Genomic DNA, 71,336 nt, shown 5'->3' with positions numbered 1-71,336 from the left:
TCTGATCATCGTTCATGGCCTTTATTGCCTTTTTGAATGTTTGGACAAATCTCTCGGCCAACCCGTTTGTCGCCGGATGATATGGGGCAGAGGTATAATGTTTCACCCCATTCTTCTTTAAGAATTTTTGGAATTCTTCCGACATGAACTGTGGTCCGTTGTCCGAACATATCTGTTCTGGCAATCCGTTCCTTGCGAATATTGTTCTTAACACCGCAATTGTCTTTTCTGAAGTAGTGGTATTCATCTTGATCACTTCTGGCCATTTGGAATGTGCGTCCACCGCAATTAGGAACATGGAGTCCATGAATGGACCAGCAAAGTCAATATGTACGCGTTGCCATGGGACTGAAGGCCATTCCCATGGGTGTAGCGGTGCGATCGGAGGTGCATTTTGCACTTTTTGGCACCCAGCGCAGCTTTTTGTCAACTCCTCTATCTGTTGGTCAATGCCCGGCCACCATACATAAGCCCTAGCAAGACTTTTCATCTTAACTCCCCCCAGATGACCTTCATGCAGTTCCTTTAGAACTCTTTCCCGTAACTTGGGAGGAATAATCACTCTTGTCCCGTACATCAAAGTACCATGGCAGACGGACAGCTGGTCTCGCCTTGCCGAGAATGCCGGTAACAGAGGATCACCATGTGTTGGTCATCCCTTCACTGTCACCTCGTAAACTCGGGACAGTGTCGGGTCGTTCCTGGTTTCTCTTTCAATACTTGAATTGGCGACTGGTAAACACTCGATGATGGTCGAATGAAATAACTCAACAGGGTCAACTTTCGTTGTCTCTTCTGCTTCAGGTAGTGGCAGGCGCGACAGCCCATCAGCATTGCCATGCTGCTTTGTACCTTTGAATTCTATTTGATATTGATGTGCCCCTAGGAAAAGGGACCATCTCTGGAGTCGCTGTGCTGCCATCACCGAAACACCCTTCTTAGGGTTAAAAATGGATACCAACGGCTGATGGTCTGTCAGAAGTGTGAATTTTTGGCCCTGCAGGTAATGATTAAACTTCTTCACTCCCCATACAAGGCTGAGAGCCTCCCTATCGATCTGCGCATAGTTGCGCTCAGCAGAGGTCAATGATCTGGATGCAAACGCGACTGGCCTTTCCGTGCCATTTGGCAACTTGTGTGAGAGTACTGCCACAATACCATATGGAGAAGCATCACAATCCAACCGAATAGGCAGTGTCGGGTTGAAGTGAGCCAACACTTCCTCTGAGGTGATCAATTCTTTGCTTTTGCGAAATGCCTTCTTACAGTTTTCGCTCCATTCCCATGGTACCCCCTTCTGTAAAAGAGCGTTCAGCGGGTGCAGTACCGTGGATAGATTCGGTAGAAACTTATGGTCATAGTTAATCAATCCCAGAAACGACCTCAACTGAGAGACATTATCCGGAGCGGGAGCCTTTACAACTGCCTCTATCTTGTCAGGAGACTTATGAAGCCCCTCCCGGTCAATGACATGACCACAGTACGAGATCCGCTTCTGAAAGAACTCACATTTCTGCCGATTAACTCTAAGTCCATGCTCTTTCAGTCTGTTGAGCACAAGTTCCAAGTTTGCGAGGTGTTCTTCATCACCATCCCCTGTAATCAGAATATCATCCAGGTAACATTGTGTGCCTGGAATTCCCTGTAATACCTGCTCCATGGCCCTCTGCCAAATTGCCGGAGCCGATGCCACTCCAAAAACCAGCCTATTATACCGGTACAAACCTCTATGCGTGTTGATCGTGAGGTACTGGCGTGACTCTTCATCAACCTCCATCTGCAAGTACGCCTGCGCCAGGTCTATCTTGGTGAAGTGTTTCCCGCCAGACAACGAAGCAAAAATATCCTCAATCCGCGGAAGCGGATACTGCACCGTGTGAAGCACCGGATTAACGGTGATCTTGAAATCTCCACAGATGCGAACCTTCCCTGGTTCTCCTGGCTTGTTGCTCGAAGGACGTTTCATAACGGGAACAATGGGCGTAGCCCACTCACTCCAATCTACCTTAGACAGTACACCTGAATGTTCTAGCGCTTCCAGTTCCGCTTCTACAGTAGGTCGTATTGCATAGGGTACCGGTCTGGCTTTGAAAAATTTTGGTTGTGCATGTTCATCAATCTTGATGTTTGCCGTAATTCCTTTCAGTGTTCCCAGTCCTTGCTGGAACACCTCTTTAGCATCATCCAATATTTTGGACAATCGTTTAGGTTTGACATCTGTTTCCCCGGAATCTACCGTTAGTGCTTTTAAGGAGTGCCAGTCCATATTCATTTTCCTAATCCACTCCCATCCCAGTAGTGGTGGACCTCCTTCAGGTAGCACATATAAGTCCATTACTTGGCTTTCTTCGCCCTTGTGGACCACTTTTACCTCTATCTTTCCGATGGGGTACACTCTTTGCCCCGTGTATGTTTTCAATATAATCTCCGTATCCCGTAGGGGAATATGTTGGAATAACCTTTTGTAATCTTTCTTATTCATGACCGTCAATGCCGATCCAGTGTCCAATTCCATCTTTACTTGGACTCCTGCTATCTGAAGAGTGACCCAAATTGTCTGGAGATCTGCATCCTTACCAACGTTATGTACTCTTAAGCTACCCAGTTCATTACTGCTAGCGTCTGAATCTGACTTCTGTTCGTTCGAACTGGTCTTTGTCACCTTGTGCACCTTTATGTATTTTCCTTGCGGTGACTTTTTGTTGCTGGTCTTCTTTCCTGACCGGCATACTTTAGCTATGTGGCCAAGCCTGCCACACGTTCTGCATTCTTGGTTTTTAAACCAACACTGGTTCTGATCGTGTGTTGTCTTTCCACAACGATAACATTTTACAGTACTCAAACCCAATTTATTTGTACTGTGTTCCGGTGACCGTAGCTGCATTACTGCCGTGCCTCTCGCTGCGGCTTCGTGTGCTGCTGCCATAGTGACCGCTTTCTCAAGCGTCAGCTCATTCTCCTCGAGCAGTCGCTTTTGTGTACCTTCTTTTAATAATCCACACACAAATTTATCCCTTAGCGCGTCTGTCAGTCCCGTTCCAAACTGACAGTACTTTGCCAGCTTACGCAATTCCATTAAATATTCAGCATTGCTTTCATCCTTCAGCTGCCTTCGGCTGTAAAATTTAAATCGTTCCGCTAGCATCAGCGGCGTGGGGTTTAGATGATTTTTCAGGACAGTAACAATCTCCTCGAACGTCTTATCCGCCGGTTCATCTGGTGATAAAAGGTGTTTCAATTGCCCGTATGTCTTCACACCCATTAAGTTCAATAACGTTAGTGCTTTCTCTGCATCTGGGATTTTATTTGCTTTACAATAATTTTGTATGCGTTCTACATACATGGCCCAATCTTCGATGTCACCATCAAAGGTATCAATGTTCCCATGTTTAGGCATCGTTGCAATTTATTTTATCCCAAGATGGCGGCTTCCCGCTCTTGTCTTCGTCCTCCGCCTACAAAATGGCGGTTTTCCCACGCTTGGCGGTCTTCACCCACTGGCTGCAATGGTGCTTGGCGTGCCGCTGCTGCTCCCCTTTCCCAGCGGTTAGTAACTCCCCCGACGCTGTCTCCGCTTCACCGCGGCTCCCTCGGGCATTCGCGCTTCCCCGATGTCGCGCCTCGCAGCCCTTCTTGCAGCCCGGTTATTAGCACCGGCTGCGTTCGCCTTCACCACGGCTCTCGCGCCTTCAGTCGCCCCAGACGCTGCGCCTTTTTGGCCCGAAAGTGGCCCGGCCCTTATCACCAGCCGCGATCGATGTCCCCGCGCTGTGCCTTTCGGCCCGAATGCGGCCCGGCCCTTATCTCCGGTCGCGATCGATCTCACCGCCCTTATTCCTCCGTCTTCCTCCCCCCGTCTGTACAGCCAACGCGGCCGACTTTCTGCTCGCGTCGCTGACCGGCTTACCCACCGAGGTAGAAAGAAGATAGCTGACTGCCGCTGATGGGGGCTTCGAGTTCAGGATGTCTTCTGCACTCCGGGTTCTCGATGCCTGCCACGCGACGTGTCTTCCAGCAGGGTGATGAGGGTGGATGCCTCTCTTCGACGCCCGTTCTGTGGACGAAGCCGCCGTGGATATAAACTGCCGCAGGGTAAGAATCGGACTCGTCGCCACTGTTAAGTCTGTGTGTTCCAGTTGTATTAAGATTAATTACTGACACAGACTACAAGAATAAAGTTCAGCAGGTCTTTACTAGTTGGAGGTCAGGACTATACTAAATACAATATCACTACACAGTACTTATATACCGGTGGTCACCACCGGTATTACGTATACAGCAGCCAGAGAAAGTAGTACATCTCTTAAGGTGGAACAGGCTTAAGTTCTCTTAAGGTGGAACAGGTTACATACACCACACTGTCCCACTCTCCCTCAAATCTGCCATCATCACCCCTGTCCTCAAAAAAACAAACCTTGATCCCTCCTTCCTTGCAAACTACCGCCCCATCTCCAAACTCCCTTTCCTCTCCAAAGCCCTTCAACGTGTTGTTGCCTCCCAAATCCGTGCCCATCTTTCCCGCAATTCCATGTTTGAATCCCTCCAATCAGGTTTCCGCCTTTCCACAGTACTGAAATGGCCCTCATCAAAGTCACAAATGACATCCTTTGTGACTGTGACAAAGGTAAACTATCCCTCCTCGTCCTTCTTGACTTCTCTGCAGCCTCTGATACGGTTGACCACTCCATCCTTCTCCAATTCCTCTCCACCGTCGCCCAGCTGGGTGGGACTGCACTCACCTGGTTCCATTCTTATCTATCTAATCATAACCAGAGAATCACCGGCAACGGATTCTCTTCCCGCTCCCACATCGTTACCTCTGGTGTCCCCCAAGGATCTATCCTTGGCCCCCTCCTATTTCTCATCTACATGTTGCCCCTTGGCAACATCATCAGAAAACACAGCGTCAGTTTCCACATGTACGCTGACGACACCCAGCGCTACCTCACTAACACTTCTCTCGACCCCTCCACAGTGTCTAAATTGTCAGACTGCTTGTCCGACATACAATTCTAGATGAGCAAAAATTTTCTCCAATTAAATATTGGGAAAAACAAAGCCATTGTTTTCGGTCCCCACCACAAACTCCGTTTCCTAGCCACTGACTCCATCCCTAACATCTGTCTGAGGCTGAACCACACTGTTTGCAACCTTGGTGTCATATTTGACCCTGAAATGAGCTTCTGACCACATATTTACAGCATAACAAAGAACGCTTATTTCCACCTCCGTAACATTGCCCGTCTCCATCCTTGCCTCAGCTTATCCACTGCTGAAACCCTCATCCAAGCCTTTGTTACCTCAAGACTTGACTATTCCAACGCACTCCTGGCTGGCCTCCCACATTCCACTCTACATAAACTTAAGGACATCCAAAACTCGGCTGCCCATGTCCTAACTCGCACCAAGCCCCGTTCGCCCATCAACCCTGTGCTCGCTGACCTACATTGGCTCCCGGTTAAGCAGCGCCTCGATTTCAAAATTCCCATCCTTGTTTTCAAATCCCTCCATTGCCTCATCGCTTCCTATCTCTGTAATCTCCTTCAGCCCCACAACCCCCGAGATATCTGCGCTCCTCTAATTCTGGCCTTTTGAGCATCCCTGATTATAATCACTCAACATTTGGTGGCCGTGCCTTCTGTTGTCTTGGCCCTAAGCTCTAGAATTCCTTGCCTAAACCTGTCCACCTCACTACCTCTCTTTCCTCCTTTAAGACACTTCTTTAAACCTACCTCTTTGACCAAGCTTTTGGTCACCTGCCCTAATTTATCCTTATGTAGGTCGGTGTCAAATTTTTTTGTCTTAAAATACCTCTGTGCAGCGCCTTGGGACGTTCTACTACGTTAAAGGCGCTATATAAATACAAGTTGTTGTTGTTGTTTTTGTGGTCAGGACATACCTGGGCAGTTTTCCATATTGTCGGATAGATGCCAATGTTATAGTTGTACTGGAACAGCTTGGCTAGAGTCGCGGCTAATTCTGGAGCGCAAGTCTGCAGCACGATAGCAGGGATGTTGTTGGGGTCCAAAGATTTTGCTGTATCCAGTGCGCTCAGCCACTTCTTGATGTCACGTGGAGTGAATCGAATTGGCTGAAGACTGTCTTCTGTGATAGTAGGGACCTCAGGATTAGGCCGATATGGATCATCCACTCGGCACTTCTGGCTGAAGATGGTTGCAAACGCTTCAGCCTTGTCTTTTTACACTCATGTGCTGGGCTCCACCATCATTGAGGATGTGGATATTCATGGAGCCTCCTCCTCCCGTTAGTTGCTTAACGGTCCACCACCATTCACGACTGGATGTGGCAGGACTGCAGAGCTTTGATCTGATCCGTTGATTGTGGGAATGCTTAGCCCTGTCTATAGCCCTGCTTCCGCTCTTTATCCTGCATGTAGTCCTATGTTGCAGCCTCCGCAGGTTGGCACCTCAATTTTAGGTATGCCGGTGCTGCTCCTGGCATGCTTTTCTACACTCCTCGTTGAGCCAGGGTTGGTCCCCTGGCTTGATGGTAATGTTAGAGTGAGGGATATGCCAGGCCATGAGGTTACAGATTGTGGTGGAATACCATTTTGCTTCTGCTGATAGCCCACAGCACCTCATGGATGCCCAGTTTCGAGCTGCTAGATCTGTTCTGAATCTATCATTTAGTATGGTGGAGGTTGTCCTCAGTGTGAAGATGGGACTTAGTCTTCGCAATGACTGTGCGGTGGTCACTGTTACCAGTACTATCCTGTACAGATGAACCTGCGCCAGGTAGATTGGTGAGGATGAGGTCAAGTAGGTTTTTCCCTTGTTATAGTTTTCACACCACCTGTCGCAGGCTCAGACTCGGTCAGCAGTGGTGCTACCAAGCCACTCTTGGACACTGAAGTCCCCCACCCAGAGTACATTCTGTGCCCTTGCTGCGCTCAGTGCTTCTTCCAAGTGGTGTTCAACATGGAGGAGTATAGATTCATCAGCTGAGGGAGGGCGGTAGATGGTAATCAGCAGGAGGTTTCCTTGCCCATGCTTGGCCTGAAGCCATGAGACTTCATGGGGTCCGGAGTCAATGTTGAGGACTGTATATATTATATCCGTGTATAATTGAGACACGGACTGCAGGAGTTGGTTGTAACAGGTCTTTACTGAATGGAGGCAACCTGGAACTACTATGCAAATGTTACTACACAGGCTTATATACAGGGGTGGTCACTATTGGTACTGCAGTATATAGGGGCTGCAGAATATAGTTCCTTCTGCAAAGTACATACACTACAATTCCTCCCCTTTTAGCTAAACAGTACATAACATTCGATTAACAATGAAATAACATATTTACAATTACAGTTGCTAGATACATTAGTTGAAGTTAAGCAATTATAAGTTCAGTCTTTGAGGAGGCTTCCTGATTCTGTCTGGATAATGCCTCTTTGGGGTATCAGGTTCTATTGGCAAAGTTGAGTCGGGATCAATGTCGTTGTTTGGCTCGTCTGCTTCCAATATCACCGATTCAGAGGTAGATGCCATTGGCACCTCGGTTTCATCGCCAGGTGTATCAGATCGTGGTGTGGAGTTGACGTTTCCCAGTGACTCTAGAATCTGGTCAGCATGGCGTCTTACAATGCTCTCTCCAACGTCCACGGTATACATTAGAGGTCCTTGCTGTGTACAGATTGTTCCTGGCTGCCATTTCTCTGTGCGGTAGTCCCGGGCCAAAACTGGTTGACCTATCTTAAAACTCCTGGTCAGCCTTTCATTCATATTCTGAAACTGCCTGTTCTCTACATCTCTTCTGATGTTTGGCTTAACCAAATCCAAGCGGCATCGTAATCTATGATTGAAGAACATCATGGCTGGAGTTTGGTTGGTAACCGCATGTGTCGCATTCCGGTAGGCAAACAAGAAGTTATCCACCTTGTGCTGTAGGGGTATATCTTCATTACACATTGCCTTGATAGCCTTCTTGAATGTTTGAACGAACCTCTCGGCCAATCCATTAGTGGCTGGATGATATGGGGCGGATGTGTAATGCTTAACACCATTGTTCTTTAAGAACCTCCGGAACTCCTCAGACACAAACTGTGGTCCATTGTCGAAGCAAATCTGTTCAGGCAGCCCATTCCTGGCGAATATGGTTCGTAAGACTGTGATAGTTTTTTCTGTGGTGGTTGAGGACATTTTTATTACCTCTGGCCACTTAGAATGTGCATCCACCGCAATTAAAAACATCGAGTCCATAAATGGACCAGCAAAATCAATGTGCACCCTTTGCCATGGAGATGAGGGCCACTCCCATGGATGTGGAGGGGCTTGTGGTGGGGCGTTTTGGACCTTCTGGCATCCTGTAAAGCTCTTGGTCATCTCTTCGATTTCTCTATCGATTCCCGGCCACCACACAAACGCTCTGGCTAAGTTCTTCATTTTTACCCCTCCCAGAAGACCCTCATGAAGCTCATTGAGCACTCTATCCTTCAATTTGGGTGGAATTACTACTCTGGATCCACACATCAAGGTTCCTCTGCACACTGACAGCTGTTCTCTTCTCGGCGAGAATGCTGGCAGCAGTGGTTCGCCATGTGCTGGCCATCCCTTCACCATTAAATCATAGACCCAGGAGAGTGTCGGGTCATTTCGTGTTTCCTTTTCTATGTTCGCATTCGTCACAGGGAGACATTCGACTATGGTCGAGTGGAATATCTCCACTGGATCCACTGCAAGTTCTTCTTCCACCGTCGGCAACGGTAGGCGCGACAATCCATCAGCATTCCCATGCTGTTTAGTTCCTTTGTACTCGATGTCATATTGATGTGCCCCTAGGAAAAGGGGCCACCTCTGTAGCCGTTGTGCTGTCATTATCGGTACGCCCTTCTGAGGGTTGAAAATGGAGAGAAGAGGTTGATGATCAGTAAGTAGAGTAAATTTCTGACCGTGCAGGTAGTGATTGAACTTCTTCACCCCCCACACCAGGCTGAGGGCCTCTCTGTCAATCTGGGCGTAGTTACGCTCGGCTGAAGTTAACGAGCGTGACGCAAAAGCTATCGGCCTCTCTGAACCATCAAGGAATTTACGTGACAGTACCGCCCCAATGCCGTAGGGAGACGCATCACATGCCAGCCTTATCGGTAGTGATGGGTTGTAGTGAGCCAATGCTTCTCTTGAAGTGATTAGGTCCTTACTCTTCCGAAAGGCCCGCTTACATTCATCGCTCCATTTCCATGCTATTCCCATTTGCAGCAGGGCATTCAGTGGGTGCAGAATTGTGGACAAATTCGGCAAAAACTTATGGTAGTAATTCACCAATCCGAGGATTGACCTCAGTTGCGACACATTTTCAGGCGCTGGAGCCTTAACTACCGCTTCAATTTTGTCAGGGGACTTATGTAACCCCTCTTCATCAATCACGTGGCCACAATACGATATCTGTTTCTTAAAAAACTCGCACTTGGGGCGATAGGCCCATAGCCCATGTTCACGTAGTCTAGTGAGCACCTGCTCTAGGTTGGCAAGGTGTTCACTGTCATCTTCACCTGTCACTAGGATGTCGTCCAAGTAACACTAAGTCCCCGGAATTCCTTGCAGGACTTGTTCCATCGCTCTTTGCCATATCGCCGGAGCTGATGCTACTCCGAATACCAGTCGATTATACTGGTAAAGACCTTTGTGAGTGTTTATCGTGAGATACTTCCTAGAGGATTCTTCAACCTCCATCTGCAAATATGCTTGTGCTAGGTCAATTTTTGTAAAACGCTTCCCTCCAGATAGTGAGGCGAAGATATCTTCTATCCTTGGAAGAGGATATTGTACTGTGTGAAGGACTGGGTTCACCGTCACCTTGAAGTCCCCACAGATGCGAACCTTCCTTGGCTCCTCAGACTTATTGTTTAACGTTTTCTTCATGACAGGAACGATGGGTGTCGCCCACTCGCTCCAGTCTACCTTAAATAACACGCCTGCATTCTCCAGATTCTCCAGCTCTGCCTCGACGGCTGGGCGAATTGCATATGGCACCGGTCTTGCTTTGAAAAACTTGGGAATTGCACTCTCTTCTATTTTTATCGAGGCGGTTACGCCTTTAAGAGTTCCCAGTTCTTGTTGAAATACCTCTTTGGCGTTAGCTAAGATTGTTGACAATCGTCCAGGAGTGATGTCGTCATCCTTTTTACCAGCCACCGTCAGTGCCTGAATGGAGTGCCAGTCTAAACTTATCTTTCTGATCCATTCACGTCCCAATAACGGTGGTCCACCATCTTGCAGTATGTACAGATACAATTTCTGTATTTCCTTGCCGTTGTATTCGACAGGCACCCTTATTTTTCCTCTGGGGTATACTTTTTGCCCCGTATACGTCTTCAAGGCAATGGATGTCTCTTTCAAGGGTATGTGTGAGAATAGCCGCTCGTAGTCTCGTCGATTCATGACGGTTAGAGCTGATCCTGTATCCAATTCCATTTTGACTTGGGACCCTGCTATCGTGAAGGTGACCCAAATGGTTCGGTGATCCTCTTTTGCGATTACGTTGTGAAGTTTGAGGCAGCTTAGTCTCTTGTTCCCGGATTCACTATCGCTCATCTGGTCTTCGGAACTACTGTCCGTCATCTTTTGTACTTTCCTGTACGGTTCCTTCGTAGCCTTTTTGTTGTCGTTGGTCTTCTTCCCAGACCTGCAAACTCGTGCAATGTGTCCCATCTTTCCGCATTGCCTGCATATTTTGTCCTTGGACCAGCAGTCCTTCTGGTCATGGGTTGTTCTGCCGCAGCGATAACATTTTGCAAATCCCCGTGTCATTTCGTGGGTGCCGTATTCCTGTGGCTTTTGTTGTATTTCTGCAGCTCCCCTTGCTGCTGCTTCGTACGATACTGCCACGCTGAAAGCCTTATCTAGCATCAGCTCTTTCTCTGAGAGTAACCTCTTCTGGGTTCCTTCACTCAGGAGTCCACAGACAAATTTGTCCCGTAAGGTATCTGCCAGTCCTGCTCCGAACTGGCAGTGCTTTGATAGCTTGCGTAGCTCTGTAAGGTAATCAGCATTGCTCTCATCTTTATGCTGATTTCTCCTGTGGAATTTAAATCTTTCTGCTATCAGCAGCGGTGTAGGATTTAGGTGTTCCTGTAGGATATCAACAATTTCGTTAAACTCTTCGCCTTCAGTTTGGCTGGAGTAATCAGGTCCCGCAATAGGCCGTACGTTCTTGCGCCCATTAGGTTTAGCAGTACTGATGCCTTTATCTCATCGGCTACTTCGTTTGCCTCGCAATATACCTCGACTTTTTCCACATACGTGGTCCAGTCTTCTATTGCATTATCGAAGGCAGTGATATTGCCAGTCTTCGGCATCTTGGAAATCTAAGATGGCGCCTCCCGCGCTTTGCCTTCTTCCCCGCTGGATTAAGATGGCTTTCTGTCTTCTCCGCTGTTGCTGGCATTTTATGCATTGATGGCGACGCCCTATGGTCTTCGCGCACTTCCCCCCGCGCTGCTGCTAATGCCGCTCTCCGCGGTTCCCGTGGCAAACTGCAGCTCCTCGCGGCTTTCTGCACGTTTAATTTTTATTATTTCCCCGTCGTTGGAACAACCCTGCGGGACACTTGCCTCCCTCTTCTCGGGTCTGTACGCTTCCCGGCTTCGTAGCACCGGCCGCGCCCTGTATGCTCCACCCTCTCTCTCTCTCCTCTTCCCGACAACGCTGCTCGGCCCCGTTGCAAAGCCACCCGCTCGAGCTCTAGACCGCCGCAGCCCAGGAAGGATCAGTGCACTACCTGCCACCAGTCCGATTAGCTGAAACACCATCGACAGGATAACCAAGCCCCGCTCTCGACAGCCTCTCCTGCAAATCTTCAACTCCGCTGACTCAGAGGCGGATGCCCACGGTCGACGCTCGTTTCTTCTGTTTCTTTCTTCCTTCTGGCCTCGACCTCTGATAACTTCGCTTCAGGGATGGATCCCCATGAGGTGGTGCAGACTGTAGGTAAGTTCGTATCTGCTCGTCGCCAGTATTATGTCCGTGTATAATTGAGACACGGACTGCAGGAGTTAGTTATAACAGGTCTTTACTGAATGGAGGCAACCTGGAACTACTATGCAAATGTTACTACACAGGCTTATATACAGGGGTGGTCACTACTGGTACTGCAGTATACATGGGCTGCAGAATATAGTTCCTTCTGCAAAGTACATACACTACAGTATACCGCTGTGCCACCACTCCTGGTGGGTCTGACCTCCTGTGATGGAGGATGTTGGGACATTGGCTGAAAGTATGATACTGTGAGGATGACTATGTCAGGCTGTCTGTGCAGCAGCTCTCCCAATTTTTGCACAAGTCCCCGATGTTGGTGAGGAGGACTTTGCAGGGTCGACTTTGCCTTTGCTGTGTTGGTGCCGGGTGGTCTGTACAGTTTCATTCTTATTATTGTGTTTCGTAGCAGTTTGTTACAACTGAGTGGCTTGCTAGGCCATTTAAGAGTCAACCACATTGCTGTGAGTCTGGAGTCACATATAGGCCAGACCAGGTAAGGACGGCAGATTTCCTTCTTTAACGGACATTAGTGAACCACGTGGGTTTTTATAACAATCCGATAGTTCTATTGCTGATACTAGCTTTTTATTCCAGATTTTTTTAATTAACTGAATTTAAATTCCCAGCTGCTGTGGTGGGATTTGAACTAACGTTTCTGGATCATTAGATCCAGGCCTCTGGATTACTAGCCCAGTGACATTACCTGTATGCTACCATTCCCACAGGGAGACTGTAGTGGGAACTGGTCCAAGGCCCAGAGCAGCACAATCCAGGGAAAGGGGCAGAGCCACAGGTTAGTAGGAACCCCATTCAGGGCCAGACAGGGCCGGTTACTGATTGGGGGACATATTAAAGTATAAATTCAGCCCCACCCTGGGCACTGTTCCCGTGGATATCAATGGTCCCCTGTTCTGTTCCTCTCACAGTGAACGGGCAGCAACAAATCAACAAACTCAGCGACAGATTGTAAAGGGCAGATTATTCATCAATTTACAGCTCCGCTCCCTCACACATTACTGCCAGTAATAACCTTTCACCCCAGCGTGCCTTGCCCTACCCATGAGCCCTGTCTATCCAGACTGGGGTGGCACTGAGTAAAGATCTACAAATTGAATAGTGTGGGGAAACATGCTCGGGGGGGGGGGGCAGGGCGACTACCCACTGCGGTTCACAGCCGTGCAGGCAGCAGGTAAAATCTGCCCATGCTGTTCATTGGCTGCAGGCCTGAAGGTGGGGCCTAGTATTGGGAGTCCAGGACACTACTTAAAGGCAGCCAGCACCTCTTAAATGGGAGGTGCACTGTGGCTGCAATTGCTGTTCTACAAGTACCTGAGAAAGAAATGGCTGAAGCAGGGAGAGAGAGGGCCCCAAGGTTCTCTGATGCTGCACTGGAGGCCTTGGTGCAAGCAGTGAACATGAAGAGGGCCATCCTTCCCACCCCCCAGCTCCCCACGACTGGCAGGATGCCATCCAGGCAGCTGATGAGGCAGTGGGAGGAGAAGGGACATCCTTTAACCCCTGGGGGCAGGAAGCCCCCCTGGTACCTGAGGCAGAGGCAGTGGGAGGAGATTGCTCACAAAGTCAATGCTAGGTGTATTGTTCCCAGAACGTGGAAGGAGTTCAATGATTTGACTAGAATCATCAAGGTAAGAGCACTGAAGTACTTTCTCATCACAGCTGCACCACTCACAGACCATGAATGACAACACTCACAGCACTCACTACACTCCCCTCCCCCACTACCCTGCACGGTGCTGCAATCACTGCACCACACTTCACTCAACATCCTTCTCCTCATCCTCACACGCTCAGCACGATTACAAACTTCACTTACCCACAACTCACATCTCACACACACACGGTCAGCTTTTCCACCATGACAGCCACATTCTCCAAACACCTCACAAGACTCTCACTGACACACTTCCCTCTTTATTGCAGGAGAACTATTAGTCGAACGTCTGTTGTGGGGAGGTTATTACAAACTGTTATTAGGGACAGAGTGACTGTCGGATTTTTTAATTTACTCTCTGAGTACTGAGTGCGGTTTAAACAGAGTTCTGCTAGTTGGGTGAGTCAGGGATTCTTAACTGTTTGCTAAAATCAAACTTTTGTTTGCTTTACTTTTACTGTTACTGTTTAAAATCTGCATTTCCCAGCTTTAAGCAGGGTTATAAAGGGATATACAAGGCCTACAATTCAGAGGAGCTGAAGGCAGTTAATTAGGGGAACTAGATTAAACTGGTTCTCCTGTAGCAGGGCAGGGCCCAGCAAGCTCCTTGGTTTCAAGGCCTATAAAAGCAGGCTTTGAAGTGTGATTTTGCACTGTGTGCGGTTTGAACAGAGTGCTGCAAGTTGGGTGAGTCAGGGAGTTAGGTGAGGAGTGGAAGGAGGAGCTCCCTTGCTTCGCCTTTGTTTTTCCTAACTTTTCACCCTGTAGGAATTGGTTCTTACTCTACACCAATGAAAGAGTCTGAGAGCGGGACCAGTCAAACAACAACAACTGCGAAACCGCTAAAGTGACGTCACAACCAAGGAAGGAGCTGATTGGTAGGTAGGACCTGGTGAGTATTTCTACAGCCCAGTCGTTAATTGCAAAGTAATGTCTCTAGTTTAGAGCAAGTAATGTTTAAAGGGAAGTGACGTCCCTCATGTAATTAATATTATTTAATTTAAAGGGAGTAAATTAAGGGTAGGACATGGCAGGGCAGCTCGGCTGCGTGGAGTGCTCCTCCTGTGCTGTGTGAGAAGTCAGGGACACTTTTGGTGTCCAGGGCGAACACATACAGGAAGTGTCTCCAGCTGCAGCTACTCAAAATCCGCGTTTCAGAGCTGGTGCTGCGGCTAGAGTCACTGCGGAGCATCCGCAAAGCTGAGGTCTTCATGGATAGCATGTTTAATGAGGTGGTCACACTGCAGGTAAAGACTGCTCAAGCAGAAAGGGAAGGGGTGACCGCCAGACAGAGTAAAAGAACTGGGAAGGTAGTGCAGGAGTCCCCTGGATCCATCTCCCTTTTGTGGGTAGATTTTCCATTTTGGATACTGCTGGGGGAGATGGTTTCTCAGGGGAATGCAGCAAGAGCCAAGTCTGTGGCACTACGAGTGGCTCAGCTGCACAGGAGGGGAGGAAAGAGTGGGAGAGCTATAGTGATAGGGGATTCTATCGTAAGGGGAACAGATAGACGTTTCTATGGCCGCAGACATAACTCCAGGATGGTATATTGCCTCCCTGGTGCCAGGGTCAAGGATGTCCCTGAACGGCTGCAGGGCATTCTGAAGGGGGAGGGCGAACAGTCAGAGGTCATGGTTCACATTGGTACCAACGACATGGGTAGAAAGAGGGATGAGGTCCTGCAACAAGAATTTAGGGAGCTAGGTAGCAGATTAAAAAGCAGGACCTCAAAGGTTGTAAACTCTGGATTACTCCCGGTGCCACGTGCTATTGAGTATAGGAATAGGAGGATAGAGCAGATGAATGCATAGCTAAAGCGTTGGTGCAGGAGGGAGGGCTTTAGTTTCCTGAATCACTGGGTCTGCTTCTGGGAAAGGTGGGACCTGTGCAAGTCGGACAGGTAGCACCTGAACTAGAATGGTACCAACATCCTGGCGGGGAGGTTTGCTAGTACTTTTGGGGGGGGTTGTTAAACTAACTTGGCAGGGGGATGGGATACGGAGTGGAGCTATAGTAGAGGGTGATGCACAGCCAAATATAGAGGAAAAAACAAGTCAGCCTGGAAGGCAGAGCAAATATGTAATGGCACAAGGGAGTATGGCAAGGCTGGATGGCATTTATTTTAATGCAAGGCGTCTTGCGAATAAGGCAGATGAATTGAAGGTGTTGATGAACACATGGAAGTATGATATTGTTGCTATCACAGGGACATGGTTGAGGGAGGGGCAGGACTGGCAGCTCAATATTCCGAGGTATAGAATCTTCAGCCGAGACAGAGGGGGGTGTAAAAGAGGAGGGGTTGTCGCAATATTAATCAAGGAGTCAATTACAGCTGTAAGGAGGGATGGTATCTTAGCAGGTTCCTCTAATGAGGACATATGGGTAGAACCTAAAAACAAAAAGGGGGCAAGCACATTGCTGGGAGTGTACTATAGGCCGCCAAACAGTCAGGGGTAGATAGAGGAGCAGATATGTAGGCAAATCTCAAAGAAGTGCAGAAATAATAGGGTAGTAATAGTAGGGGATTTCAACTTCCCCAATATTAACTGGGATAATCAGAGTGTGAAAGGCTTAGAGGGTGCAGAATTCTTAAAGTGCATCCAGGCGAGCTTTTTGAGCCAGCATGTAGAAAGTCCTACAAGGGAGGAGGCAGTACTGGACCTAATTCTAGGGAATGTAGCCGGGCAAGTGGTAGAAGAGTCAGTAGGAGAGCATTTTGGTGACAGTGATCTTAATTCGGTGAGATTTAAGGTAGTCATGGAAAAGGACAAAGAAGGACCGGAAATAAAGGTTCTAAATTGGGGGAAGGCCATTTTAATATGATAAGGCAGGATCTGGCCAAAGTGGACTGGGATCAGCTACTTGTAAGAAAATCCACACCAGAGCAGTGGGAGTCTTTCAGAAAGGAAATAGAGAGAGTACAACGCAAACATGTTCTCGCAAAGGTCAAGGGTGGGTCCAACAAACCCAGGGAACCTAGATGTCAAGGGATATACAAGAATGGATTAGGAAAAAAAGGGAGGCTTTTTGCAGATACAAAGGACTAAAAAGAGTGGAAGCCCTAGAGGAGTATAGAACGTCCAGGGGGGTACTTAAAAAATAAATTAGGAGAGCGAAGAGGGGAATGAAAAAACACTGGTGGGCAAAATAAGGGAAAATCCCAAGATATTTTATAAGTATGCTAAGAGCAAGAGGATAACCAGGGAAAGAGTAGGGCCCATTAGGGACCAAAGTGGCAATCTGTGTGTAGAGTCGGAAGATGTAGGTGAAGTTTTAAATGAATATTTTGCATCTGTGGTCACTATGGAGAAGGACGATGTAGGTATAGAAATCAGGTTAGGGGATTGTGATATACTTGAACAAATTAGTATTGAGAGGGAGGATGTACTAGCAGTTATAGTGGGCTTAATAGTGGATAAATCCCCAGCCCCTGACGAGATGTATCCCAAGCTGCTGTGTGAGGCAAGGGAGGAGATTGCAGGGGCTCTGACACAAATTTTCAGAACCTCTCTGGCCACAGGGGAGGTACCAGAGGACTGGAGGACAGCTAACGTAGTACCATCATTCAAGAAGTGTAGTAGGGATAAACCAGGGAATTACAGGCCAGTGAGCCTATCATCAGTGGTCGGGAATTATTGGAAAAAATTCTGAGGGACAGAATTTGTCTCCACTTGGAGAGGCAAGGATTAATCAAGGATAGTCAGCATGGCTTTGTCAGCGGGAGATCAAGTCTAACCATTTTGATTGAATTTTTTGAGGGGTGACTCGGTGCATGGATGAGGGTAGTGCAGTTGATGTAGTCTACATGGACTTCAGTAAGGCTTTTGACAAAGTCCCACATGGGAGACTGGTCAAGAAGGTAAGAGCCCATGGGATCCAGGGCAATTCGGCACATTGGATCCAAAATTGGCTTAGTGGCAGGAGGCAGAGAGTGATGGTCGAAGGTTGTTTTGGTGACTGGAAGCCTGTGTCCAGTGGTTTACCGCAGAGATCGGTGTTGGGTCCTTTGCTGTTTGCAGTGTACATTAATCATTTAGATACGAATGTAGGAGGTATGATCAGTAAGTTCGCAGATGACACAAAATTGGTGGAGTGGTAAATAACGAGGAGGGAAGCCTCAGGCTACAGGATGTTACAGACGAGTTGGTCAGATGGGCAGAACAGTGGCAAATGGAATTTAACCCGGAAAAGTGTGAGGTGATGCATTTTGGGAGGACTAACAAGGCAAGGGAATACACAATGAATGGTAGGATCCTAGGAAGGACAGAGGATCAGAGGGACCTTGGTGTGCATGTACATAGATCCCTGAAGGCAGCAGGACAGGTAGATAAGGTGGTTAAAAAGGCATATGGGATACTTGCCTTCATTAGCCGAGGCATAGAATATAAGAGCAGGGAGGTTATGATGGAGCTGTACAAAATGCTAGTTAGGCCACAGCTGGAATACTGTGTGCAGTTCTGGTCGCCACACGATAGGAGGGATGTGATTGCATTGGAGAGGGTGCAGAGGAGATTCACCAGGATGTTACCTGGGCTGGAGCGCTTCAGCTATGAAGAGAGACTGGACAAGCTGGGATTGTTTTCCTTAGAGCAGAGAAGGCTGAGGGGGGACCTGATTGAGGTGTACAAAATTATGAGGGGCATAGATAGGGTAGATAGAAAGGAACTTTTCCCCTTAGTAGAGGAGTCAATAACCAGGGGGCAGAGTTTCACGGTAAGGGGCAGCAGGTTTATAGGGGATTTGAGGAAAAACTTTTTCACCCAGACGGTGGTTGGAATCTAGAACTCACTGCCTGAAAGGGTGGTAGAGGTAGGAACCCTCACAACATTCAAGAAGCATTTAGATGAGCACATGAAATGTCACAGCATACAATGCTACGGACCAAGTGCTGGAAAATTGGTTTAGAATAGACAGGGCTTGATGGCCGGCGCGGACACGATGGGCCGAAGGGCCTCATTCTGTGCTGTATGACTCTATGACTCTTTACTGTTTAATCAGTGGTAAGATCAACAAGGCTTTAAACATTTCTAACTAATTGCTTTTATTAACGTTAAAATACAAGTAGTTTTACAGATAGAGATTCATACAAGCTTTAAGTCAGTAGTAGAACTCAACTCAGAATGGTCAATTCTTCTGCTTCGGGAGACTGAGAGGTTAATTCTCCATCGGCATCCTGTGTGGTGATCTTCTGGTCTGTCTCATGGACTGTCTCCTTCCATCTTACTAAAATGGCTGGTTTATACCCTTCTTGCTGGTAAAATCACACAGTTGGTACTTTTCCACTCTCTCTCTTTCCCACGGTTTAAAACAAGTTGATACGACAGCATCTGATGTTTACAGCAGTTTCTCACAGCCCATCAAGGCCACGCGGCTCTGACCTTTAACCTTCTGGACAGTCTGCTGAATAAGACTTTCCCAATGTGGCCAACCTTCCCAGCATACCCCTCAACAGGCAGCTTAACAATTCCTTGGTTGAATTCATACTGTTAAACAAACTCAGCTCCTTTAACAGGAAATTAATAACTGGGATTTAGAATTCCAAGATCCATCAGTCCTCCCTCAGTGAGTGTGAGAGATCAAACAACTCCCTTTAAATCATTCATGGAATCTGAATTATGCTCACCACAATCGGGCCCCGCCCACAGCATCACCAGGGGGAGGGGCCTGAGAACACAGCCCACAGCATCACCAGGGGGAGGGGCCTGGGAGAGCCACACCCACAGCATCACCAGGAGGCAGGGCCTGAGAGAGCCCCGCCCACAGCATCACCAGGGGGCAGACAAGAAAGTGACATCATCAGTGCCCCCAGCCCAGAAGTGACATCTTCAATGTGCCAAAACAGGAAGTGACAGCATCATTGACCCCCAGGCAGGAAGAAACATCACAAACCCGTTTATGAGGACCCGCCCAAAACCGGAAGTGACATCAAACGATTCCCGGAGCCGGAAGTGATGTCGCCGAGTCTCAGTTATGGGGCTTAATTTACCAGGGGGAGGGGTCTGAGAGCCCCGCCCACAGCATCACCAGGGTGCAGACCAGTAAGTGACATCATCATTGACCCCAGCCAGGAAATGACATCATCAGTGCCCCAGCCAGGAAGTGACATCACAAACCCGGTTCAGATGCCCCACCCAAACCGGAAGTGACGTCACCCGATTCCCGGAGCCGGAAGGATGTCGCCGAGTCTCAGTTATCGGGATTAATTTAACAGTTTCAGGGATTTGTCCCAACAACAAAATGCTGGAAACACGGGTTCAGTGAATGTGGTTTGAAATGTGTGTAAATGTGTCAGTGAGTCAGTGACCTGGTGAAATGACACAGTCCCGGCCTCGCAGTCCAACTGAACTCGGATCCTGATCCCAGACCCGAACCGTCCGAGGTTAGTGACCTGGGAATTGTGCCGGGCCCAGAGAGAACCAGAAACAGAATATAAACCCCAGGATTTACTGTTCTCCCCAATGAGAGAGTTTACCCCCGCCCTCTCGACGCTCCCACACACAATCCCGATTCTCCAGCTATTCCCATCAGTCTCCACATCCCAGGAATGGGATCCTGAGGAGAAGCTCTGGGAGCAGAGGACTTGGGGCCGGTCTTTAAACCTCTCTGGGTGAGGTGGGTAGGGCTGTTCCTGTTCAGTCCATGTCACTGATCTCAGATCATCAGACAGAACCAAGTTCCAGTTTGCTGTCTTTGGATCCAGGCTCATCGGTGAGCTTTGCCCTAGAGAGGAGAGAAGAGATTGGTCAGACAGGGTTATTCCACTCAGATCAATGATTGACAGCTGCTGGGTAGGAGTGTCAGTATTTCCCAGACAGTGTCAGCCCCATATTACCGGTTAGAATGGATTCTTCCCATGTTAAATCAATGGCCTTCAATCAGAATCCCTGTTCACTAGCAGTGTGTGGGCCCCAGTGCTGTACACTCAGGCCAAACACTGCAGTGAGACACACAGTAGCAATTAGTTTAATCACACAAGCCCCTGACACTGTGCACACGTTCTCCCAGACACAATGGAGGAGATTCACCGGCACACAACACATCCCACAGCCTCACAGTTACAGCCCCACAATCTCAGCGCTGGCTGTACTGGGAACGCACAGCTCACAGGAGTGTGCCTGGGGCTCACTCCCTCCTGTTACTGTTTATCCTGACTACAGGAATGTTCCTGGGCTCCCTCCCTAATGTTACTGTTCATCCAGAATACAGGAGTGTGCTCTGGGCTCTCTCCCTCCTGTTACTGTCCATCCTGAATACAGGAGTGTGCCCTGGGCTCTCTCCCTCCTGTTACTGTCCCAGCCTGAATACAGGAGTGTGCCCGGGGCTCTCTCCCTCCTGTTACTGTTCATCCTGAATACAGGAGTGTGCCCTGGGCTCTCTCCCTCCTGTTACTGTCCCATCCTGAATACAGGGGTGTGCTCTGGGCTCTCTCCCTCCTGTTACTGTCCCATCCTGAATACAGGAGTGTGCCCGGGGCTCTCTCCCTCCTGTTACTGTTCATCCTGAATACAGGAGTGTGCTCTGGGCTCTCTCCCTCCTGTTACTGTCCCATCCTGAATACAGGAGTGTGCTCTGGGCTCTCTCCCTCCTGTTACTGTCCCATCCTCTATACAGGAGTGTGCCTGGGCTCTCTCCCTCCTGTTACTGTCCCATCCTGAATATAGGAGTGTGCCCTGGGCTCTCTCCCTCCTGTTACTGTTCATCCTGAATATAGGAGTGTGCTCTGGGCTCTCTCCCTCCTGTTACTGTTCATCCTGAATATAGGAGTGTGCCCTGGGCTCTCTCCCTCCTGTTACTGTTCATCCAGAATACAGGAGTGTGTCCGGGGCTCTCTCCCTCCTGTTACTGTTCATCCTGAATACAGGAGTGTGCCCTGGGCTCTCTCCCTCCTGTTACTGTCCCATCCTCTATACAGGAGTGTGCTCTGGGCTCTCTCCCTCCTGTTACTGTCCCATCCTGAATACAGGAGTGTGCTCTGGGCTCTCTCCCTCCTGTTACTGTCCCATCCTCTATACAGGAGTGTGCCCTGGGCTCTCTCCCTCCTGTTACTGTCCCATCCTCTATACAGGAGTGTGCCCTGGGCTCTCTCCCTCCTGTTAGTGTCTTATCCTGAACACAGGTGTGTTGCCCTGGGCTCTCTCCCTCCTGTTACTGTTCATCCTGAATTCAGCTTTATTAAAGCCTCCACCATTTTACACACAGCAGTGAGGATTCAGTTGTGAATTGAGATGAATCTGAGGACCCTTCTGTACATTAAACTGTTGCTCCCTGTTCACTCTGAATTCACCAACACCCCCTCGGCCCCAGGTTCTGAGACTCTGTGAGGAGGGAACAGGTGCAGGAACTTGACCCTCAAATCCCTCACACTGAACCCTGACTGACGAAACAACACAGAAAGACAAAGGGTTAAATAGAAATTTAAAACTGTCAGAGTGATCCCCGTTTCAGATTCTAAACACACATTGGGATACTCCCTCTCTCCCCCTGATCCCAGTCGACTGTTTGATGGCGCTCTGTGGGACAGGGGCTGCCCCAGAGGAGCTGTGTGGGGGGAGGAGTTACGTTCAATGGGCCCCTGTATTCGGTGGAAGCTGGCACTGTAAACAAAGCAGACGGTGATTGGGAATTGTGACACAGCGAGGTCCCGACTCCTTCATATTACTCGATGGGGGGGTTATATATTCCATACTTAGCTATTCTGACATTACAACTGTGACTACACCTCAAAAATAGAACTTCATTGGCTGTAAAGCACTTTGGGACCTCCTGAGGTTGTGAAAGGCGCTATATAAATGCAAGACTTCCTTTTTTTTACTTTACTCTTTAATAATACTGACGGCCCTGTGATGAACGGTGCCCCTTTAAGAGACACTCTGATTAAACATAAGAACATAAGAATTTGGAGCAGGACTAGCCCCTACGGGCCTTCGAGCCTGCTCCGCCATTCAATAAGATCATTGCTGAACTTCGATCTCAACTCTACTTTCCCGCCCGGTCCCCAGACCCCTTGATTCCCCTGGAGTCCAAAAATCTATCGATCTCAGCCTTGAATATACTCAACGACTCAGCATCCACAGCCATTTGGGGTCGAGAATTCCAAAGATTCACAACACTGAGTGTCGAAATTCCTCCTCATCTCAGACTTAAATCCTGAGATTATGCCCCCTAGTTCTAGACTCTCCAGCCAGGGGAAACAACCTCTCCTATATGTTTCAATGAGATCCCCTTTCATTCCTCTAAACTCCAGAGAGAATAGGCCCAATCTACTCAATCCCTCCTCTCATCCCAGGGATCAATCGAGTGAACATTCGTTGCACCTCCTCTAAGACATGTATGTCCTTTCTCAGATAAGGACAACAAAACTGTGCACAGTACTCCCGGTGTGGTCTCACCAAAGCCCCATACAATTGTAGGAAGACTTCCTGACTCTTGTACTTCAACCCACTTGTAATAAAGGCCAACATGCCATTTGCCTTCCTAATTGCTTGCTGTATCTGCATGCTAACTTTCTGTTTTCCCTGTACGAGGACACCTAAATCTCTCTGATCACCAACATTTAATTGTTTCTCACCTGTTAAAAAATATTCTGTTTTTCTATTCTTCCTACCAAAGTGAATAACCTCACATTTCCTCACATTATACTCCATCTGCCACCTTATTGCCCACTCATTTAACCTGTCTCTATCCCTTTGCAGGCACTTTGTGTCCTCCTCACAGCTTACTTTCCCACCTAGCTTTGTATCATCAGCAAACTTGGATACATTGCACTCGGTCCCTTCATCCAAGTCGTTAAAATAGATTGTAAATAGCTGAGGCCCAAGCAATGATCCTTGTGGCACCCCACTAGTTATAACATGCCAACTGGAAAATGACCCGTTTATCCCTACACTCTGTTTTCTGTCCTTTAACCAATCGTCTATCCATCCTAATAAATTGCCCCCAACCCCATGAGCCCTTATCTTGTGTAGTAAAATTCTATGTGGCAACTTATCGAATGTCTTTTGGAAATCCAAATATACTACATCCACTGGTTCCCCTTTATCTACCCAGCTAGTTGCATCCTCATAAAACACTAATACATTTGTTAACCATGATTTCCCTTTCATAAAACCATGTTGACTCTGCCTAATCATACTATGACTTTCTAAGTGCCCCATTATCACTTCCTTAATAATAGATACCAGCATTTTCCCGATGACTGATGTCAGACTAACTGGCCTGTATTTCCCTGTTTTCTCTCTCCCTCCTTTCTTGAATAGCGGGGTTACATTTGCTACCTTCCAATCTGCTGGGACCGTTCTAGAATCTAGGGAATTTTGGACGATCACAACCAATGCATCCACTATCTCTGCAGCCACCTCTTTTAGAACCCGAGGATGTCGGCCATCAGGTCCAGGGGATTTGTCGGATTTTAGTCCCATTAGTTTCTCAAGTACTTTTTGTTCACTGATATTAATGACTTTAAGCTCCTCACTCTTATCAGTCTCTTGGTTCCTCACTATTTTGGGTATGCTTGGCAGAGTATAACCCGCCCCTACCTGGCCCATGGGGGGTGAAGCTCTGGCCCATTACAGTGAGGAATGTTTAAAGCAGGTGTTACTGGGGGCTGAGGATTAATCTCAGGCTCCTGATCCACAGACACAGGGAGCTGATATTGAAGTTCGGGATATTCACTGTCTGAACACAACTAACCCGACCTGCTCCCAGTCCCTTATATTGGAGAAAAGCTGCATGTTCTTACTGATGATTCCCAATATGTCGGAGTGGTACTTTTCCCATCCATTCAGCCTCTTCTGGATAAGTTGAGATATATTGGACAGGTTGAGGGTGAGCGCTGGAACATCTGGGTCTGTGATTCTCTGAGTCTCAGTCACTCTAGAATGAAAGAGGAGAGAATGTTTTTATCAGTGGGGACATTTCGATCAGAAACCCAAAGGGGAACGAGTGATCAGTGCAACAACCTGCAGCCCTTCTAATGCTCGTACTGACACCCTGCAGCAACCCATCCTGAAAATGGCAGAGTCCCGGGATTGTCAGTCTCCCTGCATTCACACTGATCTCCACACGTGCAGTGGGATCCTGCTTTGCTGCCACTTCAGCTCAGTTTGTGATTTTCAAAGCTGTCTGTTCAGTCCAGTGTCTCTGTACTGGAGCCTCATCTTTCCATTATTAATAATTATTATTATCCCGAGGGTCTCCAGTCCGTGCTCCCCCTCGCTGCAGGAACACACTCACTATAATCACGTGAAGTGAGGAGAGGAGAAGGAACAGCCTCCCAGGGACCTGGGATCGGTGGGTTTCCCTCACAGACGTCTCGATTTTAATCCCCTCACACCCCGATGGGCGGGAGAGGATCTGGCGTTAAAACATCCGGATCGAGTAACCCGACCCCAGCCCGACCCCGTTCCCAGCTATTTCAATTTAAACAAACACAAATCAGGCCATCGACGAGGCTCCTGCGAAAGGCAGGCGGGGCCTCATTAACATTCGAAAGTCACGGCCTGATGACATAATCAGGGTGGTGAATGAAATGTGAGTGTGGGTCAGGGGGAGGCCGGCGCTGTCGGCTGCCCCACAGCAGATCCGAGACGGGAGGAGCCGACTGGCCAAGGTAAGTGCGAAAGATCAGATCATTTTAGCACTCCTTGTGGGCCAGGAGGAGCAGGAGACCCCCAGGCCTCACAAGGAAGCATTGGGCCTGCCCCAGCCCCAATCTTTCAGTCTTCGTCCCCAGCCCCCCGCGCCCCCCTCCCAGTGGGCCCCCGGTCCCTCTCCTCTCTCCCCCCCCTCCCTTCCCTCTCCCAATGGGCCCCCGGTCCCTCTCCTCTCCCCACCCCTACCCCACACCCCCCCAGGCCTTCTCCCAATGGGCCCCCGGAGCCTCTCCTCTCCCACCCTCCCCCTCCCTTACCCCCCGCAGTGGGCCCCGGAGCTTCTGCTTCCCTCTCTGAGTGACGGGGAACGCCCCCACGGGCCCCCGGCTGCAGCCTCCTGCCGCTTGTTTTGCTCCTGTCCGCCGGCCAGGCCGTCAATCAATAGGGCCGCCATGTCCCCGGCATTCCCACGTTAACGGCCTCCCCCGCACCCTCCCCACCTCCCCGTTAATATCAGGGTCATAGTGTCCAGTGACACTGACATTCCTGGGAAATCTCAGCACCCACTCATTTCTCTGTTAGTGGATAGAATGAGCCAATCACAACACATTTTACTGTCACTCTGACACTAGGACCCGCCCCTCTCCTCATTCTCCATGTGCTGGTTGACAGAACAAGCCAATCACACAGCACTTACTGACCCAATGGAATAAAGCTGTCACTGACACACATGGAGCCTTTAGGAAGCCTCGGTTAGATACAGGTCACTGCAGCTTTAACTCTCACTTCCTGTCTAACAGGTTCCTGAGAAGCTCGACACACCGATGGAACAGCTCATGTCACTCAACAACAACAACATGCTTTCATATCGTGCCTTTAATGTAGTAAAACATCCCAAGGCACTTTACAGGAGCTTGGTCAAAGAGGTAGGTTTTAAGGAGCATCTTAAAGGAGAAGAGAGAGGTAGAGAGGCGGAGAGGTTTAGGGAGGGAATTCCAGAGCTTGGGGACCAGGCAGCTGAAGGGGCGGCGGCCAATGGTGGGGCGAAGGAAATCGGGGATGTACAAGATGCCAAAATTGGAGGAACGCAGAGATCTCGAAGGGCTGTAGGGCTGGAGGAGGTTACAGAGATAGGGAGGGGCGAGGCCATGGAGGGATTTGTAACACAAGGATGAGAATTTTAAATTCAAGGTGTTGCTGAACCAGTGGTCAATGTAGGTCAGTGAGCACAGGGGTGATGGGTGAACAGGACTTGGTGCGAGTTAGGATACAGGAAGAGTTTTGGATGAGCTGAAGTTTATGGAGGTTGGAAGATGGGAGGCTGGCCAGGAGAACATTGGAATAGTCAGCTCAGGGTCACACAGGACACTGAGGTTACAAACAGTCTGGTTCAGCCTCAGACAGTGAGCAGGGAGGGGGGATGGAATTGGTGGCCAGGGAACGGAGGTTGTGGCGGGGACTAAAAGACAATGGCTTCAATCTTCCCAATGTTTCATTGGAGGAAAGTTTGGCTCATCGGAGACTGGATCTCGGACAGGCAGCGTAACCAGACAGATGCAGTGGAGGGGTGGAGAGAGGTGGTGGTGAGGTAGAGCTGGGAGTCGTCAGTGGACATGTAGAATCTCCCATTTCCCACAGGCTGCCTGAGCCAATAACCCCTCAAACCCTAGTTACACATCACTCAATATTCCCACCATTTGAAAGCTCCTTATCTGGGAAGGTTTCCAAGCCGTGATTCTACTTTCACTCTTCTCCCAGATACAGCTGAAGGTTCCCTATCAGCAGCAGCTACTGTATGACTGAGAGGAACTTACCTGGAAAGGAGCTGCTTCGAGTTCTGTGAATAAAGAGAGGAGATCAAATCAGTCAATCAACAAACCAACACCCAATGGAACCAAACCGTGAATTTGGGATTGAGAGTAAAGAGTTCAGTGTGGGACAGTAGGTGGGGCCAGTCACAGGAATGGGGAATAATCCCACATTTCACTGCACTCCATCCTGGGGCAGCACCAACACTCCGAGGGCAGGGCGGAGGGGGCACCAACACTCCGAGGGCAGGGCTGAGGGGCGCCAACACTCCGAGGGCAGGGCTGAGGGGCGCCAACACTCCGAGGGCAGGGCTGAGGGGCGCCAACACTCCGAGGGCAGGGCTGAGGGGCACCAACACTCCGAGGGCAGGGCTGAGGGGCACCAACACTCCGAGGGCAGGGCTGAGGGGCACCAACACTCCGAGGGCAGGGCGGAGGGGGCACCAACACTCCGAGGGCAGGGCTGAGGGGCACCAACACTCCGAGGGCAGGGCTGAGGGGCACCAACACTCCGAGGGCAGGGCGGAGGGGGCACCAACACTCCGAGGGCAGGGCTGAAGGGCACCAACACTCCGAGGGCAGGGCGGAGGGGGCAGCACCAATGCTGGGTCCCACAAACAATCTTCAAACACTTCAGCCCTCACACCAGCCTTACACAAACGCCCCATTCCCCAGCCATGGCCCTGTTTCTATTGAAGATGTACCTGAATAAAGGAGAGAGGGTCCCTCTGTACCAGACTCTGGGTTTCTCCATCTATTAATGAAATCTGTTCCATCCTCTTGTTTAATGCTTCAGAACAGCTTCTAATCTGTGAGAGAGCTCGGAGCCCCTCCTCATCGATCAGTTTCAGTGCGTATTCTTCATCTTCTTCCAGCTGTCTCCTCCATTCAGAGAAGCTCTTCGATAGCTTTCCTTTCAGCTCATTGATTCGTGTCTGAAACCCAAACCAACTCTCATTACAAACGTCCCTTCCACACAGCTGTTACCCTGAGCACACGGCGCTCTCCAGGGACGGGACAGTTTGTTTAGATCACAACTCGATCACCCGTTAAAGATAGACAAGCAGTGGAGGGTGTCTACTGGGAGAGAAAACAGAGTTTAACCAGAGTTGCCGTGAGCCTTCTTAAAAAAAAACCTGCAAAGGAGTTAACCCTTTCCACTGACAGCTGTTTAAGTTCGCCAAGCAGCAACTTTAGTGTTGCTGAATGAAATTTAAAGATATTGGACATTATTAAATTTAAGTTTCTTAATTTTAAGTTAATATTTCCCCACAGTGAATGAAGGAAAATTATGATTTGATAAATTAACCCCTTGGGTTCTTTAGCAGAGCCACAATGGATTCTCTGCTTTCTTTTGTTATCTGGAAGTCACCTTGTAAACTAATTGTAGCACTTCTGTCTCTAATGATCAAACTCGGTGTAAACCACCTAGCCTGGGAATCACTGGTTTCTGAAATTGGAGTTAAGATAAATTGATAGAAATGAAATTTAACATTGACAAAACCGGTCAGTTCAACAGTACTGCTTTTTGGGTTTTGGGATAATTTTGAAATGACAAAATGAACCCAGGCACTATATATTGGGTTACTTTCGGGAAAATAAAAGATCTTCTAAATTAATGATAAATAAAAAGTGTTAATAAATTGGACCAAGTGAGAACGTGTGATCTATGCTTTCTATCTTAAATATTGTACTGGACAGTAAAGTTCCTCCAGGGCTGATGAATGAGATATGAATGGTAATTAATGGGATGTGTACAATGGAGAGAGGAAGTGATTGAGGCTGTAAGATAGAAGCAGGAAAATTACACCACCAAATGAGAATGTTCCTAGCTTTCTATTAAAAGGCAGAAAAGTGTAAAGAGTAGTAAACTGACAGCTTTCTCTCGGAGACATTAGTGTCCCTGCATTGACACATACTCCACCGAGAAACTATATAATTAATGAAACAATCAGAATAGAGTTAAACACACTGGTACCTGTTAGAGGAATTGAAATTGAAGTTTAAGTGAAGAGATACATGGAATTTGGATTGGACGGCTGAGGGCGTCTTTGGGCTTGTGTGTTCCCAATTTCCAGAGGTAAGGGCTAGACACAAACAGGATTGTGGGAGGGTCGATATGACACCCTTCATGATCAAGAGGGAAACCCACAAACCACATAAACAATATCCTACTTAATACTGGATGGTTAAGAGCAGTATCAGGTAGCCGAAGAGCAGCGTGGGAAGCCGTACTTATCCCAAAGGATAAGTCCGTACAGATTGTTAAAGACGGTGGATTAAACCCTGTGGGCGGCATATTAACGGAAGGAGAAGAACATCAGTGTGAACTAGCGGTAGAGGATGAGGAAAGTTGTGGGGTAAAAGATAGCCCACTTGAAGGGGAATGTGAAGTAATGCTTGTCGATGGTTCTGGGGAATTTAGAAGTGGTACACCCCATACGGGATGGGCAGTCGTGAGGAAGGATGGTCGGGTGGTCCGACAAGGGGCTCTGGAAGGAGGGGACTCCGCCCAGGTAGCGGAACTGGTAGCTCTTATCGAAGCATTACAGGCTTGTCAAGGGAAACGAGTGAATATTTACACCGATAGTCGGTACGCGTTCGGCGTAGTCCATGATTATATGGCCTCATGGGCTTGAAGGGGATTTATAACATCCTCAGGGGGGTCACATTATACATGAAGTGCTAGTAAAGGCATTGGTGGAGGCTGCAGGGCTCCCACTGGAGGGAGCAGTAGTCAAGGTAAAAGCACATCAGAATGGGGGCGATTGGATACAGAAAGGATACGAATGAGCTGATATGGCGGCTAAAGGGGCCGCAGGAAATATGCCCCCTTCTCCGGCCCCGGTGGTAGCTTGCGCCATCGGACCAGAGGAAATAAATATGGTGCAACTGCCCGAAGATACGTCAAAGGAAGAGAGAGAGGTTTTGGAGAGTCACGGGGCAAAGGAAGATGTGACTGAGGTATGGGAGAGTCACAGGACAAAGGAAGATGTGACTGGGGTATGGGAGAGTCACAGGGCAAAGGAAGATGTGACTGGTGTATGGGAGAGTTACAGGGCAAAGGAAGATGTGACTGGGGTATGGGAGAGTCACGGGGCAAAGGAAGATGTGACTGGGGTATGGGAGAGTCACAGGGCAAAGGAAGATGTGACTGGTGTATGGGAGAGTCACGGGGCAAAGGAAGATGTGACTGGGGCATGGGAGAATCACGGGGCAATGTGTAAGATTCGCAATTTTCAGCAAAAATCACGCAAGAAAACTGGATAAAATAAGACTGTTTATTGACCAAAGTAAGCTTGCACAAAAAAACCTTTAATAAAAGGGCATACAAAATGGCCGCCAGGCCCCGTGATCAGTTTCTGAACCATTTTATTTCTGTTACTGCAAGCCAGACAGGCTTGTGGATTGAAGACAGTAAGCCCGCGAAAGCCAGTATCTGGGAACCGAAACTCAGAGAAACAGCATACATATTCAATGGATTCTAAGTACAGGATGGGGCCCATCAAGATATGGGCGGACAATGCAAAAACACTTATACCCATTTATTGTACAAAGGAAAAAAACGTTTAGCAGCCATCAAGGAAAATCTCCGGACCGATCAATGTGCGAACCGAGCCGCAGTGACAATGCAAAGGGCATTAAAAGACATTATCGGCCAGGAAGGCCAGTTTAAGTTATCACCGGCTCCGTTACAAGACAAAGCGCCCCTGCAGAGATTTCTGCCCGCCAAAATTAATACAAAGACAGGACTATGATTTGGCGGGAGATAAGACTGTTCCAAAAGAGTATAACTATGGATTGAAAGTCCATATACGTTACTTCGACTTCTTCGAACTACTTCGGCTTCGACTGGAACAACTTCAAACTTGACTTCACGGCTGCTTCTTCTTGGACGACTTCAGACTTTTCTTCAAGGACTTCGCCTACAAGGAACGAACGAAGGACGGACGGTGCCAGGATCGGCGCCTCTTCCACTTCGGCAGATGCAGAATCGATGAAAACGTTTTCGTCTTTTTAAAGACGGACGGTTTCGGTAAAAAGACAACGTGGTCGGTGTTCAGCCAAACAAGGCTCGGCCATGACGAGAAGACGACAAGGGTGGCCCGGGTACTGGGGTCGGGAGATCATCGACGACCCAGGCCGACGGAGAAGAAACCCTCTGGAGAACCGACCAGGCCGGAGACAAAAAGACAGTCCGGGCCTGACACTTCCGTGTCTCAACATCCCATCTGGTTGTTGGTCTGCTCCATGAACCAAAATCGACAACAGCTTGTAGCTGATCTTCAACCTTGACGAGCGCTCATCGAGGCTGTGTCTACCCCATCGCCAAGAGAGAGAGAGAGAATATCGACTGCGCCAGAAGTTTCCAAATCCACGTGACGACGGAAAGCGGTGCCAAAAAGGCTGCGAACCCCCTTTCTCGCAATTTCGAGAGTGGTGAGCATGATCCCAGGTTCCCCAGGTCGAAACTTAGTTTAGGTATAGGGGAGGGAGTTAAGGGAAATCGTAATGTGTTTCCCCTTTTTCGATGTGCCGTGTGTTCCCCATTTCCATAGAGTCAAGTTCTGAAATTTGTGCATGATTGTAGTTACTTTAATCTGTGCCTATGACATGTATTTTGTAATGCTTCAAACTGTTTAAAAATAAAAGCATCCATTTCGTGCTATTCAGCCTGGTCTATTGAGTCCTTTCTCTGCGCTACTGTTCTCTGCATCTAAGTCCAAGGTCTAGAACCGTAGGGGGAGTGGGTCGAACCACTCAAGGGTAATTCTTGCACGAAGCCTGGCAGGAGGCCAGAACGGGCAAGAGAGCAGGAAAAAAACCCCTACAAATGGAAGATGAGACTGGGGTTTGGGAGAGTCATGGGGCAAAGGAAGATGTGACTGGGGTATGGGAGAGTCATGGGGCAAAGGAAGATGGGTATGGGAGAGTCACGGGAAAAAGGAAGATGCGACTGGGGTATGGGAGAGTCATGGGGCAAAGGAAGATGTGACAGGGGTATGGAAGTTAGAAGGGGCAGACCAGGTAGTAGCCCCCGAGTGTATCAGGCAGAATTTACTGGAAATCTATCATCATGGGGATATACATCAGGGACGTGGCAAAGCACTGCCAGAGGTGCCTGATCTGTGCGCAGTATATCCCAGGAAAGGGGATAAAGGTTCTTATGGGAAATCACCCGAGACCGAAGGGACCATGGGAAAACCTACAAATCCATTTCACCGGTCCCCTTCCAAAGAGTAGGGGAAAGACCTACTGCCTGGTGATAATGGATCACTTCACTCGCTGGGTAAAGGCCTTCCCAACACGAAATTGCACCGCCGTTACGGCCACAAGAATTTTGGCAAAGGAGGTGATACCCCGGTGGGCGGGTCCCCCTACAAATAGATACAGACCAGGGGACCCACTTTACTGGTAGGATCATGAAGACGGCATGTCAGTTACTGGTGGTAAAGCAGAGGTTCCACATACCTTACCACCCTCAGAGTTCCGGAATACTCACAATGGCGGCCTGGTGGACGGCCGTGTTGGCGATCACCCTCCTGACAATTACAGTAGCGTGGGAGGCGCCCACCGTGCACATCGATAAAAGTACTTGATTACATCCAGAACAATACATGCAACTGTCACAGGGGGGGGAAAGGGGAATGGATAAAGAAACCCAATATAGGGATCACGGACCGGGTCACTGCACGTACCCATACGACCAAGGTATGGAAAATAAATCCCAAATGTAAAATGGGACAAGGATACTGGGACACTATCTGTGGCAGCAACCATGAACTGTCCACCCCCGGTCAACCAGTCCGATTGGAACCGCCTCCCTGCCCATCACAAAGGGAAAGTTCAGTGTCCGGCGCCCCGGGCGGTTGGTCCTACGGCACCACGTAAGCAGACTCCTTCAACTCGTTCTGGATCCCTGTTATCGGACCCAGAAGTGACAATTATACACAACTACAAATTAGCGTGAATACTGATGGAGATATAACAGTCACCGGCATATATGATGACGCCGGACTGTGACGTTGGTTATACTCCTGCTCGCTGCACAAAGGACAGCGCGGAAAAATGAGGGGTGTGGTCATCAGTACCGTCAACATTATAGCAAGGTGGACTAAATTTCCCCCATTCATTTGGGAACCAGGACTTGTGGGACAATATTGCCAAGAATTGTGTAGCGATGTTCTTAAGCGGTTGGGATGTACTGATATAAGATGCATTGATTTAACAACATGTGGATATCAAAAGCCGTCGCAATGTCCCACCACGGTGCCATCTCCAATGGATGGCATGATCAGTGTTGGGGGTCCAAAGGCACTGTTACATGATGTAACTATGGTCACTTTAGAAGTAACCTATAACCTGAGCAGTATAGTGCCAGCGTTAGAGGCCAATGGTGGTGATCACCCAGCATCAATTACTTGGGCTAAGCATAAATTGCAGCGATTATTAGTGATTATAAGGACCACATAGCCCCCAAAGTAGAGGCCCCCAAGGGGCGGCAGAGACGGAAAATATTAGGGGAAGTGGGGGGCTTGTTTGGAAGTGCCAACTTGGTCCTAAATTCATGGCAAATCACGGGCCTGGGTAGCTATGCCTCCTGGGTGGCGCAGGAAAGCGCCAAGGGTCTGCGGTTCACAGCTCAGGGAATGGAGTATGCGCTTACGGCAGTAGAAGTGCAGGGAATCTGGTTACAGAGAGGTATAGAGGTCCTAGGGAAAGCCGTAATGAAGGCGAGTGATTTACTGTCCAAGGGGCGAGCATGTGATATGCTGGCTTGGGACTTGATTGACAGTGTTGAAGCAGACATTGAAGACATCAGGATTGGGACGGTGCCCCGGCAGGTGCAGAAGGAAGTCAGCAGTCTTAATCTGATTAACTGGGAGGAAGATAGACAGGAACTCCTGGTAACCCGACCAGCAGGCAGGGTGGCCTGCAGATGCATTTAGATTTCTAATGCTGATGCCACAGGGGCACAAGAATGGGACATATAAATGGGGATGTAAAGTAGAGTCTCTGGGAGTGGTCAGAGGTGAATCGGCGTACCAGGTGGGTACCCGCGGATACGTAGCACCTGGCAAGAATGGCAACCTCCTTATGACCACGGATGAGTGCTGTACTGTGTAGATTTCAACAAACCCAGTGCAATAGCAAAATGCTGGAAGCCTGTTTGGCCCAGTGGTAGGGGTGAGGTGCAGTTGGACCTAGAAGCACAGACACACCTGTGAGTTTCAATTTAACTTTGGAAAATACACTTACCTTGGACAATGAGCGTCTCGATAGGTGATTTAACGGTGAATAGATGATTTAACTTTGGACATTGAGACTTCGTGTTTTAATGGGTTTCGATGGATCTTCAATGGATAAGACAACGATGCCAATTTTGCCGGAATAATGGACTTCCTGGCCTCAATGAAAAACATTTTAACCTTGAGCAAAACACATCAGCAGTAAGACTAAATCACATCAAATATGTACCACAGGGAGGGGGAGACAAGATAAGGAATTGTCTTCCATCCCCCAGCCCTGTACGTGTCCTGTGGTTTGGATTACTGGGTGTGGATTGTTGGGGGAAGGCCCAGACGGGGGAAGGCCCAGACTCGAAAAGGCGGGACGGAAGAACTGTAAGAAGGAACCACACACAGCTCTCTCTCTCTTTCGCTCAGAAGCTCTCGGAAGTCTCTCTCTTTCGCTCGGAAGCTCTCTCCGAAGCTCTCTTAGAAGCTAGCTCTGACTACAGCGACTGCCAAGTGTAAGAAGGAAGGGAAGACGGTCATTTCCAGCTCCCAGCCTGCAATCGACGTCGGACACAACTAGCCGGACGGGTGATTTTAAATATCAGTTGACTCTACAAGGGGTTTGTGCTGTGTAGGCAGCTGCAGCCAGATAATGGAGGACAGGGACAGGTCATCTCCGATCCAGGCCCACAGTCCACAACGGGAACGACTGTCCGGATGGGTGATTGTAAGTTTCAGCCAAATCTGAACAGGTTTTTGTCTGTGTTTTGTTGGTTTTAATAAACTAACAGTTTTGGGTTGAACCTAATCCTTTGTGTCATCTACGATTTTGTTCCTGTAAAACCCAGAGTCAAGGTACCCTTGTAAGGACGAGGAAACCAAACACCTTCCATATCTTGGCGACTGTGGCAAGGACTCTTGAGGTGTGGAGCAAAATAAGGCACAAAGTAAGGGCAACAAACCCTTGGGAGGCTAAGGTGGTCTCAGGGAGGCTAAAGTAGTCTCAGGGAGGCTAAGGTGGTCTCAGGGTAGCTAAGGTGGTCTCAGGGAGGCTAAGGTGGTCTCAGGGAGGCTAAGGTGGTCTCAGGGTAGCTAAGGTAGCCAGAGTAAACATTTCTGAGCCAGGGGCAAATGAAATGATGTACTCTCCGCAGGAGAAAGTGGCAGAGTGGGCGGTTAGAAGTAGCCGTAGGAAGTCTATGGGGCTAAGGTAGCCTCGTATATATGTAGCAAGTTAGACATTTCTGAGCCATGGGCACGAGAAATGTTACACTCTGAGGATCCGCAGGAGAAAGCGGCAGAGTGGACGGTTAGTGTTAACCATAAAAGAACGAGAGGGAAGGAGATTTGGCTACTGTGTCTACAGAAGCAAACCTCAATTCTCAGGGAAAAGGTGAAACAGCTGGAAGATGAGAAAAGGGAACTAGAAACCAAGGCAAGCGATAAGGACGCCGTCATAGAGCGACTGACGAAAGATTTAAGTGAAGAAAGGCAGGAGAGAAAGGTTAAGGAGGAGAGGGTGCAGAACAATTTTGAATACTTACAGTGTCAGGTGTCAGAGGGTAAGAGGCCGTGTCAGACTCACTGCGAACAAAGTGAAAGGAATCTAGAAAGAGGCGAAGAGGCGGAGGAACGATTGAAAGGTATCAGGGTAGCGAATAGAGTAGCCCAAACTCCGGGTTATGAGGGGGCAGATCACAGGCCTTGTAATGAAAAGATCTGTAAGTTGACCTTAAAACTATCCGGGGCCAGAGGGATGGTTCATCTCATGTCGCCTGGAGAGGTTGTGGAAGACTGGGATATGGAGAGTAAAGAATCAGATGATGGGCCCCCGTACAGCGAGCATCGGCCGGCTCCCGAAGCACCGGGACCACCGAGACCAATGTGTCCCCTACGACAGCAGAAGTTCGGTCCGCCACCAGTGGGCGGTGGCCCGGTGCCGTAGCAGAACGATTATGTGCTCCCATTTACACCGCTTCAGCTACAGGGAATGCTGACGAGTGTGGCTAAATTAAAGCAGGGAGGAGACGCCTCCGTTCATTTCGCCAATGTAGAGCAGGTAGGGGGCATTAATAACTGCAACAAGCAGGAGATGAGGAAGTTGATATTGTTCTCCCTAGAAGGGAAGCGATATCAGAGTTTGTCGGCAGCCACCAAGGGGGAGGAACCATGCACGGCTTAAAAGATGAGATCTTGGTAGCACTGGGGCACAGCCAAGGTAGTCCGTTCTTGCAGGTGGAGCAGACGAGGCAGCAGGCAGGCGAGTTACCAGATACTTTTTCAGATAGACTGTGGCCGACTTACGTGAGGGCCACTGGAGGAGATCTAGTGCGCGCAGAATTAAGAGGGGCTCCCAGGAATCATTGGCTGAGGACCGTAGTGTCCAACAGTTTGCCGTGAATCAGCGCAAAGGCTGAGTCATGGTTTGACCCAGAGGGCCTCCACAATACGGAGATGGGTGTGCTGAGGAAGCTGACTCTAGCTTTCAAGTCAGGACAAGGGAGGAAGAGGAGAAACACGGGGAAGGTGCACGAAGTGAAAGGGAATGTGAGGAGTAAAAGGGAATGGAGACAGGAGGGAAGTAATGCGGGTCGATCCCAGGCGTGTTGTAACTGTGGGAAGTTGGGACACTGGAGTAAGGAGTGTAAGCTCCCGAAAGGGGGGAAACCAGGGCACGAGGGTCCCGAGGTAGAGACAAACCGAGGGAAGGTAGAAGACGACCCAATAAAAATCTTAGTGGCCGCATTACAGCAGGTTATGGGCAAGGATAAAGGGAAACTGGATGTTGCTGTGGGTGACAGAGGACCCAGCGCGTCTGCACCCTCACTGTGACGGGGCCGCGCCCAGCCCGAGTACCTGTGTCCGCTCATCTACAATGAGTGGGGTGTGGAAATATGATTTTGCCCTTACTAGTGCATGATGGGATACTTGACATCTAATGTATTTTTGTATCATTGCCGCTGGACTAAAGTCGAGTCAGCAGCAATTAACGTAATCTTCTGACCTATTGCAAAAGTTAATCACAAACTGCCAGAACAATACATTGCAGAACTATTGGGTAACCGCACCACGTTTTGTACGCTTGCAAACTGAGAGGTGATAATGACATCTGATCAAAGAGTGAAAAGTTCTGTTAAAAGTTAATCTCGTTCTGCATGAATACTGAAATAGCTTTGTACAGAGTTGACTTGCTAACTTTTATACATGATCATATGGAACTTGTGTTCTTCACTGTATAAATATGATAATCAGACATGAGTAAGCAAATCATTTTTGGTAACAAGATTCAGACAGAACCTCCTGACAGAATGTAATTAACTAACCTTGTCTGAAGATATTTCTGTCCTGCTGACCTTTTGATTGTCCTTGTGCCAAACTCTTAATTTGTTTGAACTCTTAATTCATTTTAAAATGATACAATCCCATTACAGGTGATTTATGGAGCACGGGCTTGTTTGAGTGTATCAATATGCTGCATTCACAGATGTTCTCTGGAGTTGTGAGCCGAGCCATTGACTGGGCTCTCGCTCCCCTTGTGCAAGTCAAAATAAAGCTTTGCTTATCTGACGGTATTTACGTGTTTCAGAGTCTTACTCGGAGTCGAGATTTCGACGGGGCAGACCATGTGTAGATGTGAAAGTGGAGACCGTTAGGGGAAGGTATTTGGTAGATACAGGCGCCTCTCGCACGGTGGTCCACTCACCGAATCCGACCACTTCCCCATGGTCGAGCGGGGTCCCATTTACACTAGCAGGTTTCACAGGTAATGAACAGGCTGGGGCGGTATCGAAACCCTTAACAATAGAATTAACAATAGAATTAGGACCCAACGTAACAATATGGGAAGGGAATCAGAAGGCTGATGTACCTGCCAAAATGGGGGTAGGAGAAGGGATACCTTGGGACCCGTACCGATCTGGACAGATCATGGCTGTAAAAGGGAAAAGAGAGACCCAAGGAGGTACAATTGCCACCCGATTTGAAACAGGCTCAGCTGCAAGATGCAGTCCTTAAAATGGTAATTAAGGATAAGGAATGTGGGAAGCCTGTAGAGGGACCTTTGGAGCAGCAGACGTAGCAGTGAAACAGGGGATGTTAGTCAAAGGCAATAGGTGGGACGTGCCTGTCCAGTACAGGGAAGAATTTTTGCAGCTAGCTCATGGGGGTCCGGGGGCCGGACATACAGGGCCAGAAACGACTTGGAATAAAGTGGAGGCTGTGGGATGGTGGCCCCAGCTCAGGGAAGATGTAAGGGATTATTGTGAGAACTGTTTAGTGTGCGCGGCGAATAATCCAGACCCCCACCGAAGGAAGGTTCCATTGGGACACACAAGGAGGGTAGAGGGACCATGGCAGTCTATACAGGTAGATTGCATTGGGCCACTGCCCACCACAAGTAGGGGCAATAAATATTGTCTGGTATTAGTGGATACTTTCTTGAAATGGGTGGAAGCTTTTCCTTGTAGGGCAGCGACAACGTTAAACACGGCGAAGATTCTAGTGAAGGAAGTGTTTTCCCGGTGGGGACTGCCCCTGATAGTAGAGTCAGATCAGGGAAGTCATTTCACCGGACTAGTAATGCAGGACACCCTGAAGCTGCTGGGAATACAGGGAAAGTGGCATGTGATGCATAACCCCCAATCATCGGGTATAGTAGAGAGGATGGACCGGACCTTAAAAGAGAGGCTTAGGAAAGAGATAGGAGAGGTCCCGAAGAGATGGGATGAGGTCCTACCCCTGGTCCTAATGAACATCAGAGCCAGTCTCTGTAAAAGTACGGGACACTCCCCGCATGAGTTAATGACAGGGGGGTCGCTGAGAACCCCGACTCATGTGTTGGTCCTGGTCCTGACCCAAACACAGGTTCAGCAGGTCACACGGGACAGGTTTGTTAGAGATCTGTACCATACTCTAAGGGGGCTGCATTGGGAGGCAGCTAACAATATGGGAAGGCAGCACCAACAGAATAAAATGCTGTTGGAACCACGAGTGGAAGGTAGGGGACCAGGTAATGGTCAGGAATTATGCCAGAATAGGGGCATTCGAGCCATTATTTAAAGGACCCTATAACATCGTGGATAAGGCAAGTCCTATGGTCGATGCGATCCAGCTGCCGAGGCGAGTAAAATGGTTTCACATTAACCAGTGCAAGCTGTACGACTCCGGAGAGAGAAGCACAAAACGGGCCAAGGCCCAAGGAACCGTAATGAGTTTGATCAATGTGAGCCTTTCTCCCGTGCTGTGGGATGGTGAGGATGACTCAGAGGGCGGAGCGGTGAGACAAAGTAGTCGGGTGCCGAGACCCAGGGTGCTCTGGACACCTCCTCCTACTCCACCCCCGGGCCTCAAGAATCCCAAACATCAGGACAAGAAAAAACAAAAGTAGTGATTGAACCAAAGTGTAAATATGTGTATCAGTTAAGTGTGACCTGTGAAGGGGAGACCCCTCACAGAGCAGTGTTATTCTTTTGTTTTGTTTTTATAGAAACGAATCGAATCAAGGACGCGAGATGAGGTGGACGCTGCGGCTGAGCGTGTGGATGATCCTGCTTAAAGCAGGGTGGGGAGATCGGGGAGACACCGAGACATTCTTTACATACAGGTGTATGGGAGGAACTGGCCCCACCGTAACTCAGCGGGGGCAACACGGGGTGATAATGGTACAGTTACATACTCCCACATTGGGAATTGGCCGGGTTGGCTAAGGTCGAACTCGGCCAAGTATTCAAGGTGAACTGGAGACAAGATTTGGGAAGTGTCAGTGTCCTGCCCAAAGGTAAACATCGGGACTAAGAGGGTGTGGTGATTATTCTTATTTTATAAGAAGCATTGTAATTGGTTGCCTGTTTTCCTGCCTTGAGATATATGCTGTAAACTCATTGGTAGTTGATGTCATGTGATCTGTGGTGGCCATCTTAAATTCAGTTCTCTACAGCTTTGGTTGAGACTGGGTGTTGAAGATGTGCTGCTGGTTTTTTAAGGTTAATAAAGCCTAGCTTTAGAAAGGCAATCTACTCTTCATTTCAAGTTATTAACCTTTTGCTATAATGGAATGATATCTTCAACCGGAACGATTTAATGCTGACCCTAATTCTGCAGGAGTGGATGATAAATGGAAACATTGGTATCGTACATTTAAAAACCTTTTGGGTGTGTTGGATCAGCAATCTCTAAAGTTGGATATACTAATCAACTACATTGCTCCGGATGTGTACAAGTATATTTTGGACTGTGAAACTTATTAATTGGCTATTGCTACATTGGAATAATTTTTTGTTAAACCCAAAAATGAGGTATTTGCACGTCACCTTCTATCTGCCCGTAGGCAGCAGGCGGGAGAATCTTTGGATGCTTATTTACAAGCACTCCGGCGCCTTGGTGCTAACTGTAATTATAAGGCCGTGTCGGCAGAAGAATATAAGGAAGAGTCGGTACGGGATGCATTTATTAATGGATTACTGTCTAGATCAATTCGTCAGCGGTTATTAGAAAATAAGACTTTGGATCTCAAGAGTGCTTTTGAGCAAGCCTCTACATTGGATTTGGCTCAGAGAAGCTCGGATTCTTATGCTCTTTTTAATCGGCATGCGACCGTGGTTTCGGCAGTTCCGGATGAAAAGGAATTATGTGGACTTAATAGGAGTGGTTTACCAGATTCCGAAACAGTTTCTACTTCGGCAGCTGTTGCCTCTAGGATTCAGAAGTGTTATTTTTGCGGGAACGCCCGGCATCCCCGTCTGAAGTGTCCTGCTCGGGAGGCTGTGTGTAGTAAATGCGGCAAGAGAGGTCATTATGCACGTGTTTATAAATCGGTTGCCTCATCTGCGACCATTCAGCCTTTAGATAGGGCATTTATTGCATCAGTTTCTGCTGCCTTTGCCCATGGTCTAAATAAAGCTATAGTTATGGCCCAAGTTAATGGGTTAGAAGCGAAGGCCCTTATAGATACGGGCAGTACTGAGAGCTTTAGAAGTCTTCAGTTTGTGAAGGAGAAGCATTTGAAAATTTCGCCTGTTACCTATCAGGTGTGTATGGCTCAGACGACTCTCACCTCACAAGTAGCTGGTTGTTGCCTTGTGAAATTAATTCTTCTAGGTAATACGTATACTGATATACGCCTATCTGTTCTGCCTAATCTTTGTGCGGATATTTTGATTGGTCATGATGTGCTTCAATTACACGAGTCTCTCAGTCTTTCTTTTGGAGGAACTAAGCCACCGTTGTCTATTTGTGGATTAACTTCTTTATCTATTTCTCCATTATCACTTTTTTCCAATTTGATGCCGGATTGTAAGCCAATTGCTACCAAGTCAAGAAGGTATAGCAGTCAGGATAAAGAATTTATTCATTCTGAAGTTCAACGTCTTTTATCGGAAGGAATCATTGAACCTAGTTTTTCGCCCTGGCGGGCACAGGTAGTTGTCACCACTAATGAGAGACATAAGAAACGAATGGTGATAGACTACTCTCAAACTATTAACAGGTATACTCAATTAGATGCGTACCCCTTGCCTAAGATTGATGAGCTTATCAGTAAAGTATCTCAATATAAGGTTTTTAGCACTATTGACCTAAAGAGTGCTTATCATCAGATTCCTATCATTAAGAGGGACCAACCATATACGGCCTTTGAGGCTGGCGGAAAGCTGTATCAGTTTTGTCGAGTACCATTTGGTGTTACTAACGGTGTCGCCTGTTTTCAACGGGCAATGGATGCTTTTATAAGTGGTAACTCTCTCTCTGACACCTTTTCATATTTAGATGACATCACGGTGTGTGGCAAATCAAGGATGGAGCATGATTTTAATTTAGAAAGATTCCTTCAAGCTGCGGAAAAAGTTGGCTTAACTTTCAATAAAGAGAAGTGTATCTTTTCAACCACCGAGGTAAATTTACTGGGGTATATTATCTCGGGAAACAAGATTAAACCAGATCCAGAACGCCTGCGACCACTGATTGATTTACCTTGTCCTACTAATTCTAAGGCTTTGCAACGAGTTGTTGGACTGTTTTCTTATTATTCTAATTGGATTGCAAACTTCTCGCAGAAGATCCGGCCCCTTATTCGGGTTACGACATATCCTCTATCATGGGAGGCCAGGATGTGTTTTGATAATCTTAAAAAGGATATCCTTGGAGCAGTTGTGCATTCTATTGATGAGCAGGTTCCCTTTGTGATTGAGACGGACGCTTCCAATTTTGCAATTGGGGCTACTCTGAACCAAAATGGAAGACCTGTGGCCTTTTTCTCATGTATTTTGAACAATAGTGAGAAAAGACACTCATCAATAGAGAAAGAGGCGTACGCAATAGTAGAAGCACTGCGTAAATGGAGACATTATTTATCGGGGCGACATTTTACGTTGGTAACTGACCAAAAATCTGTGTCCTTCATGTTTGATGTCAAACATTTTGGAAAGATTAAGAATGATAAAATAATGAGGTGGAGGATTGAGTTGGCATGCTACCATTTTGATATAGTTTATCGTCCGGGGAAGGATAATGTTGCCGCTGATGCGCTGTCGAGGGCTTATTGTTCTGTGATTCACGGAGATACGCTTATTAATCTTCATAATGCTTTGTGCCATCCTGGTGTTACGAGGATGATACACTTCGTACGCAGTAAGAATTTGCCCTTTTCAGTTGAAGACGTCAAGCGGATGACTTCATCATGCTCTGTCTGTGCTCGGTGTAAACCAAATTTCTTTAAGCCTCAACGAGCTCATCTTATAAAGGCTACTTCTCCCTTTGAACGTCTGAGCATTGATTTTAAGGGGCCTCTTCCTTCAACGACTCAGAATCGATATATATTTACTGTTGTGGATGAGTTTTCAAGGTTCCCTTTTGCTTTTCCTTGTGCAGATGTATCAGCTGCTAGTTATCAAATGTCTGACTCGACTTTTTGTCATCTTTGGGATGCCTGCGTATATCCATTCGGATCAGGGAAGTTCTTTTATGTCTTCCCAGTTGAAGGAATACCTCCAGAGTCGGGGAATTTCTACTAGCAGAACTACCCCATATAATCCCCAGGGTAATGGACAGTGCGAACGATACAATGGGGTGATCTGGAAGGCAGTTATGTTGGCTTTGACATCCCGGAACCTTAAGAATACACAGTGGGAAATGGTATTGCCTGATGCCCTGCATTCCATTAGATCATTGCTTTCAACGGCTACTAATGTGACCCCCCATGAAAGGCTCTTCAACTATCCGCGGAGATCCACTACGGGATATTCGGTACCTTCATGGCTTACTATGCAGGGACCTGTGCTGCTCCGACGCCATGTTAGACTGTCAAAGTATGATCCTTTAGTGGAGGAGGTGGAGCTGTTGGAGGCAAATTCCCAATATGCTCACATTCGATTCCAAGATGGGAAAGAAAGTATTGTTTCAGTTAAAGACTTGGCTCCTTGTGGTGGCCAGCCCTCTTCTGAGGACATTAACAATAGTCATAATTCAGATAATGTTGATGTCGTCACAGATACTACGAATATTTCCAATCCTATTGCAGACAATTACAATTCTATTAGTCAGCCCTCGATGGATGTTCATGACCCTCCCAGTTTACCTTCTAATGGGATTTCCAATCCGGAAACCGTTGATAATCGGGATATTGATAGCCTCCCTGCAGAAGATATTTCTGTGTCTCCTGGCGTGGGAGAGCAAGGAATTTCACCAAGGTTAAGAAGGTCGACACGAACAAGATATCCGGTCGACCGATTGAAAATGGACTTTTAAAATAATTTGATAGTAATATTTTAAAATTGTTGAAATATTATACATGTATTGTTTTAGTCATAAATAACTAAATTGTAAATTGTAAAGGCTACCTAGGTTGAAGTATGTTTTAAAAGGAGGGGTGAATGTGGTGATTATTCTTGTTTTATAAGAAGCATTGTAATTGGTTGCCTGTTTTCCTGCCTTGAGATATATGCTGTAAACTCATTGGTAGTTGATGTCATGTGATCTGTGGTGGCCATCTTAAATTCAGTTCTCTACAGCTTTGGTTGAGACTGGGTGTTGAAGATGTGCTGCTGGTTTTTTTAAGGTTAATAAAGCCTAGCTTTAGAAAGTCAATCTACTCTTCATTTCAGAGGGTACGGGTGAAAGAGGGTAGACGGGTTTGTCTGGAATGTAAGGGAGCACCCCCATGGGATGGTGGTGGTGGTTGCGGAAAACAGACAAAGGTAAAAGTAATGCATCCACGGAATGGGAAAAGTTGGATAATAATTCAAACAGACGGACCATGGGAACTAAGGAAGGGGTAAAATTGTGTTGGGATAAAAGGTGGAAGAAGGAGCAAGGAGTTTATGTGTTCATGGTCGGGTCGGGGCACAACTGCAAAGGGGGGGTTGCCATTACTTTCAAATGGCAGTGGCAGGACTCCGGGTCAGGAGTGAATTGGACTCAGAGTTTTGACTCTTGCGTGACCCCGGATCCTCCAAAAGCAGTCAATGCGACCGAACTGGTCGCGAGCAAAAAGAAGCCTCTACCGAAAGCCCCAAAGACTCAGGGTACAGAGGTCAAATGTCCCGTAACAGCACCCGGGCCTAAAAATGGGCTGGTGTTGATCCCAACAGGAAAAATAATGGCCCAGAAATTCGGGTCTCCACGGGTGAGTACGCACGGGGTAATCGCCCGTAAGCCCAATGAAAGTGCCGGTTTCATGCATGCACTGCACATGCGTGGGAAACCGGCACTTCCGTTCCCCTGAAAGAAGGGGTTCAGAAGTCGAACGCGTGCGCAGGAGAGGCAGCGCGTGCGCATCTAACCTACGTTTTTTTTGCAGGTTTTCCTGGGAGGGTAAGTTTCCAGAAGTTAGACATGTAAAAAGCAGTCGCAAGGCCTGCTTTTTACAAAGTAAGTGGTGAATTAATTAAAATTAAAACATTTTTTCCCACAGGTTTATTATTTTTAAATACTTTGAAGAAAGGTAAGTTTATTTTTAGCCCCGTTAGAAAATGTAATTAATTTTTTCAAAATTTAAATTACTGTATTGTTTAAAATAGTTATTTCATGTAATTCATAGTTTATTTAAAAAATGTGATTTTTAAAAAATTTATTTGAAGATTTAGTGATGTTTTGGGGCTTACAGTATTTATAGGTTTGGCAGGTCTTCCTGTCAAACTTATGAATGAAGCATTCCCTGCTACCATTGGCTCTCCATGGCCCACGTGATCCCAGGGGATGCATCGAACTAACTGCGCCCCTGGGATACGCAAGCACTGTGCGCCAGCAGTTGGAGGAGGCCCAGGATCGGAATCCCATGCGGGCCCACAGCTCAACGGCCAGCGCGGTAGGTAAGTGCAGGTCGGGGGCTTGCACACGCGGGAAGCCCCGACCCGAATTTCTGGGCCGATGTATCATACCGTATATTACGAAGTAGCGTCGGTTATTCTTAATTTAATGGAGTTACTGTTGCCCCGGTGGTGCCCGCCAAAAGTTGTTTGAAAAGTTGTTAAAAGGAATGTTCAGACAATTCTACTAGAGGAATTATGGGGACAAAAGTCAGGTGGGAGCATACATACCGGTAAATAACAGCCACACGGGGCTGGGGGGGGAAGACGAAAAAGGGGACTGATTAATGATGTGGCCACGGTGTTTAATGCAGGGATGTCACTGGTCAACAGTATGGACAACGTGCAGTTGCAATTACAAGTAAATACCCTAAGGGACCAGCTGAGGAAAATACTGGGGGGGCGGGTAATGACATTGAGGGTCAGGAATTGCAGGAAGACCAGGTGATGATGATTTATCTAAAGGAAATGGTAGCTAAGCTGGATACTCATGTTCAGACCATCAATGTATTAATAAAGGAGGGCCGAAATGCGTCGGATCGGGCTGCCCAAAATGATGTGTGTGTCATGTACGGGGCCTGGTTGTTAAACGAGGGGCGCAGTAATTTAAAGGATAATCCCCATCTCAGACCACAAACACATCGGTATCACAGTTAACGGTACTTCACCAAACCTCCAAGAATACATATCACGTTTTGGCTACGATATCCTGCCGTTACCCGAACATTTGGTTAAGCTATTAGTTGTCCCTAAACCATTATTACGTGTTACAGCAAAAGAATGAGAAAGAAAGGGAGGAAATCGAAGAGATGATTACCCCTCCGTAGTGGGATGTGGGACTCAACATTGAGATCCCTCCTTGGATTCGAATCGCATCGCATGTGTTGGTAATTGTACAATTGTGTATTATGTTGTATCTATTAATCTTGTCATGTAAATTAAAAAGGAAGACAAGAAGGGGGAAACTTAAAAGAGTGAAACGGGAGGTTCAGAGTGTTTGAACCGAAATGTATGTATGTATGTAATAAAAGTGAAATGTAAAGGTTTGGTTGAGACCGGCAATGCACCCAAAGGCAAAGAAGGAGTAGAATTCGTCGAGAGTAATGTCTCTAGTTTAAAAAGAGACATTAAAGGGAGGAATGTAGATTTCAAAAAAACCCAGTACAATAGCAAAATGCTGGAAGCCTGTTTGGCCCAGTGGTAGGGGCGAGGTGCAGTTGGGTCTAGAAGCACAGACACACCTGTGAGTTTCAATTTAACTTTGGAAAAGACATTTACTTTGGACAATGAGCGTCTCGATAGGTGATTTAACGGTGAATAGGTGATTTAACTTTGGACATTGAGACTTCCTGTTTTAATGGGTTTCGATGGATCTTCAATGGATAAGACAACGATGCCAATTTCGCTGGAACAATGGACTTCCTGGCCTCAATGAAAAACACTTTAACCTTGGGCAAAACACATCAGCAGTAAGACTAAATCACATCAAATATGTACCATAGGGAGGGGGAGACAAGATAAGGAATTGTCTTCCATCCCCCAGCCCTGTACGTGTCCTGTGGTTTGGATTACTGGGTGTGGATTGGAATACAAGAGTTGGGGGAAGGCCCAGACTCGAAAAGGCGGGACGGAAGAACTGTAAGAAGGAACCACACACAGCTCTCTCTTTCGCTCAGAAGCTCTCTCGGAAGCTCTCTCTCTCGGAAGCTAGCTCTGACTACAGCGACTGCCAGGTGTAAGAAGGAAGGGAAGACGGTCATCTCCAGCTCCCAGCCTGCAATCAACGCCGGCCACGACCAGCCGGATGGGTGATTGTATATAACAGCTGACTCTACAAGGGGTTTGCACTGTGTAGGCAGCTGCAGTCAGATAAAGGAGGACGGGGACAGGTCATCTTCGATCCAGGCCTACAATACACAACGGTAACGACCGGCCGGATGGGTGATTGTAAGTTTCAGCCAAATCGCAACAGGATTTTGTCTGTGTTTTGTTGCTTTTTATAAACTAACAGTTTTGGGTTGAACCTAAACCTTTGTGTCACCTACGATTTTGTTCCTGTAAAACCCAGAGTCAAAGAATCCTTGTAAGGACGAGGAAACCAAACGCCTTACAAATGCGTCAGAGCACTACATCATATGTACCTGTAACACCCTGAAACCGATAGATGAGGACTCAGCAGTGGTGGTGATGGTAGAGCCTTTAGGGCAATTCAGGCATCTCCAACTCAGTGGTGTTCTCTGAGCGATGAGAAGAACTACTTCTGCAGAGGATTGGTTTGTGCAAATAATCATATGTTTTGCCTTCAAGTTTCAGACTCACCTTGGGTGATTTCCATCTCCCAGGCAGAACCCTCGCCGGCCTGGTCTAGAGCTCATGGTGGGATGACAAGTTGAGTGTGGACGATACACCAGGGAGGGCCGCTAGGGTGACGGTGGAACAGGCCTTGAATGCTATTGCATCTTGACCGAACAGTAATGAATAGAGGAGACGGAACGTACCTTTACTATTTATTAAGTAAATGGTTGGACATTGCAGCACATTGTCTACATGGCAGAACCGAAACTGAAAGTGAAAGTCAAAGTAAAACCGAGCCCCCCAGCACCCTCTTCAGGTAACACCCGGGCACTGGGACAAACTTAATTGAAGCAAAACTCAAAACACAACACTCCTTTCCCCCAGATAAAACCCCTTAGTCCTCCAGGCGTCTGGGGCAGAATCTAACCCGACTTGAGCGCCGCTAGACAGGCATAGTCGGGGTGCCACTGCTAGCCGCAGGAAAACCTTCCTCCATGGCTAATGACTCCATGACACCTTCTGTCGATGTGGCTTCCGTCGTTGTTGCATGAAGCAGGCCGTCACTGCCTGGCAGAGGTGGTGGAGACAATGGCGTAGCCTGTGACGTCTCTGTTACTCTCACTGGAGTACGACCCTGTAGCTGGTCTACGTGGCGTCTGTGTAGCTGGCCATCAGGTGTACGGACGCTGTACGACAGGGGACCCGTGGCCTGCTCCACCACGGCAGGCATCCATTTGTCTCCTCCTGCATAGCAACGGGCAAACACAGTCTCTGATGGCTCGAACTGCCTGGCGGTGCCCTGGTGCTTCTTAGCCAGCTCCTCTTGCTTTGTGTGCATCTCATCCCTGTAGTCCGGGTGTAGCCGGTCCAGTGCAGTCGCCAGCTGGTGACCCATCAGCATCTCGGCAGGACTCTTCCCCGTTGCTGAGTTTGGTGTGGTATGCTGTGATAACAGGAACCTGGCCAATCTGGTTTGCCAGTCCCCCACCGATATCCTCACCAGTGCCTCTTTTGTGGTTTGCACCATCCTCTCTGCCTGCCCGTTAGAGGAGGGGTGATAGGGCGCTGTGGTCACGTGGCGGATCCCGTTTCTGCCTGCAAAAGCCTTGAACTCCGCTGATGTGAAGGCTGCTCCATTGTCCGAAACCAGCACGTCGGGGACCCCATGTGTGGCAAACAGCAAACGCAACGCGTTGATCACTGCACTGGATGTCATGGAGCTCATGATAGCCACCTCCAGCCATTTCGAATGAGAATCCACCACTATCAGAAAGACCTTCCCCTGAAATGGCCCTGCAAAGTCAATGTGGAGTCTTGACCATTTACGAGTGGTCCACTCCCAGGGGTGAAGGGGTGCCTTGGATGGGCTATGGCGAGTCAGCTGACATGTCTCACAGCTCTTTACCACCTCCTCCACGTCTCGGTCCAACCCCGGCCACCAGACGTAGCTTCTCGCCAGCGCCTTCATGTGCACAATCCCAGGGTGTGAGTCATGCAGTATTTTCAGCACCTCCTCTCTTGCGGCGGCAGGAACCACCACATGGCTTCCCCAGAGCACGCAGTTCTTGTGTGCAGACATTTCATGGCGCCTCTGAACGAAGGGCTTGAAATGCTCCTCCTGGACCTCGGAGGGCCAGCCATGCAGCAGCCAGCGTAGCACCCATGATAAGACTGGATCTTTCTGTGTGAGGCTGCCAATCCACTGGGCATGGAGTGGGGCCTCCGGAACCTCCTCCAGTAGCAGCACCTCCAGGGGTGGTGGTGTCTCAGCCATCGGCCGGTTCAAAGACAAGCGACTCAGAGCATCAGCATTAGCCAGCATCTTCCCAGGCCTGTAGCAAAGTTCATAACTGTAGGCCCCCAACATCAGACTCCACCGAAGCATACGCGGTGATATGATCTGGGGCATGGGCTTGGAGTGATGCAGGAGCCCCAAGAGTGGCTTGTGGTCTGTGTAGATGACGAACTGTCTCCCTAACAGGTACTGGCTGAACTTCTTTACCCCAAATATGATGGCTAGGGCCTCCTTGTCAATCTGGGCGTAATTACGTTCTGTTGTTGTTTACAATTGTGAAAATGGAAACGCTGCACAATCTCTGAGGGTTTTGGGTGAAAATGTTTCTGCAGCTTCTCAATCAAATCAGCATAATCCACCTCACTAGGTTTACGAGGAGCCACCAATGAACGCAGGACGGAGTAAGTAGCAGCTCCGCATACACTTAGCAACACTGAGCACTTCTTCTCTTTGTCAATATTATTGGCCTCCAAGAAACACCCCAGTCTTTCTGCGTATTCCTCCCATGAACTGTCCTTATCCCCAGAGAACTCTTCAATACGTCCCAAGGTCGTCATAGTTTTAATGTGCACTGTCCCTTTAAGATCCACAGACTTTTTTTCTTTTTTTTAAAAAACATTCTTTTTCTCCTCCGGCCAGAGTTACGGTAGCTACACTCACGGTAGTTGCCTGGCCCGCACAATACTCTGTCTGCCATCTACGTCGCAACTAGCCAACTATCAAAATGCCGTTGATGTTGCTAGCTGAGTGGCCCGCTCGTCGCAATTTCCAATATCACGGCTGTAGGTTCGCATGTTTATCTCCGTCCTTCTAGAGAGTTCAACAGCCGCCTCGTCGCCAGTATTGCATCTTGACCGAACAGTAATGAATAGAGGAGACGGAACGTACCTTTTACAATTTATTAAGTAAATGGTTGGACATTGCAGCACATTGTCTACAGGGCAGAACCGAAACTGAAAGTCAAAGTCAAAGTAAAACCGAGCCCCCCAGCACCCCATTCAGGTAACACCCGGGCACTGGGACAAACTTAATTGAAGCAAAACTCAAAACACAACAAATGCCACAATGGAATAAATTGCACGAAGTAAACAGGCCCTCACGGGGAAGAACGGAAGTGGACTTGGCCAATAGAACGGCTAGAAGGCTGGAGGTAGGACATTTAGGACTGAGATGAGGAGAAATTTCTTCACTCAGAGGGTGGTGAACCTGTGGAATTCTCTACCACAGAAGGCTGTGGAGGCCAAGTCACTGAATATATTTAAGAAGGAGATAGACAGATTTCTAGACACAAAATGCATCAAGGATTATGGGGAGAGAGCGGGAATATGGTACTGAGATAGAGGATCAGCCATAATCATATTGAATGGCGGAGCAGGCTCGAAGGACCGAATGGCCTGCTCCTGCTCCTATGTTTCTATGTAGGCTTTGCAGTTAGGGAAGATTTCAGGATTGTTATACGGCGCTTGCAAAGCCACGTGGGTGCAGTCGATGGCGCCCTGCACCATGGGGAAGCCCCTATCCTGGCAAAGCCACATGCGTCCTCGTCCTTCTTCTCTCTGCTCAGTGAGAGGACAACGTAGTTCCTTCTCCTGGTGTAGAGAGCCTCAGTGACCGCCCGGATTCAGAGATGGACGGTGAGCAGTGAGATGTTATCTCTGTCTCCTGCTACAGACTGGAAGGATCCACTGGCGAAGAAATTGAGGGCCACGGTGACCTTGACTGTCACTGAGAGCCGTGTTCACCCTGCTCTCAGGCTGCAGGAGATGGCAGAGTTCTGTGACGACCTCCTTGGTGAAGTGTAGCCTCCTAATACACTGCTCCTCACTTAAATGGACATAAGAGGAGTGCTCTGGGAAGACCCGAGGTGGGTAAGGCCTCCTGTTGAGAACTCTCATTGCCCTCCTCCTCCTCCCTCTGCGCACATTTTCTCCACTTTTTCACTTCCACCATTCCCTCTCCCAAAGATACTTGACTGCGAGGCCGCCGTGACTGTGAGCAGAAGCCTTTAAATAACAATAGCAGCATTTTCCACTTGCAGCAACTTCAGAATCACATATAGGCCAGACCAGGTAAGGACGACAGATTTCCTTCCCTAAAGGACATTAGTGAACCAGATGGGTTTTTTTAATTAACAGAATTTAAATTCCCCAGCTGCCGTGGTAGGATTTGAACTCACTTCTCTGGATCATTAGTCCAGGTGTTTGGATTACTAGCCCAGTGACATTACCACTACGCTACCATTCCCAGTTGGGACTCAGCCCAACAGAGCCAGCCTGGTTTGGAAGGCCTGTTTCTGATGTGCTCATTGACTCAGTGGGGAGAGAAACCCTTTCGAAATCCAGTTCCACTTTTCCCTACCTTTATTTCAGCTTCTGATCTCCCCAAGTCTCGCTCTTTGCTGGAACAATTCTGCTGGACTCGCCGAAGCTTCTCGATTTCTCTCTCCAATTCTTCCTGTAAAGTTCATTGGAAAGTGTTTAAATTAACAACCTGCATTTATATCGCGATTTTAACGCAGTAAAACATCCCAAGGTGCTTCACAGGAGCGAAATCTGACAAAAATTGACACTGAGCCAAAGGAGGAGACATTAGGACAGGTGAGAAAATGCTGGGTTAAAGAGGGAGGTTTCGAGGAACGTCTTAAAGGAGGAGAGGGAGAGGCGAAGAGGGTTGGGGAGGAAATTCCAGAGCTCAAGGCCTAGACTGATGAAGGTGGGGCTGCCAATGGTGGGGCAAAGGAAGTTGGGGATGTAGAAGAGGCCAGAATTGGAGGAACATCGAGTTTTCGGAGTGGGATTGGCTGGAGGAGATTACGGAGACGGGGGCGGGTGAGGCCATGGAGGGATTTGAACACAAGGGTGAACATTTTGAAATCAGGGTGTTGCCGGACCAGGAGCTAATGCAGGTCAGTGAGCACAGGGCTGATGGGAGAACGGGACTTGGTGCGAGCTAGGATACGGGCAGCAGAGTTTCAGATGAGCTTTTGTTTATGGAGGGTGCAAGGTAGGAGGCCGGTCAGAGAGCTTTGGAATAGTCAAGTCTGGAGGTAACAAAAACCTGAATAAGGGTGTCAGTAGCTGATGGGCTGAGGCGGGGCGGAGACGGGCGATATTACAGAGGTGGAAGTAGGAGGTCCTCGTGATGCTGAGGATCAGGGGTCGGAAGCTAAGCTCAGGGTCAAATCGGCCACCGAGATTGCGATAAGTCTGGCTCAGGCTGAGACAGTGGCCAGGGAGGGGAATGGAATCGATGGCTAGAGAACAGAGTTTGTGGCCGGGACCGAAGACAATTGCTTCGATCTTGCCAATATTTAGTTGGAGGAATTTCTGCTCATCCAGTACTGGATGTCGGAGAAGCAGCGTGACAAATCAAAGCCAGTGGAAGGGTCGATAAAGGTGGTGGTGAGCTAGAGCTGGGAGTCGTCAGTGTACATGTGGAACCTGACGTTGTGACTTTTAGATGATGTCGCCGAGGGGCAGCATGTAGATGAGAAATAGGAGGGGGTCAAGGATAGATCCATGGGGGACTCCAGAGGTAACAGTGCGGGAGCGGGAGGAGAAGCCATTGTAGGAGATTCTGTGGCTATGACTGGATAGGTAAGAGTGGAACCAGGTGAGGGCAGTCCCACCCAGCTGGACAACAGAGGACAGGCGTTGGAGGAGGGTGGTGTGACACCGTGTCAAAGGCTGCAGACAGGTCGAGAAGGATGAGGAGGGATAGTGCACCAGGGTCATCGTCACACAGGAGGTCATTTGGGACTTTTTAGTCGGGCTGTTTAAATACTGTGGCAGAGGCAGAAGCCTGATTGGAGAGGTTCAAACATGGAGTTGCTGGAAAGAGAGGCACAGATTTGGGAGGCGACAACACTTACAAATACTTTGGAGAGGAAAGGGAGGTTATGATGGGGCGGTAGTTTGCAAGGACCAAGGGGTCAAGGTGAGTTTTTTTTGAGGAGTGGGGCGATGATGACAGACTTGAAAGGGAGCGGAAGAGTACCTGAGGAGAGAGAACCATTTACACTATCAGTGAGCATGGGGGCCAGGAAGGGAGGTTGGGTGGTCTGTAGTTTAGTGGGAAGAGGTTCAAGAGAGCAGAAGGTGGGTCTCATGGACAAGATGAGCACGGAAAGGGCATGAGGGGAGATAGGAGAGAAATTAGAGATGGGAGTTCAGGGCTAGAGCAGGGGCAAACTTGGGGATGGTTTGGTTTGGTGGGCTGGGGGAAAAGGAGGGAAGTGGCAGAGGGAGCTGAACGATGGCCTCAATCTTGCTGACAAAGAAGTCCCTGAGCTTCTGGCATTTGTTGTTGGAGGTGAGGGAGGTGGGGCAGAGGAGAGGGGTTTCAGGAGACTGTTGGTGGTGGAGACAAGAAGCGGGGAAGGTGCCTCCTTCCAGTTTAACGGCAGCGGGTTGGGTCTGGGCCGAGTAACCCGCTCAGGAGAGGCGGGCTGGTAATTATAATATTTAAATCAGGCTCCGTGCCTCAGATTTTGGCAGCGATTGGATTTAACAGCTGTGGGCCGTCTATCCCGGGGCTCGGGAATCCCCACAGCTGAAGGGAGGTGGGAGCTGCCAGATCCAGCAGGCAAGTGTTTTTCCAGCACTGCGTGTGGGCCTGGAGGAGCAGGAGAGCTTCCCCCGAACCCTCAAACAAACCTGCCCTTGACCTTCTAGGTGGAAGAGATCGCGGGTTTGGGAGGTGCTGCCGAAGAAGCCTTGGCGAGTTGCTGCAGTGCATCTTGTAGATGGTACACACTGCAGCCACGGTACGCCGGTGGTGGAGGGAGTGAATGTTTAAGGTGGTTGATGGGGTGCCAAACAAGCAAGCTGCTTTGTCCTGGATGGTGTCGAGCTTCGAGAGTGTTGTTGGAACTGCACTCATCCAGGCAAGTGGAGAGTATTCCATCACATTCCTTACTTTTGCCTTGTAGATGGTGGAAAGTCTTTTGGAAGTCAGGAGGTGAGACACTCGCCACAGAATACCTAGCCTCTGACCTGCTCTTGTTGCCACAGTATTTATGTGACTGGTCCAGTTAAGTTTCTGGTCAATGGTGTGCCCAGGATGTTGATGGTGGGGGATTCGGCGATGGTAATGCTATTGAATGTCAAGGGGCGGTGGTTAGACTCTCGCTTGTTGGAGATAGTCATTGCCTGGCACTTAAGTGGCAGGTAACATTCGTGCCACACATCAGTCAAACCCTGAACGTCGTCCAGGTCTTGTTGCATGCGGGCATGGACTGCTTCATTATCTGAGGAGTTGTGAATGGCACTGAACACTGTGCAGTCATCAGTGAACATCCCCATTTCTGACCTTATGTTGGAGGGAAGGTCATAGATGAAGCATCTGAAGGTGGTTGGGCCTTGGACACTGCCCTGAAGAACTCCTGCAGCAATATCCTGTGCCTGTGATGATTGACCTTCAATCACCACAACCATCTTCCTTTGTGCTAGGTATGACTCCAGCCAGTGGACAGTTTTCCCCGATTCCCATTGACTTCAGTTTTACTAGGGCTCCTTCATGCCATACTTGGTCAAATGCTGCCTTGATGTCAAGGGCAGTCACTCTCACCTCACCTCACCTCTGGAATTCAGCACCTTTGTCCATGTTTGGACCAAAGCTGTAATGAGGTCAGGAGCTGAGTGGTCTTGGCAGAACCCAAACTGGGCATCAGTGAGCAGGTTATTGGTGAGTAAGGGCCGCTTGATAGCACTGTCGATGACACCATCCATCACTTTGCTGATGATTGAGAGTAGACTGATGGGGCGGTTATTGGCCGGATTGGATTACATTGACAAGTCCTGCCAGTCCCACAATGCTGCTCTCTGGATTTGGGATAATTTTGAAATGATATAATAAACAAAAATGTGTTGATGACTTGGCCCAAGTTGGGAACGTTTACTCTGTGTTTTATGGGTTGATGATAATATTGTATTGGACAGTAAAATTCCTCCAGAGCTCAGGAATGAGATGAAATGGTAATTAATAGGATGAGTGAAATGGTGTGAGAGGCAGTGATTGAAGGGTTGTGATGGAAGCAGAGAAAGTGTCCCACCAAATGGGGTCGAGGGGCATTGCCCCAGGTGGTTGAAAGATGTGTGAGGGCACCCACGAGTACATTATAGTGAAAGTCAGGAAAGTGCAGGTGAGAATCATTAATTGATAGCTTTCTCTTGGAGATGTTTCTGTCGCCATCTATACTGAACAATGAGAAAAGTGTATTCGATAGCCTGGCCGCTAACAGAGACATTGGGACCACACGGGGCAGATAAGCAAAGACCTCCAGACACCCCCCCCAATCTTCTGATCAGATAATCTGGAGAGAAAACCTGTTAATCAAAGCCCAACAACAACAACTTGCATTTATAAAGCACAGTAAAACATCCCAATGTCCGAAAAGGAGACGTCTACCCTTGGGAATGATGCATGGTGGGAGATGGTTAACAACACAGCTCAGCACCCAGGGGCTAGAATAATATCAGTGAGTTTTGTCACAGCCCAGATAATTGTCCTCATCATTCTAATTGGTGCAGTGTGTTGGTTCAAACGGTTAATTAAGAGACTGTCACAGAAAACCCAGAGCTTGGAATTGTCTGCTTTGATTAAAGGATGAGGGGAGTTGGAACATCCTGAACCCTCCCTACCTGAGGAATAGGTGAGAACCATTAAAAACACCAAGAGAAGGACTTGGAGTTGGAAATTCCCAATGTACATGTGTGTGTGGGACTGAAAGGGTTAATTTCAAACCAGTCTGTGAGCCGCCAGCTCCAACACAGAGAGAGAGAGAGAGAGAGAGAGAGAAGCTCAAGTCTCTCGCATGTTGCTGGCTGCTCGCCAGCTCCAAGAGCGAGAGAAACCTCGGGAGGTGAGGCCGAGCGAGTCTCTCGCAGGTTGTTTTCAGGGTTTGTCTCAGTTAAAGAGATTGTCCGACAGGGTCAGGGAGCCGTGTGTGTGGCCGGGGCGCCGCAAATTAAAGGGCAGGTGCCGGGCGGACTTTTTATATTGGGCCGCCTGCCAGCACCTGCTCCCTCTCGCCGCCTCCTGTGGGGTGCCGGCCGCGATCGGTCAGCCCGACACTGCTCTTGAGTGCCGGGCTCTTTTGCCGACACCCCACTCCCCGGTGGTCCAGCAGGGCCCCGGTGCGCTGCGCTAGGCCCCTCCCTTTAAACAGGGGAGTGAGGCCTGCAGTACCGCCTCGCTCTGTGCCGACACACATGGCGCTGTTACACGTGGTGCCGCGATACTGAATGGGAGCCCCCCAGAGGGAGGGGTAGCGCTTCCAGGAGCCCCGCCTCCTGCTGGGGGCTGTTACCATTCAATCTCCGGCAAGAGGGCAATAACTTTTTTGAGGGGCTAAAAGCAGCGACCCGGCAAAGTTAATGCTCCAAAGGGGGCGCGACCCAATTGTTCCCCATTATTCTTTAAATTAGATCATTTAGTGAGATTGAAGCCCTGATTTAGTCAATGATTATAGATATTTTACGCTTGCAACCTAAACAATCACTGATGTCAGATATTAACCAAGAGCATATATTCCCTCTTTCAGATATATTCCCGTGGTTGACCCATGACCTTATTGCTCGCTGGCGTGTTGGGCAGCGTCGTGCCCCTCGGTGAATCGAGAAGCCTCTCGGGCGACTGGCACTGTGTTGTCACGAGTTATACCAGCAATGAGAGCCGGCCATGGTCAACACGGGGCGGTTCACACACGGACCAGCAGGGAAAGGGCTTCGATTGACGTGTACGTGTATCGGTAAAGGGATCGCCAATGGCACAGCATCAGCTATCAAGTGGTCTCAGACAGAGTGAACACCAGTAAAGACAAGGACGTTGAGCCTTTTGCCAAACCCTATATGGGAGACACGAAGAACACTCTGCGTTTCCTAATGGGACACGTGCAATGAGCAGCTCTCTCAATTCCCCTTGGGTCTGGAAATAACATGCTGACTGAAAGGGGGTGAATGAACAGAGAGCCCATGGGGTATATGTGCACAAATCATTGAAGGTAGCAGGGCAGGTTGAGAAAGCAGATAAAAAAGCTTAAGGGATCCTGGGCTTCATGAATAGAGGTATAGAGTATAAAAGCGTGGAAATTATGATGAACCTTTATAAAAAAACTGGTTCGGCCTCAACTGAAGTATTGTGTCCAATTCTGGGGCACGGCACTTTAGGAAGGATGTGAAGGCCTTAGAGAGGGTGCAGAAAATATTTACAAGAATGATTCCAGGGATGAGGGACTTCAGTTACGTGGATAGACTGGAGAAGCTGGATTTGTTCTCCTTAGAACAGAGAAGATTGAGAGGAGATTTGATCGAGGTGTTCAAAATCATAAGGAATCTGGACAGAGTAGATAGAGAGAAAATGTTCCCATTGGCGGGAGGGTCGAGAACCAGAGGACACAGATTTAAGGTGATTGGCAAAAGAACCAAAGGCGACAAAAGAAAAAACTTTTTTATGCAACGAGTGGTTAGTATCAGGAATGCACTGCCTGAAAGGGTGGTGGAGGCCGACTCAATCACAGCTCTCGAGGTGGGACTGAACAGGACCGGGCACAGTACTCGAGGTGGGACTGACCAGAACTGGACACAGTACTCGAGGTGGGACTGAACAGGACCGGACACAGTACTCGAGGTGGGTCTGACCAGAGCTGGACAAAGGACTTGACGTTGGACTGACCAGAACTGGACGTAGTACGCTGCGCATGACTGCTAACCACCTCCTGAATTTCGCCCGGGCGCTAACGAGAGGCTTCATTTTGTTGTGGGTAGTGAAGTGTCAACCACATTGCTGTGTGTCCGGAGTCACATATAGGCCAGACCGGGTACGGACAGCAGATTTCCTTCCCTAAAAGACATTGGTGAACCAGTTGGATTTTTACGACTATCCGATAGCTTTTTAATCCCGATTTATTTATTGAAATTCAAATTCACAAACTGCCACGATGGGATTTGGACCACATCTCGGGATTATAAGTCCAGGCATCTGGATTACTGGTCCAGTAACATAATCACTATCCTACCGTCCCCATTGGCTGAGGGCTTGACATTAAGAATGCTACGAATGTTTAGCAAGCTGCAGCTTTCCTTTTGTTTGAAAGTCTCTCTTAACAATGTGTCTGTGTGATGTTTGTTTGTGGTGTCAGCTCCGCCCTCTTTTCCCTTCACAGAGCGAAAAGCAGTTTAACCCTCTGTCGTCTTGTCCATCATGTTGGGAGTATTTCAAGCATTTTAATCAATGTCTTTTCTATAAGCATAGGCTGTCTTCAGTTTGTTCATTGCTTTCTGTGTGTGTGTACACACGTGGGTATTAGTTTTGAGATATTGAGTCCTTCTGTTTTGAATTCATAAATTCAGTGGTAGCACCCCCAGCAGGTGGTGGTGTGCTACTGGAAAGTACTCCCCCCTCCTGCTTGGGGAGCCACGACTGAATTTCACGGCGCTACGTATAGCAGCGCCACGCATGGCGGCTCGTAGCACCGCGTCATTGTTCGCCTCCCCCCTGATTAAAGGGGAGGGGCCTAGCGCTGCGCGCACCGGGGCCCTGCTGGACCACCGGGGAGCAGGGTGGGTGAAAACAGCCCGGCACTCAAGAGGAGCAATCGCGGCCGGCACCCCGAGAAACAAAGGGAAAGGGGGCAGGTGCTGGCAGTCGGCCAAAATACAAATGGCCGCCCGACACCTGGCCTTTAAGTAGCATCACCACCGCTGCAGAAACGCCCCCTGATCCTGTCGGACACATCGTCCGGCAATAGGTCAGGGGGCGAAAGGGAAGTTTGCGGCCGGAGCGCTGCGCATGGCGATGAAGTAATTGCCGGCGGTGCAGCTTCACGGGGCGCTACCGGCTACCGCCGCCGCTAACCACCCACTGAATTTCGCAGGAGGCATTTTCGGCGCCATGCCCGGCCGCTAACGAGCGGCACAAACCAGCCCAATTTTCCCCCCAAAGAGTTTTTCTACAAAAGAAGATAAAATGCAGCTTTGAAGAATCCCAAGTTCCAGGTGCAGGACGGGGTCGGGTTGTCCATCAATTGGAACTTCTTCAAAGCACTTTGTTTGAATTGGATTTCAGCTCAAAACTGCTCTTGCTTTCTGCAGTTTAAATGAGATGAACCAACTGAAAAGCTGCCTTTCCTGACAAGACTGTGTTTAAAGTTAATCCAGAATTGAATTGTATCAGGATCTTTGTGCAGGTTTTGACGGCACTGAGACTTTTGGAGTTTGGTTCCTTTTCTCTGGGCGATGTTTTGAGCTTCAGGTGAAAGCTGTGTTACACAAGCTGCGCCAGTCTGACCATATCTGGCTCCGCCTCCTTATAAACACACAAAGCAGTTAACCCCTTCTGCTGACAGCTGCTTTAATTCACCAAGCAACAACTTTCACATTGCTGAATGGAGACAGATATTGGGCTTTGTTAAATTTGAAGTTTCTTAATTTGAGTGGATATTTCCCCAGGGCGACAGAAGGAAATCATGAATTGACGAATTAACCCCTTGGACTATCTGGAAGAGCCACAGTGGATTTTCTGTTTTTCGGGACTGCGAGTGTTAATGGTGCAGGATTACCGAGAGTAGCCTTGACATAAAAATGGTTTCACAGAGTTACAAAGCGACCTCTGCTGGAAAAGTGTTGGTGCGGGTGGAGATCCAGCAGTGTTTAGAGTTCCAGACCTCATCTGCAGACATCAGTAGACATCAAATGTCACAGCGTGGTGACGATTTGGACCAAGACTTTGCCTCTCAAAGGCTCGGCTTCAACCCATTCATGGCCATTTTATGATTTGACATGGCCATCTCACGTGGCCTCGCTACTCCCATCGTGTCAATGACAGATAAGGCCATCTCTGACCACTTCCTCGTATCGCTCTCCACCCACATCCGCCTTCCACCCCTGTCCCCTCCCCCCCCGCAACTCTACTTCCTTCTGTGTCCGCCCCTTGAAAAAACTCTCTCCCATCTCACTTACAACTGCACTTCCAAAATCCCTACTGTCCAGCCTTTGGCCCTCCATTCACCATGTTATTTCTGCAGCTACCGATCTGTTTAATCACACCCTCACCACCCCCTTTGATGCCCGAGTCCCTATTAAAACCATTACTACCTCTCTCACCCTGGTCATTAAATACGTGGGGTTACGGGGATCGGGTGGGATATGTGTCGGTGCAGGCTCGATGGGCCGAAATGGCCTCTATCTGCACTGTGGGGTTTCTGTGATTCTGTGATTCCCCCAGTATGGCCCTCATCACAGCTCCTTTAAGTCCATGGGATGCAGGCTTGAACAGATATGGCGGACAACTGCCTTAGGATTCACTGCCAGATCTGGCTGGAACACAAAGCACTATTGGGAATAACAACAGAAAATGCTGGAAAAACTCAGCAGGTCAGGCAACATCCGTGGAGAGAAATTTGAGTTGACGTTTCGGGTCGAACCCTTCTTCAAAACTGGAAAGAAAATCTTCCAGTTTTGAAGAAGGGTTCGACCCGAAACGTCAACTCAAATTTCTCTCCACGGATGTTGCCTGACCTGCTTGGGGTAGCCCTGGAGATGGAGCACACGGTGTCCGCTGGTACGCTTGAGTATTTCCGCGACCGTTGGGCGCCACGGGGGCTGGAGTGCATTGTCAATTTGGAACACCAAATTTTAATTTGATTCATTAAGGTTTAGTTGAACTTTTGTTTATTTACAGTTGATCTGGTTTAAATTTTAAATTTTGGTTCAAATAAAAAAAAGAGGACCTGCTGAGTTTTTCCAGCATTTTGTGTTGTTATTTCGGATTTCCAACATCTGCAGTATTTTGCTATCGTAAAGCACCATCGGGTCCTGCTCTCGTCTGAAAAAAACTGCTTCCTATTCCAGGATTATTTTGGAATGCAAAGATAACGCCCAGCTTCTTTTCTCTGCTGCAAACTGTCTTCTTAAACCTCTCTTCCCGTCTCCTCCACACTCAACTCCAATAACAAGTGCGAGGAGCTCATGGACTTCTTTGTCCCTAAGGTTGAGACTATCCAATCAGCTGCCTCTGCCACTTCCCTTCCTTCTCCTAGAAAACCAGGCCAAACTTTGTCTAAGGTTCCCCCTGCCCGAGCCCTGAACTCACATCTTTCTCCAGTTTCTCTCCGATCGCCCCTCCTGACATCGCCGACCTCATCTTGCCCACGAGACCCACTTTCTGCTCCCTCGACTCTATCCCGACTAAACTGCTGACCACCCACCTTCCTTCCTTTTCTGGCTCCCATGTTAGCGGATATTGTTAACGGTTCTCTCGCCTCAGGTATTGTCCCCCTCTCCTTCAAATCTGCCGTCATCACCCCTCGCCTCAAAACATCAGCCCTTGAACCCTCTGTCCTTGCAAAACTACCTCCCCATCTCCAACCTCCCTTTCCTCTCCAAAGTCCTGGAACGTGCTGTCGCCTCGCAAAACCGTGCCCATCATTCCCGGAACTCCATGTTTGAATCTCTCCAATCAGGTTCCTCCCCCAGTACCGAAACGGTTCTGATCAAATTCACGAATGCCATCCTCTGAGACTGTGACAAAGGTAAACTATCTACGCTGTGTTTGCGGCCGCGGCGGAGCAAATTAAAGGGCAGGTGCCGGGCGGACTTTTATTTTGGGCCACCTGCCAGCACCTGCCCCCTCTCGCCTCCTCCTGCGGGGTGCCGGCCGCGATCGGTCAGCCCGACACGCCTCGAGTGCCGGGCTCTTTTGCCGATACCCCGCTGCCCGGTGGTCCAGCAGGGCCCCGGTGTGCGCTGCGCTAGGCCCCTCCCTTTAAACAGGGGAGTGAGGCCTGCGGTACCGCCTCGCTCTGTGCCGACACACATGGCGCTGTTACACGTGGCACCGCGATAATGAATGGGAGCCCCCCAGAGGGAGGGGTAGTGCTTCCAGGAGCCCCGCCTCCTGCTGGGGGCTGTTACCATTCCATTTCCGGCGCGGGGGCAATAACTTTTTTGAGGGGCTAAAATTAATGACCCGGCGAAGTTAGTGCTCCAAATGGGGCGCCACCCAATTGTTCCCCCATTATTCTATAAATTAAATCATTTAGTGAGATTGTAGCACTGATTTAGACAACGATTATGGATATTTTATGCTTGCAACCTAAACAATCACTGCTGTCAGATATTAAACAAGAGCATATATTCCCGCGGTTGACCCTTGAACTTATTGCTCGCTGGCATGTTGGGCAGCGTCGTGCCCCTCGGTGAATCTCTCTCCTCCACCATCATTCTCTCCCTCACAATCTCTCTCCCCGCCATCTCTCTCCCCCCTGTGCTCCGAACCCACCCCACAAGCCCTGATCTTTGATTCCCTGTCCCCAGCGTTCCCCGGGCTCCTGCCTTGTCCCGCAGGATTTCCCGCCCGGCAGCGCTCAGCCTCTCCGTGTGGCTCCGCTGCCGGGAGGGAAACAGAGTCAAACAATTCTAATGAGGTTCTGCTGTTAAATTCGGCCGGACCCCCGTGTTCCCGGAATTTCCGTGTTTCCCGGTCACTGACAGGCCCCCTGCTCCCTCCCTGCCTTCCCATGAATTTCGGGGCCTCAGTGTCTGGGCCCTGAGCAGAAATATTGCCTTCTGTGTCTCTCAGTAAAGAGGCTCCTGCCCTGTATAAACTGAGTGAGCTCACACACACCGGCTTCTTCTCAGTGACACACCGTGTGCTGCATTTTCACACCGACTCAGCTCCTCCATTTCCAGCAATCAGCCGCGGGGAAAGGGAGACAGACTCAGACACACCAGCATTTCTCAAACAACAATTCCCTCTTGTTGTAATGAACAGTTTCTCCACCCAGCCCCTGAGTCTCCCCCTGTGGGTGTCCCTCACTCCCCCACCGGTGATGGTCCTCTCCCTGCTGCTCAGAGGGCAGAATCCCCCAGCGTTACACAGGGCCACAACATGCTCTGCTCTCCAGCCCTATGCCATGGAGTGCCAGTTCTCACAGGTGCCCACACAGTGAATTACTGAGCTCTACAGTGCCCTCCCCAGGAGGGGCTGAGTGTGGGTGAGGGGCAGTCACCCGAGGCCACTCTCACACCCCTCCCAGTGCCCACCCTGCTCTCTCAGACAGACTGTAAGAGAAAGGGGAGGGAGTAAATCTGACTGACAGAAAACAAACACCCAAACCCAGGGCAACAAAATATACTGGGCTAAAGCAACACTGTCTGCAATCAGATCCAATTAGTGTTGGTCATTAACAGGAAAACTCTCCCTCACTGTATTTAATATCGGAAATTGTGTCACTCACCTTAATTGCAGTTTGTGCCTGATCTAGGCTCAGCAGTTTGTGGGATTGATGTTTCCCTGTTATACAGGATCCACACACACACTCTGCATCATCTTTACAGTAGAATTCAAGGAATTTCTTATGTTCAAGACACATACTGCCTGTAGTATTGGTCAAAGGTTCGATTAGGGTGTGTTCATTCAAGGCCTTGTTCAGTAAATGTGGCTTTAAATGAAGGGAGCAAAACGATGTTTCACATCTCAGACACGTCTTCACAGCTGGGGTTGGATTCTCGATGCAGTATTCACACATGACACCGGCTGAATCAGCAGCAGGCTGTGAGCGGTTGTATTTTTCCACTATATTACACAGCGTGAAGTTTCTCTCCAGACTGGGCCTGGGGTTGAATTTCCGGCGACACTGAGGACACTCAACCCCTCCCGGGCCTGCTGTCTGGGCCCAAACTCCCTCAATACATTTCAAACAGAAACTGTGCAGACAGGCTAATGCCACAGGATCCTGGTACACGTGGAGACACACAGCACAGGTTAATTCAGCCTCTAAAGCTCCGGGCTCCATTGTTACAGCACCTGAAGAGTTTTCACACAGCACCGGAGAGAGCGAGGAGCCAGAGCAGGAAGTGAAATTCTTATAAACAGTCCGTGCAGGGAGTGACAATGTTAGTTTCACTTTCATGACTCACTTTGGCTGAAGATTAACCCTTTCAGGCCTGCAGTAGCAGTTCAGAACCAAAATCAGAAAAACAAGATTGCAATTTTACAATATGGAGCCAGAATACAGCAAGCTGGGCTCAGGAAACACAGACCCAAAACTAATCAGCTCAGATCAGACACAAAATAGTTCAACAAACAAATTAAAACTGATATAAAGAGGAAAAATAACCTTTACAAACCCTGCAGAGAGGAAGGGGAATGAGCTCTCTGGGAGGAATAGAAAAATATACAGAAAAAGTTAAAGGTTCATCAGAGGGGCAAAGAGAGATGAAAAAAGCAAAGCAGCAGAGGCTACAAGTCTCAGTAAACTCAACACGAATCATGTCCAACCAACGCAGAGCTACAACAACAAAGACAAAATAATGTTGGACTAAAAATCCTGAACAGGAGAATCCAGTCAGAGGAAGTCATGATCAAACTGTACAGGCACTGGTCAAACCCACCTCGAGTACTGTGTCCAGTTCTGGTCAGTCCCACCTCGAGTACTGTGTCCAGTTCTGGGCAGTCCCACCTCGAGTACTGTGTCCAGTTCTGGTCAAACCCACATCGAGTACTGTGTCCAGTTCTGGTCAGTCCCAGCTCGAGTACTGTGTCCAGTTCTGGTCAGACCCACCTCGAGTACTGTGTCCAGTTCTGGTCAGTCCCACCTCGAGTACTGTGTCCAGTTCTGGTCAGTCCCACCTCGAGTACTGTGTCCAGTTCTGGTCAGTCCCACCTCGAGTACTGTGTCCAGTTCTGGTCAGTCCCAGCTCGAGTACTGTGTCCAGTTCTGGTCAGACCCACCTCGAGTACTGTGTCCAGTTCTGGTCAGTCCCACCTCGAGTACTGTGTCCAGTTCTGGTCAGTCCCACCTCGAGTACTGTGTCCAGTTCTGGTCAAACCCACCTCGAGTACTGTGTCCAGTTCTGGTCAGTCCCACCTCGAGTACTGTGTCCAGTTCTGGTCAAACTCACCTCGAGTACTGTGTCCAGTTCTGATCAGTCCCACCTCGAGTACTGTGTCCAGTTCTGGTCAGTCCCACCTCGAGTACTGTGTCCAGTTCTGGTCAAACTCACCTCGAGTACTGTGTCCAGTTCTGGTCAAACTCACCTCGAGTACTGTGTCCAGTTCAGGTCAGACCCACCTCGAGTACTGTGTCCAGTTCAGGTCAGACCCACCTCGAGTACTGTGTCCAGTTCTGGTCAGTCCCACCTCGAGTACTGTGTCCAGTTCTGGTCAGTCCCACCTCGAGTACTGTGTCCAGTTCTGGTCAGTCCCACCTCGAGTACTGTGTCCAGTTCAGGTCAGACCCACCTCGAGTACTGTGTCCAGTTCTGGTCAGACCCACCTCGAGTACTGTGTCCAGTTCTGGTCAGTCCAATGTCAAGTACTGTGTCCAGTTCTGATCAGTCCCACCTCGAGTACTGTGTCCAGTTCTGGTCAGTCCCACCTCGAGTACTGTGTCCAGTTCTGGTCAGACCCACCTCGAGCACTGTGTCCAGTTCTGGTCAGTCCCACCTCGAGCACTGTGTCCAGTTCTGGTCAGTCCCACCTCGAGTACTGTGTCCAGTTCTGGTCAGACCCACCTCGAGTACTGTGTCGAGTTCTGGTCAGTCCCACCTCGAGTACTGTGTCCAGTTCTGGTCAGACCCACCTCGAGTACTGTGTCCAGTTCTGGTCAGTCCCACCTCGAGTACTGTGTCCAGTTCTGGTCAGTCCCACCTCGAGTACTGTGTCCAGTTCTGGTCAGACCCACCTCGAGCACTGTAATGTATGTAGCTTTAAGGGGGAGAACTACTTTTTACAGCTCCTGTATCCTGTAGTACCGGCAGTAACCACACCTGTATATAAACCCTGAGTAGTGATCTGTACAGTCAGTTGCAGTTTGAACCCTCATTCAGTAAACACCTGTTGATCATTCCCTGCAGTCTGTTGTCTGATTATTGAAGGACACAACATTAAGATACACGGATCTAACATTGGCGACGAGCAGATTCGAACCTACCTGCAACTCTGCATCACCTCCCAGGGATTCGCTCCTGGAGAACAGTGGAAGGAGGTCGAGTCCAGAAGCATGGGCGTCGACCACGGGCAACCGCCCAGTCATCCAGCGGAGATTTGAACATCGCAGGGGAGGCTGTCGAGAGCCAGGCTTGGCTTTCCAGTCACGGTGGTCCAGCGAAACGGGCTGGCAACAGGTACTGCGCAGACCCTTCCCGGACAGCGGCGGCTAGAGCCGACTGAGCGGCACAGAAAAAGGCCGAGCAGCGTCGACGGGGGAGAGAGAGAGGGCAGAGTGCACAGGGCGCAGCCGGTGCTCAGGACCGAGCGGCGTCAATGGGGGAGAGAGACGAGAGAGAGCAGAGCGCAGCCGGTGTTCAAGGGCCGAGCAGCGTCAACGGGGGAGAGAGGCGCGCAGGAAAACGCGAGGCGCTGCCATTGCCACGAGGACCGCAGAGAGCGGCATTGGCAGCAGCACAGGAGCAGCGCACGAAACCCACAGGGCGTCGCCATTTGCCACGAGGACCGCCGAGAGCGGCGTTGGCAGCAGCGCAGGAGATGCCATTTTAAGCCGCAGCGGGGAAGAAAGGGAAGCGCGGGAGACGCCATTTTAAGCCGCAGCGGGGAAGAAAGGAAAGCGCGGAAGATGCCATTTTAAGCCAGTCTAACCACACCCAAAAATGCCGAAGAGTGGCAGTATCACAGCGTTCGACAATGAAGTCGAAGATTGGACGACATATGTCGAACGCATAGAAGTATACTGCAAGGCGAATGAAGTGCCAGATGACAATAAAGCGCTGGTATTGTTGAATTCAATGGGTGCAAAAACATATGGCTTACTACGAAACCTAGTAACCCCAGAGAAGCCAGTAGAAAAGGATTTTGAAAACATAGTGTCAATCCTACAGGACCACTTAAACCCCACACCGCTGCTGATAGCAGAAAGATTTAAGTTTCACAAAAGGAACCAGCATAAAGATGAAAGTAATGATGAGTATTTAACGGAACTGCGCAAGCTATCGAAACACTGCCAGTTTGGAACGGGATTACCAGATACTTTAAGGGACAAGTTTGCGTGTGGGCTTCAAAGTGAAGGAACCCAGAAACGGCTTCTATCAGAAAAGGATCTTACGCTGGACAAGGCTTTCAGCATTGCAGTATCACACGAAGCAGCAGCACGGGGCGCTGCAGAGATACAACGGAGACCGCAAGAATATGGCACAAATGAAATGTCATACGGAACAGTGAAGTGCTATCGCTGCGGCAGAACAACACACGACCATAATGATTGCTGGTTCAAGGACAAAGTGTGCAGACAGTGTGGAAAAGTAGGACACATAGCAAGAGTCTGCAGGTCGGGAAAGAAAACCAGCAGCAAGAAATCTCCACAGGAGAAGTACAAGAAGGTACATAAGGTGACGGAGAGTAGTTCAGACGAACAGAAGAGTGATACAGACTCCGGAAGCAAGGAGCTGGGTTGTCTGAAACTACATAATGTGATCAAAACGGAGGATCACCAAACTATCTGGGTCACGCTCAAGATAGCAGGAGTCCAAGTGAAAATGGAATTGGACACAGGATCAGCCCTAACAGTCATAAACCGAAGGGACTACAAGCAGCTATTCTCACATATACCCTTGAGAGATACAAAGATTGTCTTGAAGACGTACACGGGGCAAAAAGTCTACCCCAAAGGAAAAATAAGGGTGAACGTTATATATAACCGCAAGGAAACACCAAAAGTGGACCTATATGTATTGCCAGATGGAGGACCACCACTACTAGGACGTGAATGGATCTGGAAGATACAGCTAGATTGGCATTCCATACAAGCACTAACTGTAGATGCCAAAAAGGATGACAAAGTCACACCTGGACGACTGTCAAAAATGCTAACTGACGCACAAGAAGTGTTCCAGCAGGGACTCGGAACACTAAAAGGCATAACAGCGATGATCAAAATAGAGGAAAATGCAAGCCCAAAGTTTTTTAAGGCCAGACCGGTACCTTATGCGATCCGCCCAGCCGTCGAAGCAGAGCTGGAAGGTTTGGAACATTCAGGAGTACTGTCCAAAGTGGACTGGAGCGAGTGGGCTACACCCATCATTCCTGTAATGAAGAGGTCGCTGAGTAATACGCCTGAGGAACCAAAGAAGGTTCGCATCTGTGGGGACTTTAAGGTGACAGTGAACCCAGTCCTTCACACTGTACAATATCCGCTTCCGCGGATTGAAGATATTTTCGCCTCGCTATCTGGAGGGAAACGCTTCACTAAGATTGATCTGGCCCAGGCGTACCTGCAAATGGAGGTAGAAGAAGCCTCGAAACAGTACCTCACGATCAACACTCATAAAGGTCTCTACCAATACAACCGGCTGGTGTTTGGGGTAGCATCAGCTCCGGCTATTTGGCAAAGGGCAATGGAACAAGTCCTGCAAGGGATTCCAGGGACCCAGTGTTATTTGGACGATATCCTGGTCACGGGCGAAAATGACAGTGATCACCTCGCCAACCTGGAGCAGGTGCTCACTAGATTGAAGGAATATGGGCTCCGAGCTAATCGCCACAAATGCGAGTTTTTCCAGAAGCAGATCTCGTATTGTGGCCACGTTATTGATAAAGAGGGGTTACATAAGTCCCCTGAAAAGATTGAGACAGTCGTCAAGGCTCCAGCACCGGAAAATGTGTCACAACTGAGGTCGTTCCTCAGGCTGGTGAACTACTACCATAAGTTCTTGCTGAATTTGTCTACCGTACTACACCCACTGAACACCCTACTGCAAACGGGGGTACCATGGAAGTGGAGTGATGAATGTAAACGAGCTTTCCAGAAGAGCAAAGCATTGATCACATCAGAAGAGGTGTTGGCTCATTTCAACCCAGCACTACCAATTCGGTTGGTGTGTGATGCATCACCCTATGGCATTGGAGCGGTGCTGTCGCACAAATTCCCGGACGGCTCAGAGAGGCCAGTAGCCTTTGCATCTCGGTCACTAACCTCAGCCGAGCGTAACTACGCCCAGATTGACAGGGAGGCCCTCAGCCTAGTGTGGGGAGTGAAAAAGTTCAATCACTATCTGCACGGGCAGAAGTTCATCTTGCTGACTGACCACCAACCACTTGTCTCCATCTTTAATCCAAAGAAGGGCGTTCCGGTGATGACTGCGCAACAGCTACAAAGATGGTCCCTTTTTCTAGGGGCGCACCAATATGAAATCGAGTATAAGGGCACGAAACAGCATGGAAACGCTGATGGGCTATCACGCCTGCCACTGCCTACTGCGGAGGAAGCACCAGCAGTGGATCCTGTCAAAATATTTCATTCGACTATAATTGAATGCTTGCCAGTAACTAACGCTGGTATAGAGAAGGAGACCCGAAATGACCCGACACTGTCTCAGGTATATGATTTGACGGTGAAGGGATGGCCAGCACATGGCGACTCACTGTTGCCAGCATTCTCATCCAGAAGAGAACAGCTGTCAGTATACCATGGGACCTTGATGTGTGGATCCCGAGTGGAAATTCCACCCAAGTTAAGGGAGAGAGTGCTCAATGAGCTTCACGAAGGTCATCTGGGAGGGGTGAAAATGAAAAGCCTTGCTAGGGCTTATGTGTGGTGGCCGGGGATCGATCAGCAAATCGAGGACCTGACAAAGAGCTGCTCAGGATGCCAGAAGGTCCAAAATGCACCACCACATGCCCCTCTACACCCATGGGAGTGGCCCTCATCTCCATGGCAACGGGTGCATATTGATTTTGCTGGTCCATTCATGGACTCAATGTTTTTAATAGCCGTGGGTGCGCACTTGAAATGGCCTGTGGTGATCGAAATGTCCTCCACCACCACGGAGAAAACTATTGCAGTCCTACGGACCATTTTTGCCAGGAACGGCTTGCCAGAGCAGATTTGCTCTGATAATGGACCACAGTTTGTGTCCGAAGAGTTTCGAAGATTTATGAAAAGGAATGGGGTAAGGCATTACACATCCGCCCCGTATCATCCAGCCACAAATGGATTGGCTGAGAGGTTCATACAAACCTTTAAAAAAGCAGTAAAGGCCATGTGCGATGACGACATTCCACTGCAGCATAAGGTGGACAATTTCCTGTTAGCCTACAGAAATGCGACACATGCAGTCACCAACCTGGCCCCGGCCATGATGTTCTTTAACCGAAGGTTGAGATCTCGTCTGGATTTGCTCAGACCAAATGTACGAAGAGACGTTGAGAGTAAGCAATTCCAGCACATCAATGAGAAGCCGACAAGGAGCTTCAATGTAGGGCAACCAGTCTTGGCCCACGACTACCGAACAGAGAAATGGCAACCAGGAACGATATGCACACGGCAGGGGCCACTAATGTACACAGTGGATGTTGGGGAGAACATTGTGAGACGCCATGCTGACCAGATCCTAGAGTCACAGGAACGAGTCAACCCCATGTCTCGGCCATACGTACCTGGTGAGGAACCCGACGTACAGGTCGCATCTACCTCAGAAACAATAGCATTGGAAGCTGATGAATCAACTGAGGACAGGGTGTTAGCATCGCCTCCGCACCAAGAGCGAGACACTCGGGAAAGGCGTTATCCAGAAAGAATCAGGAAGCCTCCCCAAAGACTGAATTTATAAATAGACTATTTTCAGTTAATGTTGCATGTTAAAAGTGTTAATTGTAATTGGTTTGATATTTAATTGTTAAATGAGTGTTAT

The 71,336-nt window shown here is 48.8% G+C and overlaps 1 protein-coding gene and 1 long non-coding RNA gene across 7 annotated transcripts; one reads left to right on the top strand and one right to left on the bottom strand.

The window, feature by feature from the left end:
- Positions 1–18,692: 18,692 nt before the first annotated feature.
- On the bottom strand, positions 18,693–64,563 carry LOC147081768 (E3 ubiquitin-protein ligase TRIM7-like). Of its 4 annotated transcripts, none has more exons than XM_085980692.1 (6): positions 63,929–64,512; positions 52,051–52,146; positions 27,772–28,002; positions 27,074–27,096; positions 24,407–24,540; positions 18,693–20,388 (listed from the first exon to the last, which is right to left on the bottom strand). In XM_085980692.1, the coding sequence occupies exons 1-6, from the start codon at positions 64,484–64,486 to the stop codon at positions 19,868–19,870; spliced, it is 1,563 nt and encodes a 520-aa protein (XP_085836818.1). In that variant the 5' UTR covers positions 64,487–64,512; the 3' UTR covers positions 18,693–19,867. The 4 variants fall into 4 exon arrangements, with proteins under 4 accessions (XP_085836818.1, XP_085836819.1, XP_085836820.1 ...); XM_085980695.1 differs by having other exon boundaries at positions 20,202–20,388; positions 24,397–24,540; positions 63,929–64,563; XM_085980693.1 differs by lacking the exons at positions 52,051–52,146; positions 63,929–64,512 and adding an exon at positions 32,571–32,724.
- On the top strand, positions 24,513–47,631 carry LOC147081769 (uncharacterized). 3 transcript variants are annotated; one of them, XR_015076451.1, is made up of 3 exons: positions 24,916–25,276; positions 26,060–26,185; positions 47,279–47,631. It is a non-coding gene; the product is annotated as an uncharacterized LOC147081769 (long non-coding RNA). The 3 variants fall into 3 exon arrangements; XR_015076450.1 differs by lacking the exon at positions 47,279–47,631 and adding an exon at positions 27,018–27,099 and having other exon boundaries at positions 24,918–25,276; XR_015076449.1 differs by lacking the exon at positions 47,279–47,631 and having other exon boundaries at positions 24,513–25,276; positions 26,060–27,099.
- Positions 64,564–71,336: the final 6,773 nt, after the last annotated feature.

Source organism: Somniosus microcephalus, unplaced genomic scaffold, assembly GCF_052327205.1.
Source record: "Somniosus microcephalus isolate GS21.2 unplaced genomic scaffold, FLI_Smic_1.0 scaffold432, whole genome shotgun sequence".
Classification (NCBI taxonomy): Eukaryota; Metazoa; Chordata; class Chondrichthyes; order Squaliformes; family Somniosidae; genus Somniosus; species Somniosus microcephalus.
This window is presented reverse-complemented; position numbering and strand designations above follow the sequence as displayed.

What these genes read in the sequence shown, in the direction of transcription:
- LOC147081768 (XM_085980692.1), bottom strand. Translation starts at nt 64,486, where the DNA reads ATGGAGCCCGGAGCTTTAGAGGCTGAATTAACCTGTGCTGTGTGTCTC. An exon ending in AGGCACAAACTGCAATTAAG is followed by an intron (nt 52,147 to 63,928) that starts GTGAGTGACACA and finishes TGAACTTTACAG; the next exon opens with GAAGAATTGGAGAGAGAAAT. An exon ending in GATCAGAAGCTGAAATAAAG is followed by an intron (nt 28,003 to 52,050) that starts GTAGGGAAAAGT and finishes TTTGGGTTTCAG; the next exon opens with ACACGAATCAATGAGCTGAA.